General features: G+C 45.4%; 1 protein-coding gene, 1 long non-coding RNA gene and 1 pseudogene across 2 annotated transcripts in view; 2 read left to right on the top strand and 1 right to left on the bottom strand.

Annotated features, from left to right (window-relative positions):
- Positions 1 to 331: 331 nt before the first annotated feature.
- Positions 332 to 13771, bottom strand: LOC133059979 (DNA replication complex GINS protein PSF1-like; annotated as a pseudogene).
- A 388-nt stretch (positions 13772 to 14159) lies between these two features.
- LOC133059343 (uncharacterized) lies at positions 14160 to 29666 on the top strand. The gene is made up of 6 exons (XR_009693515.1): positions 14160 to 14521; positions 20863 to 20967; positions 24602 to 24736; positions 26069 to 26248; positions 26858 to 26995; positions 27900 to 29666. It is a non-coding gene; the product is annotated as an uncharacterized LOC133059343 (long non-coding RNA).
- A 15097-nt stretch (positions 29667 to 44763) lies between these two features.
- The window catches only part of LOC133059980 (spermatogenesis-associated protein 31E1-like), a 54551-nt gene continuing 27225 nt past the window's right edge, over positions 44764 to 72089 (top strand). Inside the window, exons 1-4 of the mRNA XM_061147764.1 lie at positions 44764 to 44979; positions 45703 to 45760; positions 46333 to 46393; positions 46682 to 46867. Coding sequence (XP_061003747.1) covers positions 44791 to 44979; positions 45703 to 45760; positions 46333 to 46393; positions 46682 to 46867 — 494 coding nt within the window. The 5' untranslated portion in view covers positions 44764 to 44790. The remainder of the gene's footprint in view (positions 44980 to 45702; positions 45761 to 46332; positions 46394 to 46681; positions 46868 to 72089) is intronic.

Genomic DNA, 72089 nt, shown 5'->3' on the forward strand with positions numbered 1-72089 from the left:
GCTCCACCTGCCCATGGGATTTGGAAACAAACTTCGGAAATGCAGCTGCCTGGCCTGCACAGCACACTTCCAGCAACAATCCAAGAGGCTGAGGGACACGAGGCCTCCCTTCACACCAGGTGAACCTTCCCTCAGTGTTTAAAAGAGACGAACATCTAACAAGTGTTCACTGGCATGAAACTGAAACACAGGGAAGCATTTGGGGATTAGTAGGACGTTGTGATTTCAGAGAGAGCTTACTACACAAAGGGGAGAATCCTGTACGATAGAAACTCAAACCTCCTGCACGCTGTGAGGACAGAATGAGAAATGGCAGTTTACGCGCCGGGAAGCATTCTCTTTAAGCTCAGCATCTGCTAAAACCCTGACCTTGGACTCTGCTGTAGAGCTGTGGACAGCAGGGTGGATGTGTGTGGATTCTCTGTATGGCCAGAGTGCAAACTCTCTTTTGAGAACCAATACTTCAAAGTACAAACATACAACACAGATTCACAAATATGTTTACCATGGAAGGTAATGGGATTATATTCAGAAATGAAAAAAAGAGAAATTAACATCCAAATGAAAAGAAAAAAAAAGAAAACAATCTAACCATACTCTTCTGCAAAGCATTCCTGCATAAAGAAACTTTCCATTTGAGAACCAAAAAGCAGTGGGCCTTGGGGAGGTAGAGAGGGAGGTGGAGAAGTGACCTTGGTTGGTGCAGTCTCACACCAGGAGGGAGTCTTAGCAGCCATCTGGCCAGGGGTCATGACAGCACACGCTCCAGAACGCCTTGTCTAATCAGCTGCTCGTACTTCCACCGAGGTAAAAAGTGCTCAGGGGAGAGGGGAGGAAGAGAGAGGAATGAAAAGTGTTTTAAGTTACATGCTGTGTCATTAAAAAGCAGCAATACACGATGAATATTTCAAACTGCACCAGTGAAGGAGTTAAAGTAAGCTTAAGTATATTTGCTATTTTCATCAACTGAAATTGATGTTACTTAGAGCTATACTAAAATCTGAATTTTATACACAAATGCATTCCTTGCTTAAGTTAAATTTAAACTAAAGACTTATGAATTCTAGTAGGTATTCTCTTCAGTGTTCGCATTTTAAGATTTAAACACAGGAAAGCCAGGTAGGTGATCTGGGCCACGGACCACAAGGGCTGTGGCAACAGTTCACTAAGAAGGCACGCGGAAGGAGTGTATTCTCCACTAAACCTCTTCGAGGATCTATGTCTGAACAGTCATTCCTCTAACAGTGCAACTCTTCTCCCATATTCTTCAAGGATGAAAAGTCTTTGTAACCCAAGAATGCTGGCCACATGCTGTGTGTGAGGACAGTGGTGCCCGGCAAAGGCTCATCCTCCGTATCTCCTGAGAGCTCACTGCTCTCATTCTGAGCTGGAATGGCATCTCCTGGTCTCATTCCCTCCCAAACAGCAAGGCTCAACCCACAAGGGCACACTGACTAAATTCTGGTACGGGGAGGGGCAGGGAGTGAGGCAGGAAGACTTTTCAGCTCACAGGTGACCAAAGGAATCTCAAAGACTAGACAGATATAGATCCCTGAGTAAAAATGAAAAACAGTGCATTAGAAAGTGCAGCGTAGAGAACTCTAGAAAGGAACTGAAGAAGCGAGTAGAGTAAGTGCTCAAGGAAGCGGATGCTGTTTCAGCAGCACGTGCGCCTGACAGTTCTCTACAAGCTCAAAGGCCTCGCGTGGGACCCACGGCCAAAGAAACTCCTGCCAACCAGTCATGAAGACCCATGGGCCAAGGGCTGGTGGCTAACTTAACTGAATGTTTAAGTCTTACAACTGTGAAATCCAAAAAGTAAAAGGAAAAAAAAAAAACGATGGAGTTGTTCACTGAACAGTTATTCCAATGTCTACTAAAGACATTTGTTCTCATTTCTGGGCAATGAGAAACATGCCCCATAGAGTCAACAATAAAGGACTGTATGGTAGGAAAATGTTTCCCTGTTAATATTTCACATTGTGTGGGTGATCTATAACACAGATTTTATAGAAAACTTATTTCAGATGTGCTAAGACATGTTAGAAGCCCCTTAATGTCCACTAGAGTAGATGATGCTTTTAAGTTACCCCAGTTTTACAGATTGATCCTGAGAGACAAAATCTCATCAAGAGGAAGGCTTCTGCCCACAAACTCTAGAATCCACATGCCACAGAGCCCACACACCACAACTACCAAGTCTGCATGCTGCCACAATGGAAGCCCGTGTGTCTAGAGCCTGTGGGGAGCGGGCAGTCTGACTACACCCATTATCCCTACATGATGTTCAAGGGTCAACTGTATCGCCCCTTTCTGCTTCAAGTTTTTAGAAAAAGGATAAAAGATATTTTATGATAAACTTAATGTCTATGACACAAATGATCATCGCAAGGTGGTATGTAGTTTACTACTGATTCCAACATTTCCGTCATTTGACACGCTTAAAAATTTAAAGTATCCTAAGACAGTAAATCCCTGGCTATGTTTTTTTTTAATAGCACTGAAGCACCATCTTCAACTTCAAATTCTCCGTAGTCTTTTAGACACCGCACCTGAAAAGAAAAACTGATGTTTTACAATATCTACATTATTTTTTATTATGGAGTTACCATCCAGTAGCTGGGTACTGTACATGCACCTCCAGGTAAGCGTTAGGCTCTGTTTGTGTCTTCTCTTTGTAGTTAGGCTTAGCATTCTTTCCTGAGGCATTCTAGCAGTTCAAACTGTCCAGTTTTGATGGGGAGGAAGAAAAATGGCAAATCTCTGAATATATGTATAGGTCAGCATGGACAGCAAGGAAACTGAAGGAGATGCCAAGGAGAGTTTTGCGTTGGTTTTTCACTTTGATTTCATTTTCTTTTAACAATGTGTAAAATACTTACATGGTTCTAAAGTTAAAACTTTAAAAACACGTACCGCCAGAATTTTTTAATGGTTCAATCCCATTCCCACTACAGGCAAACGTTTTGGCTTGGGTTTATGTTTCCTCTCTTGTTTGTGCTTTGCGTTATTGTGCTTCTCTAATACTGATTTTTTCTTTTTTTTTTTACAAACTAAAGATTTGTGTCAACCCTGCATTGTCAGAGAGCAGAATTTTTTAGCAATGAAACATGTATATAATGCTAAGACATACTCAATAGATGAGTGTAAGCATGTTTCACATGCGCGGGGAAACCAAAAGATTTGTGTGACATGTTTCAGTGAAATTTCACCTTATTGTGAGTCAGAAACCAAACCTATGGTGCCTCCCAGTTATATGCCTATATACAATAGTAGATATTCATATACCCCCTCCTTTGGATAAAAGTAAGCACACTCTAAGCATTAAAGAAACACCCAGTTTTTTTAAAGGTATACTTACTTCTATATATAGGCTTTTTGGAGGTTTCACATCCTGTGTGATGTCCAAACCTTGGTCTCCTGCCAATGACCTCATGTAGGTAGCAAGGGACATTTTGTAACCATTGAACCAGTCCACCTGGAAACATAAAGATGGCCATTTGACAAAGCTGTAAGAAAATAAACTTGCAGAAACTGTACACTAAGCCTTTCAAAAACAGCACAGATGCCCACATGCATTCTCCCTATGACCATTCATTCAAACTACAAATATTATCAATTGCCTCTTATGAACCAAGCACTGGTACCTAGAACAGTAGGTGTTGGTCATTCTGCACATTGGTTCCTAATAATGCAGAATGATACAGCACTTTCAAGGACTGGACGATTCAGTATTACAATACTGTTAACTGATCTACAGATCCAAGTCATTCTCAATCAAAACTCCAATTGTTTAAAAATATCAAACTTGACAAATAAGGCTAAAATTTACATGGAAATGCAAAAAGCCAAAAATAGTCAAGACACTTGAGAAAGAAGAACAAAATGGGAAAACTTACTTAAGAAGTACTGCAAAATTATAAGCACTTAAACAGTATGAAAAAGGTACAAGGACAAACAAACTAAGACAAAAGAAAGCCCGGCCCCCTCCCCGCCAACCACAGACATGCAACTTGGCTCATACATTATTCACAAGAATCTATTCCAGTATCATGGATGTCTCTGTGAAAAATAAAACAAGATAACTCCGAGAAGACTGTACAGAAAAACATCTTCATAACCTTCACTAGTAAAGCATGCACATGTATACATACACACATACACCCCTCCCTCAGGTTTGATACTTTGCTAGAACGACTCTCAGGACCCAGGAAACCACTGCCCTGATGTCCACTGTTGTACTGTAGTGAAAGGAATACAAATGAGAACCAGCCAAAGGAAGAGACACCCAGGGTGAGGTCTGGGAGGGTCCCAGATGTGAAGCTTTGATTTCCTCTCCCCGAGGAATCAGGACACACCACCCTCCCGGCACACTGCCGTGGAACAATGCACATGATGTGGTGTCAACCAGGGAAGCTCGCACAAGTCTGGATGTCAGGACACAGGTGCATCGATGTATCAAACTATGACGGACTGAATCACAGGTGATGGAGCCCTACTTCTGGCTCCCCTCTCCTCTCTGCAGTGATGTCAAGAGGCTAAAAGCCTCAAACCTGAGGGGAGAGTGGGAATCTCTGAATTTGCAGCCAGGTGGTCCGAAGGGAGAGTGGCCCTGGGAACACCCAAACCATGGCTGGTGTCTGAAGTGAGGGCAGTCTTAACCTATGAAGTTTGGTCTAACTAGGGAGTTAGTGTCTGAAGTCACTGCAGCAGATGCTATGACTTTCACTTTGCAAATGAGGGAATTTAGGCACAGGGAGAGATGGAGCCTCCTGCCTAGGATCTCACAGAAGCAGAGCCAATATTTCCACAAGAGTCTGCTTGCCTTCAATCCTGTGTCCTTAAATATTGTGCCTCAGTGACTGAACAAATCAAGAATTCATCACACATATTCACAAAGATAAGCAAAGTATGTGTGTGCCTGCTGAGTCTCTTCAGTCGTGTCCGACTCTCTGTGACTGTATGGACTGTAGCCTACCAGGGTCCTCGTCCATGGGATTCTCCAGGCAAGAATACTGGAGTGGGTTGCCAAGCCCTCCTCCAGGGGATCTTCCCAACCCAGGGATTGAACTCGCATCACTTACGTCTCCTACATTGGCAGGCAAGTTCTTTACCACAAGTGCCACCTGGGAAGCCCCAAGCAAAGTATGTACACACACATATTTTATGAAAAATTTCCAAATAATGATGCCTGTTTTGCACCCTACTGATGGATCTCTAGCAACTAACATAACGGGACCCTTTATTTTGTTAATAGTAGTTTTCCATACAGCATTTAGAATTACTACTACCATTCTGAAACAGACCAAAAACTACTGAAAATCAAAGGTTCAAACAAAAAGACAAGTACTATAAATACTACTGTAGAAGCTGAGCCAGAAGCTCAGCCAGTTTCCGACTTTACAGATTTGAACAAGAGTGCTAACTTATCTCTTCAGCAGACATGTGAAATCATAAAGGCCTTGGCAAGACACTGCCATAACCCCACCTGAGGGCTCTAATCCGAAGCAGCCGGTCATGCCTGGAACATTAATACCGCATTGGATCAGAAGTTGTCTTGATCAGGAAAGGCTTAGGACTGATCCACCAGAAGGTAACACGTGGATTTGATTTGGTTCCGGAGGCAAACAAACCACTGCAAGGGGACACCTTCGGGACAACAGGGAAAAGAGGAGCAGACTGGATGGATGCTGTGAAGGGACACTCACTGCTCCAGACAGGAGAGTTACACAGTGGTGAGAGGTCAACTATACAGTGAGAAAAGGCCCCAGAGGGCCTTATTTCTTAAAGATGCACACAAAACTGTTCAGTGGAGAATGCCTAATGGTTAGCCTAGACACATAAAACAAGACGAAGCAATTATGGGAAAATGTGAAGAACTGTTTGACCTATATTATGGCTCCATGGGGGGCTGTAATATTATTCCCTAATTTAAGAATACTGCAACTTTCCATAATAAAAAAAATTTAAAAGGAAACAAAGAGAAAATTCAGAATGCTCATAGAAGAGAGACATCGCCAAGAATTTCTGACACCCCCTGGGACAGGAACCCCCTCTGCTCCCTGCCACCCGCGCAAACACAGAAGCTCACAGGCAGGCTGCGGCGCAGCGCTGTCTTCTTAGCAAAGAACAGTGTCGAAACTTGATGGCTGGGACCAAATCACCCCGTCCTCCTGACTTTGCGTTATTCCTGGTAAAACATTTAAGGAAAAGAATGTCTACTGAGAACAAGTCACATTTTCAAAGTCAGCTAACAACTGAGGCCATGCTTGTTGTCAGCCATTTGTGTTAGTAGTTAACCTACCTGCCTCCACGTCAGAGCTTTTGCTAATTGGATAAAATAGAAAAGGGTCAGGGAATTCCCTGGCGGTCCAATGTTTAAGACACTGCACTTTCACTGCTCAGGGCACAGGTTCAATCCCTGGTCAGGAAACTAGGATCCTGCAAGCTGTGTGCACAAACTTTAGTTAAATAAATAAATAAATACCTAACTAATTTGCCTAGGATCATACTCCCATTCTCTTGTTTAGCCACGTGGCACATTGGGTTTTGTACACTGATGAATTTCCATTGTCTCCAAAAGACAATCTTTGCCTCACTTTTTAGAATCCCTTTTTCATGATGGGATAAGAGATCAAATATCATGGTGCATAACATTATGGCCTCACATCATGCTCTCATCTTACGAAGTCCTCTTTCTATGATATCAATACTTTCAAATCCTCATTCCCATAAAGTGAGCAAAGGACTCTAAAGTCAAGTGCTCCTCCACTCATCCAAGAAATAGTTCTTTATCTTCAACTCTGTGCATGTTTGTACTTTAGGGTCCTTTACACGGAGAGGGAGAAAATCTTGGCTTTACCCTATAAAATATGTGTCTCCTTAGATATCAGACAAGCATCACCCTTTCCAATCTGATGTACAATTGTTTACTGGGTATGGTGTTTCAGTTTTGCAAAATGAAGACTTCTGAAGAAGGTGGTGGTGGTGATAGCTATATGACACTATGAATGTTTAGAATACGCTGTATGGTATGTGTTCTCAGTCACTCAGTCATGTCCGCCTCTTTTTGACACCATGGACTATATCCTGCCAGACTCCTCTGTCCTTGGAATTTTCCAGGAAAGAGAACTGGGGTGGGTCACCAGTTCCTTCTCCAGGGGAGCTTCCCGACCCAGGGAATGCATCTCCTGCATTGGCAGTCAGATTCTTTACCACTGAGCTATCTGGTGTGTATCTTAACCACAATTGAAAAAACAAAAAGAAAGAAAGAAAACAAAACAAAACCAGATGTACAGAATTAATAGATATCTCCTTTAGAGTGTTAAAAGGAACAGATAAATATAAAATGTATGTGCCTGCTCTAGACCCTGAAAATAGAGGCAAAATATATGCCCCATGTCTTCTAGATCTGTTCTAGACACTTCTGCCATTCTAGAAACGTTAGATTTATTCTCCACACTGCTTACAATGTGCTCTTGATTATAATGAATTGCACAAATAAAATACACCCAACTTAACGTCAAAGTACTTGATTCAGCACACAAGAACTTACTTAAAAAATTCACATTTCCATGTGAGCAATTAAATAGGAATATATTTCTTCTGACACAGAATTTTAACCAGAAACTGGTAACAGTGGTGTCCTGCCCAGAACCAAACTGGGAGGATAGGGCACAGAATTTTAGATCCTGATTTTCCCCATGGTTCGAATAGAGGAAAATTATTCCCTTACTGGACCAAGGCCTGTTCAGTCACTTCCTAAACAGGTGTGTAAACTGTTCTCCTTCCAACTGGTCTGGCTCACCTCTGCTGTCACCTGCATGACCCCCATCCTCTCTGTCGATCCCACTATCCCCTATCCACATAGGGTCAGGGTCGTCCTTAGATGACCTTAGAACACAAACATGCCACCACCTGCCCCACATCCTTAGAAATCTCCTCTGGTGTTGCTCTCGGCCTGCTCACCGGGTTGCAGCCACACTGGCCTTTGGGAAGGCCCAGGTCCCTGGGCATCCCACCCTCTTTTAAGACTCAGGGCCTTTGCACATGCTGTTTCCTAAAACTAGAATGCTCTCTGCCCACAGTTACTTCCTCACTAAAACCCGCTTCTTCAGGCTCCAGCTGAAGAGTCTATTCCTCGGAAAGAATTTCCCAGATTTCACAATCTACCAATATTTTCAGTGCATGAGTCTCCTCCCAGTATGGTGTTTTCCTTCACAGCAGGTACTCTGACCCGCTTTACCCGCATTTAACACCTGCCTTCTGCATGACACTGTTGAGGGCCATGGGGCCAAACCTCTTGATTCTGCTGTTTACAGTTGAAACACCAGAGCCCTTTGTCAGCTCATAACTGCTGAGTTGCAGGAACAAATGAAGGACTTGGGAACCCGAGTGCAGGACTTTCCATTTCCCTTACATTGACCGCAGACCTCTTGCACATCAGTTCCTCATCATCAGTAACACAGTCACTGCAAAGTGTCCCTGCCGTTCTGTGTACTCCACGCACCCTAACAACATGCTACCGATTTCTATGCCCAACCAACTGATGAAAACACTACCGAACAAGGCCAGGGACGAAATCTCAAGTTGCAGACATACTTCTCTCCAGGATGAGCTCTCAATAACTCATTTTCCCTCCAGCAGTCAGTACTCTTGTGTCTTATTCTTCACCCAATCACAGATCCTCTGAAGTTTGTCATTCAGCTCAAATTCTCCCCTGTGCCAACTACCATGCTTGACTCTAAACAGTCTGCAACTCCAGAACCCTCTAGCCTACCAAGCTGTAGTGTTCTGCAGCACGAGTTCCCAGCCAACTTCAGTCAAGCTTTCACAAGTCTCTGCTACTCCTGCTAAATTTGCAAGCTGCCTCTTCTCCCTTGAAACCCACTAAGGCCTCACCTGATGAAAACAAGCAGTGGAAACAATGCCCTTTACTCATCAGCTCTGTTACTTGCTCCTGGATCATCTCTTTTGGATCCACCCTAATTCCTTTCAAGTCACACCAGTCAAACAAGAAGTATTTATTGAACATCTACCATGTGCCAAGCACTATTTCGTCCCTAGAGACATAAGAATCATTAACACAAATCCTTCTACTTCTGTATAGCTAGGGTATGACCAGGCTCACAGAGAATTAAAAGAAAACAAAAAACACAAATCATATCTAAAAACTAATGTTAAGATGATCTGACATCAATATCATATTTCTTAAACTGTTTTAAAATATCAACTTACCAACTTACACATCAGGTAGGTTTTGTTCGTTTAAGGCTTTCATCTCCTCCAGAACTTGCCTCAGTCCATCCTCCTGGAACATATACAATTACACTCATTAATTCCCCTACCAAGTTGGTAGCAACAGTCTTTGCTTATGTATCTTATGAAAAAGCAAAAGTCCTTCCACACTTACTAAGATGGCTATAATAACAAGTGTTGGAGTGGATGGGGAGAAACTGGAACCCTTGTCCAATGCAGGTAGCAATGTAAAATGGTACAGCCCTATAGAAAACAGCCTTGTGAGTCCACAAAAGTCAAATTTCGAATTTCCATATTATCCAGCAATTCCTCTTCTAGGTACACACTCAAGAGAACTGAAAACCTATGTTCATACAAAGTATGTCTATTCAATGGAAAATTACTCAGTCAAAAGGAAAATGCTGATAGATACAACATGAACTTTGAAAACACTGCTTAGTGAAATAAGCCAGACACAAAAGGACAAATATGGTATGATGCAACTCATCTGAAATGTCTAGAATAGGCAAACTCATAGAAGCAGAGTAGATTAGAGGCTACCAGGCTGAGGGGGTAGGAGAGTGGGTAGTCACTGCTTAAAAGCTATAGAGTTTATTTGGTGTTATGAAAAAGCTTTGGAAATAGAGGTGATGGTTGCAGAACAATGGGAATATAATTAATACCACTGAAGTGGACACAGAAGAATGGTTAGAAATGGCAACATTTAGTTTTGTATCACCACAATTAAAAAAAATAAAAGGAATGAATTACCAACAAAATACACAATCAACATAGTCATTAAGGATAATCTTAAAGACTGAGAAGTCAGACAGAAAGGAGCACACACTGTATGCTTCTAGCTGGCCCTGTACAGAGGAGTTTGCTATTGCTGGCATGTGGACTCCAGAAATACAATGAAAAAGACAAATATAATCTGTAGGGGAAAGAAAATCCTTGGCTACCTAAGGCTGCAGATGGGAAGTAGCCAGTGCCACAAAAGAGAAAAGGGAATCCTTGGGATAGCAGAAATCTTGGTTGGGTTGCTGGTTATAAGGATTGTATATATTTGTCCAAACTCTATTAAAATGTGTATTGTGTTATACATAAATTATACCTCAATAAAACTAATGACAATAGTCTACAGAAGTAATAACACATGACAAAAGCATGAAAATAACTTATTATTAATTGGAAAAGGATCTTAAAAGGTTACCACTGGAAAAAAAAAAAAAAAAAACCTACACACTGCTAGGATAGAAAACAGAAAGGTAAAAGGAGTTTTTCCACGTTCTACTTTGACAAATTTCTAAAACAATTTCCCTTGGAAGGATAAAAATACTAGAATTATAAAATTCATAAATGCTACACAATGTGTGTCAACAGGCAACCCCTATGACTGAAACACTGTACATAAACTATATTTCAATTAAAATTTTACCAAAATAAAACCCAATAATGCTATAACAATGGCAACCAGAAAAAGAAACAAACAAAAGAATCCTCAAAACAAAACAATGATAAGCAACCCATCTACTGTTAGAGCCAAAATAGATGCATTAGCAAAAAAAAAAAAAAAGAAAAAATGTTTTAGCACTACGGTTTATAACTACAAAATTACACTATTTAATGCTGCTTGGATGTAAGAAATGATTTCTAATGAAAAATGGAAACATGATTTTACCTACTCTTTCATCAACTGGTTAAAAAAATTATCATGGAAAAGTCTGATTTACTAGAATTCACTTAAATATTCCTTTCATCACAAATATTATTTTAAAGGACAGCTGAAACTCTTGCACAATTAGGAGATCAGCAGGTATACAAAAGATAAGTATGAAATAAACTCGTAAAGATACAACCAAGTTTTCAGATTTAAATTTTTATTTATTTTTTAAGACTTAAATTTTTAAAATTTACTCTGGGAATTGCATCATTTTCTGCTCCCACCTCCAGCTGTAAGCCCCTGGAAACTCAAGATAATTTTCCTAAAGACTCAAACGATGATCAGTTCTGCAGATACAAAGTGCATCATTCCAATTTGCCAAACACAGCACCTAACCATGAGGGAGTCTGGAATGAACAAGGCAGAGTCCCTGCTCTAAACCAGCTACCATCTGCCAGGGGGGAATGATTCTTGAAAGCATGTGTGGGTTCAGGGTGTGAGGGGTCAATCAGATCAAGACCAATTCTTAGTCTAATTCCAACTCAGCTGTCCCAGTGGCCAGCCCCCAAAGGCAGCCACAACTGCAAGAAAAGGTGCACTGACGCCCTCTAAGACCCAGAAAAGCCAGTGATTTTACACTTCTAAGTTCATCTCTGAATCCCCCACCTCCACCCTGCCGCTTCCCAAAGTGGGAAACCAACACTTCCAAGTCTGAGCGAACTAGACAGCCGGACTAACAGTCTGAAAAGCCAGCACCTGTGGGCACTGTCTGCACCTTTGGGCTCCTTTCTTCCCGTGTGACCTAGTCTTCCCACCCTAGTGGGGACATATTGGAAAGCCGCTCCACCCTTCTCAAATATCTGGCTTAAAACTCAGCATTCAAAAACTAAGATCATGGTATCTGGTCCCATCGCTTCATGGCAAATAGATGGGGCAAAAATGAAAACAGTGGCAGAATTTATTTTCTTGGGCTCCTAAATCATTGCAGATGGTGACTGCAGCCGTGACATTTAAAGACCCTGGCTCCTTGGAAGAAAAGCTATGACCAGCCTAGAGGGCTTTGCAGACAAAAGCCCCTCCCTATAGTCAAAGCTTTGCTTTTTCCAGAAGGCATGTACAGATATGAGAGTTGGACCAGAAAGAAGGCTGAGCACCAAAGAATTGATGCTTTTGAACTGTAGTGTTACAGAAGACTCTTGAGAGTCCCTTGGACAGCAAGGAAATCAATCCACTCAATCTTAAAGGAAATCAACCCTGAATATTCCTTGGAAGGACTGATGCTGATGCTGAAGATCCAATACTTTGGCCACCTGATGTAAAGACCTGATTCATTGGAAAAGATCCTGATGCTGGGAAAGATTGAGGATATGATGAAGGAGAACGGGACTACAGAGGGTGAGATGGGTGAATGACATCACTGACCCACTGGACATGAATTTGAGTAAACTCAGGGAGACAGGGAAGGACAGGGAAGCCTGGTGTCAGGCCTCAGTACATGTGGTCATAAAGGCTGGGGCATGACTTAGGGACTGAACACCAACAATCCCTCTGCGATCTACGTCTCCAGTGAACCGCCCACTGTGGTCTCCTAACTTTTTAGATAAGGTAACTGCCCGAAGTTGCAAGAATAACAGGCTGGAACAGAATTCAAGCTGGGGCTCCGCTTCCAACAACTGCAAGTTCAGACATGCCCATTAACTTGATGCGTAATTCCAGTGGTTCAGCTTCCCCATCTGTTAAATGGCCCAAGTGTCAGATGAAGTGCTCTTGAATGTTCAAAACAAAACTCACCTTACCCAAAGGCTCTCCCTGATGACCGCCAGATGTTTACTCTGCTTCCTGAGAGAAGCCTCCAGAGACACGGTGTTTCCCCTCCCCCGCTATTTCTCTCAACTCCACGCCCGTCCTGTACCTACAAGACCTGTCCTCTCAGGACAAGCTGTTCAGTGACCCCGGACCGGGCTGTTGACCACATCCATCTCTCCTGCTGTCTATCATAACCCACTCAGAACCAGTCTTTCTTCTATCCGATCCATTCCCCTAAGGACTGCGGGGTGGTTTAGTCCCTAAATCGTGTCCGACTCTTGCAATCCCATGGGCTGCAGACTGCCAGGCTCCTCTGTCCATGGGTTTCTCCAGGAAGGAATACTGGAGTGGGTTGCCATTTCCTTCTCCAGACGATCTTCCCAACCCAAGAATCGAACCTGGGTCTCCTGCTTTGCAGGCAGATCCTTTACCGACTGAGCTATGAGGGAAGCCCCTTAAATATGGGGAAGCCCCTTAATTAGTGAAGTGAAAGTCGCTCAGTCTGACTCTTTGTGGCAGTCCATGCCATAATAGTGGAGTGGGTTGCCTTTCCCTTCTCCAGGGGATCTTCCCAACCCAGGGATTGAATCCAGGTGTCCCACATTGCAGGCAGATTCTTTACCAGATGAGGCATAAGCACTGCAACAGCTATCTAAACACAGAGAAATCCCATGGCTCCTCTGAAAAGCCTTGTGAGTGAAGAGCGAACCTCCCGCCCCAGAGCCCCCTTGCGGCCCGCCCTTCCGCGGCGGGGAGGGGAGGGTGTTTGCCTGGCCGGCCCCGGGGGGCTACCCACACCGCAGCCCTCAGGGCGCGGCCCTAACGCCCGGGCTACCCCGTCCCCACCTCTGCGGGGTAACTCGCACCTGAGCTCCAACCGCCCGTCTCCCGGTCTCTCCGCGCGTCACCGGGGCGAGACGCCCACCGCGCAGCCCGCGCGCGCAGCGGCTTCCGGGAAGCGGGGCGGGGGGGCGCTGAGGAAATGGCGGCGACCCCCGCGCGCGGGAAGCCACCGAAACCGACCTGCCCACAGCCACGGAGTGGAACCACAAGCACAACCGCCATCCCGCTCGCGGTTGTGCAGCCCCAGAGGAGCGGCCCGGGGAGGCGCCCGCCCGCCCCCGCCCTCAGGGTGCCCCGACTCAGGCAGCCTTCCCTCGGCCGCGCGGGGCAGCTCCCGGGCGGCTCCACGGCCTTCTGCAGAACTCGGCGCAGGCGCCGGGCGGAGAGCTTAGCCGAGCCTCTGCGAGGTCAGCGGCGCGCAGAGGGCGTGAGCGGCGAGTAGCGGCCGGCGCCTGGGGGTCGGGGGTCGTGTGGGCGGCGGACCGGGCGGGCGCCTGCGCGGGGCGGGCGGCCGGGGAGCGCGGGCCGGCGTCGGGGGAGAGCGGGAGCGCCGCCGGCGCACCGGGGCGAGGGCGGCGGGTGAGCGGCGAGCCTGGCGGGTCGGGGAGCCGGGAGCGTGAGCTGGGAACGTGGGAGCGGCGAGCCGAGCCCGCACCGCAGGGGGCGTGTGAGCCAGAAACGGGGCCCTGTCATTGGGACACGGGCGCCGGCCTGAGCCGGGAGGGCGGGCGGTCGTCCTCGCCTGAGGGGCGGGCAGCTGGCCGTGGAACCCGGGCCCCTTCCGCGAGGGCCCGGCGGGAGCCGGGAGAAAGGTGCGAGGCGCCAGCGGTGGGCTTGGCCAGTGCCTGGGCCCTGCCGCCGCCGGGCTCCTAATTGTTTTTAATTTGAGGATAATGACAATATCCTGATTTTCCTACCCAACACTTTGGCTTCTGAAGTGACATTTATCTAAAAACTGCTGCATTGTTCCAGGTCAGTCTGTAGCCACATGTTTGTGTTTCTTCCTTCCGTTCTCCCCTCCGTGTTTATTGGAGTAGAGTTGATTTACAGTATTGTCTCAGTGTTGGCTGTGCAGCGAAGTGAATCAGTTATGTGTCTATATGTGTATCTGCTCTCTTTAGAAACGCTTTTTTCCATGCGGGCTGTCACAGAATGTGGCGTCCCCTGTGCGGTACAGTTGGCCCTCGTTCGTTATGTTTCATTCACAATAGTGTGTAGTGTCTGTGTCAGTCCCAGCCTGCCAGCCACATGTGTGTTTCTTTGGTGCATGTGTGTGTGTAAAACTGCTAGAGAGGGTCAGAAACAGGCTGAATTGTGGGGTTTTTTTGTTTCTTTGTTTGATTTTTTACCTCTTCGGCCTTGAAAAGATAGTTCTTGAAACTTGAAAGTATTACTGCATTTGGATTGTCTAGTTGATCTGCAAGGAACATTTCAAGAGACACAAAAGCATGGGGGGTAGTGATAAATATGTTGCCTTATGACAACAGCAGTTTGCTTTAGTGATATTTTAACAAGGGCTTCCCTGGTGGCTCAGTTGGTAAAGAATCCGCCTGCAATGCAGGAGATCCTGGTTTGATTCCTGGGATGGGAAGATCCCCTGGGAGAAGGGAAAGGCTACCCACTCCAGTATTCTGGCCTGGAGAGTTCTATGGACTATATAGTGCAGGGGGCCGCAAAGAGTCAGACTCAACTGAGCGACTTTCACTTCCATGCTAATAATACGAAGCATTTTGGATGTGCAGAGTACCTTTATGGCAGTCGTAGTTGAAGAGACAGAAAGTAAGGCTGCCCTGTTTGAAGGTGGCACCAATGGAAGGAGATAGGAAGGGCCTGCTCTCTTCGTTGCAGGCGGCTGCTGCCTGGTGATCCAGCACGGTGCCTGAAGTCAGCATCCTGGTTCTGACACTTACCAGCTGTGGGATCTTGGCAAAACCTGTCTTACCGGGTTAAATGTGGGCAGTTTTTAAAAGTAGGATATTTTCTTAGAAAGGGTTTAGGAAATCTTCAAGCACCTGAGTATTAATTTTAACAGAGTATCTATGGGAGCCTTCCACAGAAGTATGTGGATCCTTTATCTGGAGCTGCTGGCCAAAGAGGAAAAAAGATATTAAATGGACAAATCCAGAAGAACTGGATTTGATAGAAAACTCATTGACAGAATGTTGAATTAAACTGGGACTGCTGACATATTCTAATAGCCAGAGAAAATCACCTGTTGGACGTCTAGTGACGAAAAAGATGAGGAGGGAAATAGTGTATCTTACCAGGTGTCAGCCACAGATTAAATTGAGATTGCCATTTAAGGAGCTAAGTTATGAGTTCCTGGACTTCCTTGGTGGTCTGGTCCAATGGTTAAGACTCTGTGCAGTTAAGACTCTCCAATGCAGGGAGTGCAGGTTCGATCCCTGGTCAGTGAACTAGGATTCCATCTGATCCATGGCCAAAAGGAAAAAAAAAAATATCTGTTTCAAGATATTCTACAACCTCAGGAAGGTTGAGAAATAAGAGGAAAGAGGGGATGAAAGATGAGGGAGGCATAGGGCACAGGGAGGAAATGAAGTGAAGGAGATGGAAGCAAGGGTCTCTGGGGAAGGTGAGAAGCAATGAGATAGGTCTTTAGTAAAAGGGAGAATGCTTGGCATGGGCGATTAATTTGAAGTGAGCTTGTCTGAGAAGAACTCAGAGTTTTCCCCATCTTACTGTTCTCTTGGCTGTTAGAAGGCATTCAGGATTGAGGTCCCTGGGCATGCAGAGCTGTGTGTAAGCCTCTGTGCAGGAACACGGGCATAGGTACTCGTCTGTAAATGTGTGCAAATTAATGTCATATGAAATGTTACTTCTTTATAGGATGGTGTCACGTAGGCCAAAACAAGAGAACTGGAAAGGAGAGAGCAGGGGTCATGATGGGGAGATCAGGGAACCTACAAACTGATACAGTGTCCACTGGAAAGTTTCCAACTTCTAATGCAGTATCAGTTTGGAGGGAGGCTAAGATTTTATAAGAATTAATTTGAAGTCATGTAGAAGCAGACTCAGTGTAGACCAGAGTTTCTCACATTTGAATTAGTTGCCTGGGGACCTTGTGGGAAGTGCACTTGCTGAGCAGGAGGTCTGAGATTCTGTGTTTCTAGCAAGCTCTCTGAGTAGCAAGGATATAGCCTTGCCTTTAGAGACATCTGGAAGAAGAGCATTGGATAGTGCAGGACATAACAGGATCAAGAAAAAGCATTATTTTGTTTTTCTTTCCGAGCGTGTTTATAGCCAGAGGGAAGCAAGGAGTTGAAGTAGCAATTACAGGTGTAAGATACCATTGTTAAGCAAAGGGAAAAAGAAGTGGTGGAGATGATCCATAGAAAGACTGTAAAGGGGGAAGAATTAAGACCACAGATCCAGAGATTACCCTTTGGAGAAGAGCGATTCTAGTGAAAGGAGGAAAGGAAGAAAGGAAGTCCTTAGGGAGGTGAGTTTGGAGTTGATGAGGACACTTGAGAGAATTCCTTCTAGATGGCTTCAGTGTATTTACATTGAAAAGAGATAAAATCATCGTTGCTCCAGAGAATACTGGGGGTTGGGGAGAAGGGTGGTGGTGCTAGAAGTAGGGGAAACCCCAGCCACTCTAAGTAACTCTCAGGCATCAAAGGTATATGTTGTATTGATATTTGTTATTTGAAGTAGATTAATTTGAATATGGAAGGCATTGACTTTCTTTTTCTTTTATTTAAGATAACTGAGTTTTTGGCAGTTGTTTCACAGAAATCCTTTGAAGCATTAGCATGATGTAGCAAACCAAACTAAGTTTTCAAACAAAACAGATGAGTAGGGTTCATTCCCTAAGTGCTAGAGTTGTCATTTTCAATAAACACTACACTGATTTTGAAACATGCAAGATTTTTAATATCTAATAATTTTGTGGCAATTAAATTATTCATATAGTTCTTATGGAATACAGAATAGGGAACAGATTGAGTGAATCGATGTAAGTCATACTAGAAAAGTAAAAAGTAGAAAAAATGAGACACACTAGTTAGCATCTCTTCATGAATGGCAGTGCCGTGTAAGATACAATAAGCAGTGAAGGAGTAGTGAGTTTGAGGGGAGAGGAGGACGTGGAAGTGATTCTCTGACATAAGAGTTTGTAGGAGGTAGTCAGAGTTGTATTCTTACTCACATTCTAATAAATGGAGACTTTGTTTTCAGATTTTTCAGATTGGGATTCTCCTAGTTTGAGCCTCAATAATGAGACTTGTCAAAGAGCCAGGCATTTGCAAGTTGATGATCAGTGTCTGTTGATTTCACAACCAATGACCAAAAATCAGTCAGCATCCACAAAACTGGAACAGATGACCTTGTTAGGTAGTTAGAATAGGAAAAAAAGTGTCCAGAACGGCGGTGGCCGAAAGACAAGGAAGGGTAGAGCCCACAAAGGAAGGTCCGAGGACCAGAGTGAGGACCTCAGTAGAACAAACAGTACTGCTGGCTAGCCCAATTTATATGGGGAAGCCCATGGGGAGGAAAAAAACATCTAAAAAGAGGAACCAAAGGGCCGGGGGTGTCTCCCCCATGCGTATGGGCTCTGACTCTCTCTCTCTCTCACCCTCTCTTCTCTTTGCGTCTTTTGCGTCAGCATGCCCTCACACCTCCAGGATGTATTTTCCAAATAAAACTGAGCTGTAACATGGAGCTATAACACATTCAGAGAGCTGTGACGCACCGAGAGGTTTAACGTCTGTTGCTTCAAATTTTTGCTGTGACAAGATAGGACCAGGGAAATTACACACTCCCTTGACAACCTTAATAGATAAAGAAAAGGTGAATATTGGAGTGATGTTTCTGGTAGGGAATCACATGCTCCATCAGCTGTGCAAGTCTCAGCTGCCAGAACACAGAGAAAGCAAACAAGGCAGTGACGAAGCCCAGAGCACTCAGCCCTGGGCCACCTGGGCACCGACATTTCCAAAATTAGATGTTGTGGCAAAACCTACTGTGTGCTGACTGCTTTTATGCAACCTGCAGCCAAACAGTATTTCTTAGAAAGGTGTTTGCATTCTTCCTCTGACCATAGTAAGAGAATCCATGACAAAGAGAGTTAGGAGAAAGTAAATTCGTTTAGGCTATCATGTAGCATACCTGAGAGTGGGTAGCAGGATTATATTTAGAATTTTGCATCTAGTTGGGAGACCTAGGTAGACATCTAGAGATTGCCTTCTCAAAATGTGGCTTCGTAGCCATATTTTTGCATAGCTCTGAATTCATAAGTATTAGCTATAAATTATATTCAGTATGACTGCAGGAGCACCTCTGAAGCCAAATGCTAAAATATTTCTTGTGTTTTCTATGACATTATATATTTTAGACTTGGCTTTCCCAGTGATAATGGGAGGCATGGGAAATTGCTCCATAGTACCTCCTCAGGTGTACCTATCTAACATATCAACTTGTTTTATTATTTGTAATGAATTAATAGTTCGGAAGGAATGTTGGTTTTAAGGAGTGCTGTATCTTTTAAAAGCAGTATATAGAAAAGCAATTCTTATTCTACTGGGATGCCCAGTCTATTGAGTAACCACATCTAATACATGTTGTCCATGAATATCAATTAATTTAATTCCTTCAATCTGTCATACAATCAGGGCTATAGTAAGAAATCATACACTGTTTCGTTTTTCACTCCTATTGGTTTTTCTTTTCTTTCCTCACCTATAGAACTTCCCTTTGCATTTACAAGATTCTCAGTTATCTCCTAGAATAGTGACTACAAGCTATCAACTCAAAGTGTTTGTGTGTGTGTGTGTGTGTGTGTGTGCTTACATCTCTACAAGTGACTTGTTTCCTCTTATTTCTCAGTGAGCTTAGTAGGTCCAAGAAGCACAAATTCAAATAAATCACCTACCTGAATCCTTTCAACACTGGAAGAAGTGACATAGGAAAACCACGAAATAAATAGAAGCAACTTCAGACAGTTCATGCAGATTCTCAATCTCTTCTCAGTCGCTATCTTTTATAGAGTAACCAGCAATGTCTACTCATTTAGGGTCCCAGGATTTGTACATGTATTGATTTCATATAGATTTATTCTGTACTTGACCTAGAACATTTTATATCCTAAATATTTCTGGAACCATTCCCCAGTATAGGCCTGCATCACCTTTTTTTTTTTTTTTTTTATTAATGCCTTCAGATTCTTCTGCCTCCATTTATTTGTATGCCCGTCAGATTCATCCCCTGTAGTGTTTACAGTCACCTGTCTTAAAAGCACATGTGACCATAAACCACTCCTCAAATCGCATTAATATGTAGACATCTTACAGCGACGGGTGATGCTTTCATAGTCTGACTTGTGCCTGACTCTCCATCTCTCGCCCTTTCTGTCCTTTGCTCTGGAATCCTGAGCTGCTGCTGACGCCCCCTCACCCGTCCCTGCGCTCTGGACAAATGTTCAGCCTCTCCTGTCCGCTTCTGTCGCTGTCTTGCTGCAGCCTTCTGTGCGCTCCCTCTCCTGCCCGCTGTTCCCGTGAACTGCCGAAGTCTGCACTCAGGCAGTCTCTCTCGAAAAGCCATCCCTGACCCCCTTTGTCTACATTTCTCTTTAAACTCCAGTGTCTAGTACTGAGCAGGAACCCCCCCAAATAATTATTGAATAAAAGAACTGAAGACTTATGTATACCAGGGTGATGTTTAAGAGCTTGTCCTCTGCAGTCTAAGAGCCAAGAGGGTAGACATGTGAAGAAATAACTTACATTCAGGTGACGAAGATACACTTGAAAACTCTATAAAGTCCTAAGGAACTTTAGGAAAGAGATACCTGTTTATCTGGGGAATAAACAGCTATAATCAAGGAGAAGTTTACAAAGCAGGCTGAGCCTTAAAAGGTGAAAAATAATTTGTTGGGAAAGAAGCATTTCAATTTAAGGAATTCAAAAAAGGAAAAAAAAGTAACAGGAATTTTGTAAACCATGAATAATGTTGCAGTTGAAGCTTGTCATGTTGTTATAAATGTCCTGCTATGAAGTAGAGATGAGAAGATAGTGTGGTTTTATGTGTCTGTCCAGTATTTTGAAATTTTGTTTGGTTTCTGATTGTTTTGTTCACTGATGTTTGGATGAATTTATGAATGAATCTTTGAGATGTTTGTGTGCCTGTAACCTGATGAATTCTGGTATCTCCCAAAAGGTTTCTTGAAGTTTTAGATCATTGGAAGTATTTCTGAAAGAAGTAAATATTCAGCTGAAGATTAAGATTGGTATAAGCTGTCATTTGATGCAATGTTTTAAATCTATGTTTTAAATATTCTGTCTTTTATCTAAATATTCTAGGTAATTTTAACAAAACGTACAGATTTGTCAGCAGAACTAGACTTAGAAATGACATGAGAGGAAGAACAAGAAAAATCTGATGGAGAAGAAAATAACCATTCACAGGTATGTGAAAGTGTAAATTTAAATTTCTGGTTTAATACTATTTTCTAGTCTTTAACAACATGATACAGTTTGCAACCAAGTTCATAACAAAGAAAATTACCTTTCAAAAGTAGACTTTTAGAATCAACAGATGATCACTTAAGTTTTTATAGCACTTCAATTAGAAAACTTAAAATATTGTTAGAGTCTACTGTAATTTATAGCTTGTCTTTGGAATTTAGGCAAAAAAACTCTCCTGACTACTGTTTACTTCTTCCATTTTTATAATTTCTTTACATGGTAAAGAAGGTGAGATCAAATACCAAATCATAGGATTAAAGAGTTGAATTTATGAACAATAGGACAATGATGGTCCCTGACCTAGATATGTGTAGAGAGAAATCATTGCCCGTGGTCAGGGTTTTCTGTTGAAATTGCCAGTCACTGATGCCAAGACTGAAGATTCATTCTGTCTGATATCTCAGCATAGTTGACTTCAGTTCAGTTCAGTTCAGTCTCTCAGTCATGTCCAACTCTTTGTGACCCTGTGGACTGCAGCATGCCAGGCCTCCCTGTCCATCACCAATTCTCGGAGTTTACCTAAACTCAGGTTCATTGAGTCAGTGATGCTATCCGACCATCCCATCCTCTGTCGCCCCTTCTTCTCCCGCCTTCAGTCTTTCCCAGCATCAGGGTCTTTTTAAATGAGTCAGCTCTTCGCAACAGGTGGCCGAAGTATTTGTTTCTGCTTCAACATCAGTCCTTCCAATGAACACTCAGGACTGACCTCCTTTAGGATGGACTTAGGGATGAGCATTCAGCAACAGAGTGGATCATAGAATCAGCCCAACTGCCTATTAAAAGTATTGAACCTTCCAGATTGGACCTTTGTTGTTAGGGTACAAATAATAACTTTATAGTTTATTTCATTACCAGGTGGGAAATCAGTAAATATTATTAAAAATGCTTTATCCACTTTCATCGGTGGCTGTTAGGATTTAATATAACTGAATGTAGGGGCTTCCCAGGTAGCTCAGCTGGTAAAGAATCCACCTGCAATGCAGGAGACCCCAGTTCAATTCCTGGGTCAGGAAATTCCCCTGGTGAAAAGGCTAGGATACACACTCCAGTATTGTTGGGAGATCTGGGTTCAATCCCTGGGTTGGAAAGATCTCCTGGAGGAGGTTGTGGCAACCCACTCCATGTTCTTGGCTGGAGAGTCCCCATGGACAGAGGATCCGGGCAGGCTACAGTCCTAGGGGATGCAAAGTGTCAGACAGGACTGAGTACACACATAACTGAATTTAAGCAGATAATATGTATTGATGTATAACATTATCATTATATATACTTTGCATTAATTTAGGAATTGGTTTCTCTTTCTGATTGGTGTTAATAGATTTTGGATCATCATAATATAAAGTTTGTCTGTTCTCCAAATATTAGTCCTTTAAAAAAAAAAAAAAAAAAAGCTTTCAAATGTGCTGTAGGGACTCCTTGTTTAAGATATAGTGAGAGGAAATATTTTTAAGGGAAGCCAGCATTTATAACATTAAAAATCATCTCCTAATTCATTTTTGGTAGATTTAATATACATGAATTAATTCAAACAAACAGGGACAAAATTGGATTTTGAGTTCAGGTTTTTCTCCTATTTTCGGGTAAGGCAAGTTACTTTTCACCTAACCGCAAAAGGGTAAGGTGAGGACGAGGGCCTTTGGCCAGGAGTCGTTTCAGGGCCTCGTCCCCTTGGCAGCTGAACTGTAGCAAATACACGTAAACAGCTGTACAGGCGCTATTTCCTGGGACAGGCAGCGGAGAACTGGATGGTAACTGAAGGGGAATAGGGAGTTCACAGGAGTTTCCTATTTTATATTCAGAGGGGAGCTTTTAGTGTATATATGCTACTAGAAATGAGCCAGCAGAGGACGTGTTTATTGAGTTGAATCTTGTTTCCGTTTCCAGTGTTAGAAAGCTTATTGATTGTATGACATTATCTTTAAGCTATTAACAGTAAACTAATTGTACACAGTACTTCTGTTCATATATAGTTTTGTGGTAAGGGCTTGTTCATTGGTTCTGAAGTGTAATATCCTTATGTAATTGAATATGCAGATGATTGCTTCAATTAATTCTATCATACATAGATTTTTAAAAATTATAGAATCATGAATATACAAACCCTTAGGCTATACTGAATAGGATTTAATCATTCCTTGGTGATTCTGGATGATCGTATCATCGTGAGTAGCTGCGGTTTTGTAAGGTACTCTGAAACATCACATCATATTAACTTCATTTTGTTTATAGATTCCTGGGAAAAGGGGAAATTTTTGTTTATATTCAGTAGAAAAAGCTATTGACAATCTTTCATTAATTATTATTTTTGGATAATAAAGTTCTAAATTACTAAAACCATGCTTCCCATACTAAGAGTGTCGTTAACACATCTTGTGTGCTCAATAAGTGCATGTCAGATGCATGAAGAAAGAGCAGAATGGTTACATGAATGCCTATTGATGAATTTCTTTCCAAAAAGCAAGTCTTTATTGCAAGTAGATTTCCAATATTGCCTACATGGAAAGATGTTTGATTTTTTTAGAAATATGCTAAGATTCAGAAATCATTAATTATTTATAGCTATTGGTAGGCATGGAATAATAATATAGATTCATTTGCTATGATATTACTTAGAAAGACTTCTTTAAATCTCACTTTCTCAGCATGCTTTGGAGCCGCAGTGTTGAGGCCAGACTTCCTGGGTTTGAACTCTGGGTCTGTTGGTGACCTGCTGTGGGCTTGGACACGGTCCTCAGTCTCTCTGTACCCCATCTTTCCCCGTGTAGAGGACCTCATGCATTACCTGTCTTCGAGAATCACTGTGAGGATCAAAAGTGCCTTCAGATATGGCAAGTGCTGATCATAATGCATAGCGGTTGCATAGGAAGTCCTCAGAAGGCTAATATCATGGTTATTGTGGTTTTCTTAAAAATGGGTTTCTTTCTTATAAGGAATTAAGGAAAACTCTAAGATAGGTTTCACTGCCATAAAAGGTAGTTCTTATTGAAAATGACAACTGCCACAAACCCTGGTATACTGCTTCCTATCAAATAACACAAGTAATGTTATATTTTTCCTTTTCCTTTGATCTAAATTCAATGCTTTATTAGTATTATTCATATATTTTCTTTGTCCATTAATGCCACTCTTATTCATTGTTTAATCTTTTAGTAAAAAATTACTTCCCACTGCAAAGGTTTTATGTAAAAAGCCAAAGTTTAGATATTGTTTGTATTTTTAAATATTTAATATTAGCCTGAAAAGAATCATTTGTTATTTTAGGGCTGCAAAGAAAACATCTAATGAAAAGAATAAGGTATAATAAAAAAGTTAATTATAAAAAATATCATCCTAGTAAAAAATATTTTGTAAAAGGAATAGTGTCAAAACAGAAAATCTTCATATGTTGTAGAGACATACACTTTGAGAACTTAATTTAGAAACACTATTGATCAAATTATCATTTTGATAAAAATCTGTCCTTTTAAGAAGTGTCTGTTTTTCATTTAATGACGAGCTATTTATCACCTTTGTATAGTTAGTATATTTTATAAATATTTTAAGGACATTGTGAAACAGTATTGTTTATATGTAGGTCAAAGCACAGATTAATGACGTGAGCTACCTGAATGACTGAACTCAGTCATCTGAAAGTGCTTCCCAGGATGGTGATGTCTTCACTCTGAGATTTCCACATTGCAAGTAGAACCGCTTGGCTTGAGGTATAAAGGTAGGACCGTGGTGTAAATATCAGTACAAAGCCTGTTTGTGTATAGTGTAGTAATACATGCTCACCTTGTCTAGGACTGCTCTAGAGCTATGGATATTACAGTGCTGTGCATCTTATAGATATGTTTTGTATTAAAAGTGAAAGTGAGTGTGTACGCTGAGCCTATGATCATTGTTACTGTACCTGAATTTATAATTTTATATATATACATATATATGTCATTATTTCATTTCTCTTTCTCTTCTACTAGACTGCAAGCTAAACAAGAGCCAGGAGAATAATGTCTTCCACTTGATAGACACTCAATATTTGTTCAGTGTATGGAGGAGTAGACATGAAAGACACAGTCCTTTATACTCAAAAATTACTCACATCAGTGTGTTTCTTGTTTCTATGTGTTTTCTTCTTGTTGCAGATTGTGTTAGCTTGTTGAAAATTCGGGATGCAATTCTTTCATGTGAAAGATAAATAGAACTTTAAAAAAGCCACTGTGAACTACTTAGAGGAGAAATTTAAAAACTGGAAAATAAGGTCCGTGAGCTACAGAAAGAACTGTCCGAGAGAAAAGAAGTGAATCAGAGTTAGGGCATCAGAAAGTGGAGTGGCAACAAGAGCTTGGCAGCTTGAGATACTGCACATCCTAGTTTTAAAGCGATATATGAACTGTTCTTTACTTCAATACTGCAGAGACCTAGCTGTGTTATAATTTTTAACTTACCCTCTGGGATTTTACAGGGGAGAATATGTCGTTAGTATTCTGGAGTGTGAAATTCATGGAAATAATATAAGTTCTTAACAGTGAATGCTTCTAATGACTTAATGTATATTTTTCCAAATCATCATTTTCATGATCATACAGGAGTCCACCATAACGGAAACCTCATTCACAATTCAACAGATTGACTTTCGATTCTTTTTCACTTTTCTGTATTATGTTTAATCTTACAAGGAACATCTTTTCTACAGATTCATTTCTACATTTCTAATTATTTTGAATTAATTTTCTTTAATAATAGTGTATTATTTGGTTAAAATATGAGAACGTTTAGAAACGGTCTTCGATCCATATTTCTAAACTATTCTTTAGAAAGTTTAGATTACTTTTCATTTCCACCCACAGAAGTATGAAGTAGCCATTTTTCTCAAGACAGAAAAAAAATTTATGCTGTTTTCTTCTTAATCCTCTGCATGAAAACAGTGATCATTATTAAGTGTTCTTCACTGTATTTCCCATCATTTTACTATTTTAAACATTGTGAAGGGGGAATGAAAGTTACTGCAGCAGTGAATAGTCTCATGTTTTTTTTAAGAAGGGCTCTATAAATTTTGCAGATTGACCTTAAAGCAAGAAGAAGAGAATAGAAGAAATGCTGACATGTTATATGAAAAAATTAGGGAGCAGTTAAGAAGAAAGGAAGACCAATATAGTAAAGAAGCTGAAATGAAACAGCAACTTGAACTCACTCTCAGAGCACTAGATGGAACTGAAGACTGAGAAATGATCTGAATCAGGTAGCGTAATCGTTGCTGAAAATTTCAAATTTCTAACACCATTTCATCAATATTATTTATAATATCCCATTTATTTAATATGTATTATTTAGATTTCAAACAAGGTGTTATCCCAACCTAGGTATGAACTGTGACATTCGTAGTTTAAGTGATTAGTTTCTTACTATTCTTGGCTTCTAATAGATGCTCTGTATGTGTTTTCTGAGTGGAGGACTGGATATAACTTGAGGTTAATTATTAACATAATGATTGGCACTTTTGATACATTAGACAAAATAATCTTCTTAATTCCAATCCATGTATTAATTTTGGGTTTCTAAATGTTAAAATACAGTCTAACTTGGCTTGAGACTGTGAAGGAACTAGTTAAATGCTTTTTAAAGAAATTTCCTTTCACAATAATATATCTGCATGCTTTTGCTCTGCGATAAATTTAGCAGACATTTAAATTAAGATCCAAGTTAATCACGTGAGATAAAGATTCTTGTGCTTGAAAAGGCTACTTCCTCTAAACAGTTTTATATATTTTATATTCTGCTTCTAAACTTTTAACTGTTTTTTTTTCTTTTCATGATATGGGCCCAAAAACTTCATATAGTGTCTCTCCAGGTTATGGAAGTGTACCATGACGCTCAGAAGCAGCTTTCTGGAGAACGGAATGCCAGAAGCTTACAGGAGGGAATCCTGGCCAATCACCTTGCCAAAGAAAAGCAGAAAGAAATGGCTGATAAGGAAATGAACTCTTAGGTATTTTCTGTATTCATTTATGTGTGTATGTATCTATGTATGTATGTACTTTATGAACAAAGAGTATGTACCATAGAAAATGTAGAGGCTTGTGAAAGCCTATACATCTATATTTTGAGGAGGGATGACATTTTTCATGTGTCGGATAAAGTAATATCTGTAATTCAGATCCATTTGTCTACAGCAGTCAGGTAGGGACATACGATGACCTCTTCCAAGGAGAGACCTTTAATATTTTCCATAGGAATTGATCTCAGAATTATTGCAACGGTATCAGAGGAGCCGGCACCCTCCTCTGCGCTTTAGGCCAGGAGGACGGCGTGTGCTCCGCCATCGCGAGCGCTGCACAGCCGAGTCCCTCTGCTCTGGGGGGAGCGTGTGCGCCGCTCCATGCCCGTCCTCACCTTCCGTGTCTCAGTCAGAGTCCGCTCCTGGCTCCACTCTCATTTGTGTAACCAGCGCCCTGTCAACGGCCTTTGCACGTCATTTAGTTTTCCAGTTTGTGAAAACTGCAAGATCAGTTGTAAAAACATTTTTGAACACTTTAAAAAGTAACTTCTTCAAAATAAACTTATAAAAGTTCTGCCTACCCCATCCCCCCCAAAAAAACCATACCTCTTGCTACTAACAATAGATACTCTTAATTTTTGGTAATGATTTCACTTCCTTGATAAATCATTAGGGTCGTTTATCACTTCCACTGTTGGTAAGGAGGAAAAGTACAGGCAGTTCAGAGACCATATTTTGGATGTCCTTCTTGTGAGGAAATTAACGCTTTGCTCTATGTAGGGTCCTATTTTAGTACAAGGAACTTTTAAAAACAGTGATAGATATGACATCATATGTATTTAGTGATAATTAATAAGTGTTTTTCATTGTCTTTCACCCTATCTTACTATCTTAGACATTACAAAAAGGTATTGAAAGTTATGGAAGCAGCAAATAATCTCATGGTTGTCTAAGAAGAGCTCTCCAAGTTTTACCTATCACCATCTGTGTATGCACTGTGAGTGAAGTAAGAGGCTTATTCTGTGTTGATGTGTTTGCACCAGAGAAGTGGCCGTGGTCTGATGTACGAAGACAGGTGGAGTTGGAAGACCTGCTGCTTATTATATTTCTAGCTTCTTCCTTCCCAGAGTCGTTATAGCTGATGAGCTAACTGATGTTTCTGTAGAAGTGCTTAGTGCAGCTGTCAATAGGTTTAATTCTTGTAATTGACTATTAAGATGTTAGAACAGTAACATATTCTCAAGAAAAAAACTTTTCACAAAATGAAATCTGTTTAAATATGTACAGAGCTAAGGCTCTTATTGTAGGGCAGCTGCACAGGTTAGGGATCAGATGTATAGTTTTTAAAGCTAGCAAGTGGTGGTGTGTACTGGAGGTATTTCTCATATTTGTTGGGATAGTTTTATTTTTATTCATGTCAATTTGAATTAATTTGGGAAACATTTCATCATTGAATCATTTATTTTTATAGCCTCTCAACTGTTTCAAGGCATCTACTTCTAATACAATCATAATTTGGAACTCAAGTGGTGAGCTTTACCCAAACTCTTCTTGATTTTATCTTCCATCTGCTATTTATGATTTACTTAGAACATTTTTGCAAACGATTTGTTGATAGTTCTCATTTTGAGGGTCAGTTACTATCGTTTAGGTACACGCTTGTCCACTAAAACTGAAGGATGGCAGGATTCATGAGCAGCAGGAATGGAGGGAGTCAGGGACAGGGTTGTAGCGGCTGCATTCCGAAGGCAGCTGTAGGCCGGGTTTTTGAGGCTCCTTGAAGGCATGGGAGCAACCTCATTTTTTAAATTTGATGTTTCTTTTATATTGCAATATAGTTGATTTCCAATTTTGTGTTAGTTTCCTCTGCAGGGGAGAGCTAGTGAGCCTCGGTCTGTCTGGAACATTCCTGAATCCTTCGGGGATACACTCTGTGTGTCAAGCTGAATACCAGACCTAGGGGGCAAAATTTGCATTTTTCTCTCAGGGAGCCCTAACGTGGTGTGGCCTAGCCACTGCTTGAAAATCCATCAAATTGCTGTTTCCTTCCTTCTGACAGAGCTAGCTTTGCTTCCCCCTTTGGGATTTCTGAAGCAAGGGGGCAGCACGAAACACCTCACCTGTGATCCATTTGAGGTGCAAGGTCACCTTGACCAGGTGACCACAGTATGGAACCTGGCCCTCTCAGACACGCTCCCACAGCCTGCTTCCTCGTGGGCAGTACTGCTATGACCTAGGAATGTGTTTGCAAGGCTCGAAAAGTGCAGGGAGACACGCAGCCCTGACTTTGCAATTTAGGCCCTTGGATCAGGCCTGGAGGTCTGACGTCTGAGAAGTGAAACACTTGCTGCAAGATAGAGGCCTGGAAACCCTCTCTGGGGCTGCCTTTCCTGGCTCCAAGGAAGACAGCTTCCCTAGCCGCCTGTGGGCTGAGAGTCACACACGGCTGGAAAGCGCTTGCTTGGAGGTCATTTGTCAGTGGCAGTGGCCCCCGAGCCCCGGTGCCTAGGGAGGGGTCCCACACTCAAAGGGAAAGTCAAAGCGACGTCCAAACGTCTGTTCCATCATGTTTCCTCTGCAGGAGAGATCTAGTGAGCCTAGGTCTTTCTGGAACATTCTTGGATCCTATGGGGACACACTCTGTCAAGCTGGATCCCGGTCCTAGGGGGCAAAATTCACATTTTTCTCTTGGGGAGCCCTAATGAAGTGCGGCCTAGTAAATGCTTGAAAATCCATCCAAGTGCTCTTTTCTTCCTTCTGACAGAGCTAGCTTTGTTCTCCCCTTTTGGATTTCTGAAGCAACGGGGTGGCCCGCAACTCCTCGCCTGGAGCAAGGTAACCTTGAGGAGGTGACCACAGGATGGAACCCATCCCTCTCAGACTCACTCCTGCAGCCTGCATCTTCATGGGCAGTACTGCTATGACCTAGGAATGTGTTTACAAGGTTCGGAAAATTCAGGGGGACACATGGCCCTGACCCTGGAATTTAGGGCCTTGGAGCAGGCCTAGAGGTCTGATGTCTGAGACATGAAACAGTTGCTGTAAGATAGAGGCCTGAAAACACACTCTCTCTGGATGCCTTTTCTTCCTCAAAAGAAGATAGCTTTCCCAGCCTCCTGTGTGCTGACAGTCACCCGCTGCTTGTAAGCATTGCTTGGAGGTCATTTCTGAGTGGCAATGGCCCCTGAGTCCCTACACCTAGGGAGGGGACCCACACTCACAGGGAAAGTCAAAGCAACATCCAAAGCACTGTTCCATCATGTTTCCCCTGCAGGAGAGATTTAATGAGTCTAGGATTGTCTGGAGCATTCTTGGATCCTACAGGGACACACCCTGTGTGTCAAGCTGGATACCGGCCCTAGGGGGCAAAATTCACATTTTTCTCTCGGGGAGCCCTAACGTGCTATGGCCTAGCAACTGCTTGAAAATTCATCCAATTGCTGTTTTCTTCCTTCTGACAGAGATAGTTTGCTCCCCACTTTGGGGTTTCTGAGGCAAGGGGGCAGTCCCCAACTCCTCCCCGGGGGCCCATTTGAGGTGCAGGGTGCCCTCGACCAGGTGACCACAGTATGGGACCTGACCCTCTCAGACACACACCCGGAGCCTGCTTCTTGATGGGCAGGACCACTCTGAACTAGGAATGTGTTTGCAAGGCTCAGAAAGTGCAGGGAGCCTGACTGCATAATTTAGGCCCTTGGAGCGGGCCTGGAGGTCTGATGTCTCAGAAGTGAAATACTTGCTGCAAGGTAGAGGCCTGAAAGCACACTCTCTGTGGATGCCTTTCCTTTTTTGAAGGAAGATGGCTTTCCCAGCCTCCTGCCTGCTGAGGGTCACACACTGCTTGAAAGTACTCGGTTGGAGGTCATTTTTCAGTGGCAATGGGCCCTGAGGCCCTGGCCATTGGGAGGGGTCGCACACTCACAGGGAAAGTCAAACCAACATCCAAATGTCTCTTTCATCACATTTCCTCTACAAGAGAGATCTAGTGAGCCTAGTTTGTCTGGACCATTCTTGGATCCTGTGTGGACACACCCTGTTTCAACCTGTATTCCAGGTCTAGGGGACAAAATTCATATTTTGCTCTCAGGGAGCCCTAACACGGTGCGGCCTAGCAACTTCTTGATAATCCATCCGATTGCTGTTTTCTTCCTTATGACAGAGCTAGCTTTGCTCCCCTTGGGGATTTCTGAAGCAAGGGGTGGCCCCCAACTCCTCTCCTGGAGCCCTTTTGAGGTGCAAGGTGACCTTGATGAGGTGACCACAGTATGGCACCCAGCATTTTCAACACACTCCCACACATTGCTTTCTCATGGCCTGTACCGCTCTGATCTAGGAATGTATTTGCAAGCCTTGGTAAGGGCAGGGTGACATACGGGCCTGACTCTGTCATATAGGCCCTCGAAGCAGGCCTGGAGGTCTGCTGTCTGAGAAGCGATACAGTTGGTGCAAGATAGAGGCCTGAAAACACACTCACTGTGGATGTCTTTCCTTCCTCCAAGGGAGATGGCCTTCCCATCCTCCTGCGTGTTGAGAGCCACACACGGCTTGAAGGCACTTGCTTGGAGGTCGTTTTTCAGTGGAAAGTTCCCCTGAGGCCCTGCCCATTCAGAGGTGTCCCGCACTCACAGGGAAAGTCCAAGCAACATCCAAAGTCTCTTCCAGCACATCTGATCTAGTGAGCCCAGTTCCGTCTGGAAAGTTCTTGGAACCTGTGGGGATACACCAAGCGTGTCAGCCTAGATAGAGACCAAGGACGAAAAATTTACATCTTTCTCTCAGGGGCCTCTAAATTGGTGTGGCTTAGCAACTGCATGAAAACCCATCCAAATGCTGTTTTCATACTTGTGACAGAGCTAACTTTACTCTTCTCCACCCCTTGGAATTTCTGAAGCAAGCAGGTGGCTCACAACTCCTTGCCACTGGCCAATTAGCAGTGGAATGTCACCTTGATGAGGTGACCACAGCATGGCACCCAACACTCTCAGAAACACTCCCGCAACAGTATCCGCAGGAACCATAGTGGAATGAACTAGGAATTTGTTTTCAAGGGTAGAAAAGTGAAGGGAGACACATGGCCTTGACTCTGGAATTTAGGCACTCAGAGCAGCAACTGAGGACTCACATCTTAGAAGCAAAATGGTTCATGCAAGATAGAGGCCTGGAAACACACTCTCTGTGAATGCCTTTCCTTCCTTGAAAGAAGAAAGCTGTCCCAGGATCCTGCATGCTGAGAATCACACACTGCTTGAAGGTCATTTTTCAGTGGCAAGTCCCCTGATGCCATGAATGTTGGGAGGGTTCGCATATTCACAGGGAAAATCAAAACAACATCCATAGGTCTGTTCCATCACGTCTTTTTCTGTAGCAGTGATCTAGTGAGCCTAGGTCTTTCTGGAACATTCTTGGATCCTGCAGGGAAACACCTTGTCGTTCAAACTGGATACAGAGCCTAGGAGCCAAAATTCACATTTTTCTCTTGGGGGACCCTAAAGAGGTACAGCCTAGCAACTTCTTGTAAATCCATGCAATTGCTGTTTTCTTACTTCTGACAGAGCTAGCTTTGCTCCACCCACCCTTTTGGATTTATGACAGAAGTGGGCAGGTCACAACGCCTCGCCTTGGGCCAATTTGCAGTGACATGTTACCTCCATGGAGTAAACACAGTATGGCACCCAGCACTCTGAGACACAGCCGCACAGACTGCATCCTCATTGTCAGTACCTGTATGAACCAGGAATGTGTTTGCAAGGCTCAGAAAGTGCAGGGAGACACACTGCCTTGACCTGGGATTTAGAACCTTGGAGGAGGCCTGGATGTCTCACGTCTTAGAAGCAAAATCCTCCTTTGGGAGGGATCCCACACACACAGGGAAAGTCAAAGCAACGTGTATATGTCTGTTCCATCACGTGTTCTCTGTAGGAGAGATCTAGTAAACCTAAGTATGTCTGGAACATTCTTGGATCCTGCGGGGACACAACCTGTGTGTCAACCTGGATATCGGGCCTGGGGGCACAATTCATAGAATGCTCTCAGGGAGCCATAAACATGTGTGGCTGGGCAACTTCTTGAATATACTTCCAATTGCTGTTTTCTTAGTCCGGAAAAAGCTACATTTGCTCTACCTTTTGGGATTTCTGAAGCAAGCAGGCAGCTCTGAACTCCTTGCCTCAAGTCTATTTGCTGTGTAATGTCACTTCAATGAGTTGACCACAGTACGGCACCCAGCACTCTCAGACACACTCCTGCAACCTGCTTCCTCATGGGCAGTATGACTATGACATAGGCATGTGTTTGTAAACCTCATTAAGTGCAGGGTGACACACGGCCCTGATTATAATTTAGGTGCTAGGAGCAGGCCTGGATATCTCATGTCTTTGAAGCTAATGAGTTCCTGCAAGAGAGAGGCATGAAGACACACTTTCTGTGGATGCCTTTCCTTCCACGAAGGAAGATAGCTTTCCCAGCATTCTGGGTGCTGCGAGTCACACACTGCTTGGAAGCACTTGCTTGGAGGTCAGTTTTCAGTGGCAAGGTGCCCTGAGGCCGTGAGCAGAGACAGGGTTCCCACACTCACAGGGAGAGTCAAAGCAACTTCCAAACATCTGTTCCATCACATTTTCTCTGTAGGAGAGGTCTAGTGATCCTAGGTTTATCTGGAGCATTCGTGGATCCTTTGGGGAAGCACCCTGTGTGTCAACCTGGATACAGGACCTAGGGGGCAAAATTCACATTCTTCTCTTGGGGATCCCTAATGCAGTGTGGCCTAGCAACTGCTTGAGAATCCATCCAATTACTGCTTTCTTACTTCTGATAGAGGTAGCTTTACTCCACCGTTTGCAGTTTCTGAAGCAAGCTGCCAGGTCTTAGCTCTTCGCCTCGGGCCTACTTGCAGTGGAATGCCACCTCAGTGAGGTGAACACGCTATAGCACCCACCACTCTCAGACACACTCGTGCAGCCTGTTTCCTCATGAGCAGTATGACTGTGACATAGAGATGTGTTTGTAAGGCTTGGGAAGTTCAGGGAGATACACGGCCCTGACTCTGCAATTATGTCCTGCAAACAGACCTGGGGTGGGTGTGGTCTCACGTCTTAGAGGCAAAGCCTTTCCTGTAAGATAGAGGCTAGAAAACACTCTCTTTTAATGCCATTGCCTCCTCGGAGGAAGATGGCTTCCCAGCATCCTGGGTGCTGAGAGTCACACTTGGCTTGGAAGCACTTACTTGGAGTTCATTTTTCAGTGGCAATATCCCCAGAGGCCGTGACCATGTGAACGTGTCCCACACTCACAGGGAGAATCAAAACAACTTTCAAAGCTCTGTTCCATCACGTTTCCTCTGTAAGAGAGGTCTAGTAAGCCTAGGTATATCTGGAGCATTCTTGGATCCTGTGGGTACACAGCCTGTGTGTCAACCTGGATACCGAACCTAGGGGGCAAAATTCACATTTTTCTCTCTGGGGACCCTAACGCGATACAGCCTAACGACTGTTTTTAAAATCCATCCAATTGCTGTTTTCTTTCTTCTAATGGAGCAAGATTTGATCCACCCTTTTGGATTTTTGAAGCAAGCGAGTGGCTCGGCACTCCTCACCTCAGGCCCATTTGCTATGGAACGTAACCTCAATGAGGTGACCACAGTATGGCACCCAGCACTCTCAGACACAATCCCACTGCATGCTTCATTATGGGCTATACCAGTGTGACCTAGGAATGTGTTTTCAAGGCTCAGCAATTGCTGCCACCACAGAATCCTGTCTTACCAAGAGGAAAGGAGAATGAGGAGAGATACACCCCGTTATCACCAAGCCACCCCAACGGGCCATAGCTTTTCCAAAAAGAGTAAGTGGACCAGTCCCAGGGACAGCAAGTGGGCCTTCTCACCCAGGGAGCCAGGTCCCCCTCCAGGCATAGTCTGCCAGCATGGCTCACGAGTGACACGGGCCCCAGGCCATTCCCTCCACTGTGCAAGGGATGGTCTTCCTCAGAAATATAGCTCTTCTGGTGAATCCAACATGCTTTTCACAGCATTCTGGGTAGGAAAACTCTCCTCCAAGAAAAAAATGCATGCCATACAGATAAATACATTTATCTCCAATGTTAGCACATCCTCTGTGTGCTAAAGGCTTCTTCCTACCAGAAATTTTGTTTCATGAAATAAATGTTTTTTTTTTTTTCCCATGAATAGGGGTAGTGGCCTGTCGGTGCCTCACTGAGGGAGATGGAAGGCATCGGGGTCCACGCTTCCCAGGTGCCTGCTTTGACTTCCAGATGGGATGGGGCCGTGGAGGGAGGGTGACCCCAGCATGGATACTCACCCTCACCCCGGTTCTGAAACTGCGCCTTCAGTTTCCATAATACCAGCATTAGAGAAACAAGCAACAGCATTTAGGACATGTCACAGTGAACTAAACCTAAAGACCTCCCCCTTCTCAGGATCTTGCTCAGTTCCATCCTACTGTCTCTCCACCTGGACATTGTGCAGCTGGTAGGGGAGGTGTGTTCAGAAGCTGAAATTCCCCTCAGGCTCAAGAAGTGTCAGGGACAAACTCCCATGTCAGAATAAGGAGGGGAGTCCAGAGGTGGGACAAGCCTCACCCCCGAGTCACAGCAGGGGAGACGCTGCTGCCCTGAAAGCCCCTTTCTCTCCCAGATTTGGCTGGGATGGGATGTAGAGGAAGGATATTAGTGGCAGGGGAGCCCATAGATGGTGCATTTACCAAGGAGCATTGGTGTCCCACCACCGTCCACAGGGCCAGAGGAAAGAAGTGAGGGGCCTGGTGGCTCATGCTGGCATCACTCCAGAACCTCCCCTCTACTGTACTTCCCCGGACCTGTCTGAGGGAGGCCACCTGGAGGCCCTCAACAGAGGGCCAAGCTCCCAGAGGCAACAGAAGCCCAAGCAGAGAAGCTTCACTTTTCCCCACTGTAGCAATCAGCTTTTACAGGACTGGGTACTCAGGACAGACTCACAGTCCGTGACCTCTACCTACATGTGTGGCCCAAGGGGGCTCCCAGGGTACAGGTAGGACTCAACAGGCCCAGGGGCTGTTCAGGAGTCACAGCACGTCTCACCTGCACTCAGTCTTACTCACTCCAGAGGCCGGGGTGGAAGACACCAGCAGCCAGGATGTGTCACCCAGCATGCATGGAAGGGACCTGCAGAAAATGAACACGCCATCAGCTTTCCTCCTTGGGCTCATCCAAGCTGGAAAGCGGGGAGACGAGCATTTCTCCAGAGAGATTCGGGGCTCTATGTCACAGACACTGCCCTGGTGCACAGTCAGCCTCCAGAAGGGGGCCTCTGATCCAGGAGCTGGCAGGAACAGCCCTGCCTCCATGCCTGTCAGGGCCCCCACATGTGGGACCAGGCCCGGGGCTGTGGGGGCAGTGGGCACAGGCCTACTTGTGCTGTGCTTCCTCCCTGGAGTCTAGTCCTGACTCTGCACCGCATCCCCCACGGTGGGCACAGCGGTGGGGGCTCAGCCAGGGTCTGAGGGGAGGCGTTGGGTCCTAGGTCATCGAGTGACCTCGAGAGTTCAGGAGAGGGGAGCACAGAGCTTGGATCCTGAGCCTGGCTGCTGCCAGGGCCTCTCAGAGGCACCAAGAGGTGAGCGCTGAGTTGGGGGATCTGGAACTCAGATTCCCGTCTGGAGACATGACGCAGAAAGGACACTGACAGAACAGCAAGAAACCTGACCTGAAGAGTCCCTTCCTTCTCGTGCCATGAAGTGCAGAGAGGACAGCAATGGAGGGGCCCGTGAAGAGTGGGTGAGACCCACAGTCACCCCAGAGAGGGACCCCCCATATACACACAGTGACCCAGCACAGGGCCCCCAAAAACCCCACAGAGACCTTGACAGAACCACACTCACCCCAGAGAGGGACCCCCCATACACCCACACTGATCCAGCACAGGGCCCCCAATAACCCCGCAGAGACCTCGACAGACCCACACTCAGCCCAGAGAGGGACCCCCCATACACCCTCTAGGATTTCAGGAGTTTTGTATGGGACCATCTATATATATTTTGCTGTGTAGGGGGCAAGTCTGTGGCTATTTTTAGGGGCTGGTAGATGTTGTTTATTCTTGTGTTTATATGTTTCTGTATTCTACATGATGGGAGAATTAATTCTGTGTGAGAATTTGGGAATGTGGCATAAGCATATCCAGGTAGTGTGGTATGTATTTGAAACAGAGTATATGTATATAGTCATATCTTTGCATATTTGCAATGTAGTGGGTAATTGTGGTTATATTTGGGGCTTATGGAGAGTTGTGTGTATAATGAGCTTGTGTGTGTATTCAATGGGAATGGCCATTTGGAGGAATATTTGCTAGTGCTTTGATTTCTATTTTTCAGTAGGGGCCACCTAGGCTTACATATTTTGAGAAGTTATTATGTGTATATCTGATGAGAAGGTGAGATTTCAGGTTTATACCGGGGAGTTGGTAAACTTCATTTATATATATTAGAAATAGGTGAAGTGATTATTTGTTAATATATGCAGATGTATGAGCTGGCTTCTACTAGCTAGTGATCATTTGGCATATGGAAGTTTTTTCATAAGTGGTTTCCTGGAGATATTTCTATCTGTCTTACTTGTGTATACTGATTTGTATGTGTCCATCATTAGGTGCATGAATTATGAAAGTGCTCACTATGTATGGAGTCCTGGGCGTATTTAAATGTATTTCTTTGAAGACTGTTAGGGTGTTTATACCTGTGTGTGGTAGTAGGTAATATATTTGTATATTCAGGGTGAGGATTGATATACATATATAGTGTCCTTCTCTTTATATGTTGGGAGAGAGGTGAGGAGGTTGTATTCTGGAGAGATAGCATAATGGATCTCCAGTATTCTTGCCTGGAGAATCCCCATGGACAGAGGAGCCTGGTGGGCTATAGTCCATGGGGTCACAAAGAGTCAGACACAACTAAGTGACTAAGCGCAGCATAGCACAGCATTTCATTCTTTATATTCAGAATGGTGTTTTTTCCTTAATACCCTTTTTGGGATAGTTCATTGCTTTATATAATGACTACTATATGCTGATTTTACATCCTGCAACTTTGCTGAATTCATTTATGAGTTCTGAAGGTTTCTGTTACCGTTGTCACTGTTGTTGTTTTTGAAACTTTAGGATTTTCTACATATATGATCATGTCATCTGCAAATGGAGGCAATTTGACTTCTTCCTTTCTGATTTTAATGCATTTTATTTCTTCGTCTTGCCTAAGTCCTCTGGCTCGGACTTTCAGTGCTGTGTTAAATAAACGTGGTGGGTGTGGGCATTTTTGCCTTCTTCCTGATATTAGAGTGAAAGCTTTCAGTTTTTCACTTTTGAGTCATATGTTTGCTGTGATCTTTTCATATGTGCCATTATTGTGTTGAGGTGTGATCCTTCTGTACCCAATTTGCTGAGAAAGAATGTTGAATATTGTCAAATCCTTTTCTGCGTCTATTGAGATGATCATGAGTTTTTCCCCATTTTGTTAATGTAGTGTGTTATGTTGATTGATTTGTGTTATTTTGCACCATTCTTGCATCCCATGAATCAATCACATTTAATCATGAAGTAGGATCCTTCTAATTAATTCTTGAATTAGCTTTGCTAACATTTTTTGAGGATTTTTGAATCTGTGCTCATTCCAGATATTGACCTATAATCTTCTTGTAATGTCTTTTTCTGACTTTGATATCAAGGTAATGCTGGCCTTGTAGACTTAATTTAAAAGTGTTCCCTGCTCTCCAGTTTTCATGGAGGACTTGAAAAGGATTGGTCTGAATTCTTTAAATGTTTGGTAAAACTTACCAATGAAGTCATATGGCCCTGAATTTTCTTTATTTCTATATTATTGATTCTGTCTCCTTATTTGTTATTGGTCTGTTCCGACTTTCTATTTTGTCTCAATTCAGTGTTAATAGGTTGTATGTTTCTAGGAATTTATCTGTTTCTTCTAGGTTATCTAATTTGTTGACATAATTATTTATGATCGATTCTAATGATTCTTTTATTACTGAGGCATCATTTTTCATTTCTGATTTCATTGATTTGTGTCTCTTTCATCTTAATCTAACTAACAGTCTGTCACATTAATGTTTTCCAGAAAACACTACTTAGTTTTGTTTATATTTTCTATTACTTTTCTGTTGTCTCATTCCTTCTGCTAAATGTGAGATGAGTGTTTTCATTTTCTATAGTTCCTTGAGGCATAAAATTAAATTTTTTATTTGAAGTTTCTCTTACCTTTTAATGTATGCAATTATCATTATGAACATCTCCTGTAGTTTTGCTTTTGGTTCATCCCATAAGTCTTAGTGTGTTGTGTTTCATTTTAGTTTGTCTCAATATACTTTTTCATTTTCCCTTTGATTTCATCTTTGACCCAATTTTTTTTAAAAAAAAGCTTTTATGCAGCGTGATAAATATAGTTAAAATTGGTGTATTTTATATATGAGGTTTAAGAAAGTAAATCCTAAGAGTTCTCGTCACAAAAGAAAAATTTTTTTCTTTTATTTTTATTTTGTATCCATATGAGATGATGTTCACTAACCTTCTTGTGATAATCATTTCCTGATGTATGTAAGTCAAATCATTATGCTGTATGTCTTAAAATTATGCAGTGGTCAATGTCAGTTAAGCCTCAGTAAAACCACAAGTGGGGAAAAGACTGTATGGTTTAGTTTCCACATATTTCTCAATTTTCCTGTTTTCTTGCTCTTAAGGGATTTATTTCATCTTACTGTGGTCAGAAAAGATACCTAAATTATTTCAAATTTATTAATTAATTAATTAATAATTATTTTGAAATAGTAATTTCATAACCAAATTTTTTGAATTTGTTAAAACTTGACTGTGGCCTATTGAGTGTCCTGGAGAAGGCTGCTTGTGTATTTGAATGTATATGCACTGCTCTTTGGTGGTATGTTTAAATATGTCTGTAAGGAGCATGTGATCTATAGTGTTTTCAAGGCATGTTTGTTTACTGATTCTCTATCCGTTTTTATAAGTGGATAATTGAAGTTCCTTACGGCCACTTTATGCAATCAATTTTTTTTCTTGTTTTCCAGTATTTGCTTTCTACCTTTATGGGCTCTGATGCTGTATGCATATATAATTTTTATATCTTCCTGTAGAAGTGACTCTTATTAAAATACAGAGATGTTCTTTTTCTATGGAGACAATTTTGGACTTAATATCTATTTTCTCTTTTATATGAGTAGCCACCCCTGCTTTCTTTTGCTTACTATTTACATGCATGGAGTATCTTTTTTTATCCCTTCATTTTGAGCCTATATATGTCTTTAAATCTAAAATGAGTTTCTTGTAGATAACTTCAAGTTGGGTCTTTTTATTTCTTTCTTTTTTAAACCATTCAACCACTGTTTAATCCATTTATCTTATTTATTGATCAGTAGGGGTTACTGTTCCTGTTTAGTTAATTGTCTTCTGTATATTTTGCAGGTGTTGTCCTCTTCCTCTCTAGCTTTCTTTCATTGTTGTTTGATGACTTTTTCATAGTGATTTGCTTTTACCCCTGCCTTCATTTTGTTTTCAAGATTTTGTATCACCTTTACTATCAGTGTTCTGAATTCTCTGATAGACTCCCTGTCTCCTCTTCTTTTGTTTGGTCTATCGAGTTTTACCATGTTCCTTCACCTCCTGTATATTTCTCATCTTTTCATTTTATTTAGTTTGCTGTGTTTGGTGCCTCCTTGTTTTAGGCTGGAGGGTTCTTCAGTTCAGTGCAGTTCAGTCGCTCAGTCATGTCCGACTCTTTGCGACCCCATGAATCGCAGCACGCCAGGCCTCCCTGTCCATCACCAACTCCCAGAGTTTACTCAGACTCATGTCCATTAGTCGGTGATGCCATCCAGCATCTCATCCTCTGTTGTCGCCATCTCCTCCTGCCCCCAGTCCCTCCCAGCATCAGGGTCTTTTTCAATGAGTCAGCTCTTCGTATGAGGTGGCCAAAGTATTGGAGTTTCAGCTTCAGCATCAGTCCTTCCAATGAACACCCAGGACTGATCTCCTTTAGGATGGACTGGTTGGATCTCCTTGCAGTCCACGGGGCTCTCGAGTCCTCTCCAACATAACAGTTCAAAAGCATCAATTTTTTGGCGCTCAGCTTTCTTCACAGTCCAACTCTCACATCCATACGTGACCACTGGAAAAACCATAGCCGCGACTAGACAGACCTTTGTTAGCAAAGTAATGTCTCTGCTTTTTAATGTGCCATCTAGGTTGGTCATAACTTTCCTTCCAAGGAGTAACCGTCTTTTAATTTCATGGCTGCAGTCAACATTTGCAGTGATTTTGGAGCCCAAAAAATAAAGTCTGACACTGTTTCCACAGTTTCTGCATCTATTTGCCATGAAGTGATGGGACCAGATGCCATGATCTTAGTTTTCTGAATGTTGAGATTTAAGCCAACTTTTTCACTCTCTTCCTTCACTTTCATCAAGAGGCTCTTTAGTTCTTCCTCACTCTCTGCCATGAGGGTGGTGTCATCTGTATATCTGAGGTTATTGATATTGCTCCCAGCAATCTTGATTCCAGCTTGTGCTTCCTGCAGCCCAGCGTTTCTCATGATGTACTCTGCATAGAAGTTAAATAAGCAGGGTGAAAATATACAACATTGACATACTCCTTTTCCTATTTGGAAGCAGTCTGTTGCTCCAGGTCCAGTTCTAACTGTTGCTTGCTGACCTGCATACCGGTTTCTCAAGAGGCAGGTCAGGTGGTCTGGTGTTCCCATCTCTTTCAGAATTTTCCACAGTTTATTGTGATCCACACAGTCAAAGGCTTTAAAATAGTCAATCAAGCAGAAATAGATGTTTTTCTGGAACTCTCTTGCTTTTTTGATGATCCAGCGGTTGTTGCCAATTTGATCTCTCATCCCTCTGCCTTTTCTAAAACCAGCTTGAACATCTGGAAGTTCACAGTTCACGTATTGCTGAAGCCTGGCTTGGAGAATTTTGAGTGTTACTTTACTAGCGTGTGAGATGAGTGCAATTGTGCGGTAGTTTGAGCATTCTTTGGGATTTCCTTTCTTTGGTATTGGAATGAAAGCTGACCTATGGCCACTGCTGAGTTTTCCAAATTTGCTGGCATATTGAGTGCAGCACTTTGACATCATCATCTTTTAGGACTTGCAATCGCTCACCTGGAATTCCATCACCTCCACTAGTTTTGTTCGTAGTGATGCTTTCTAAGGCCCACTTGACTTCACATTCCAGGATGTCTGGCTCTAGGTGAGTGATCACACCATGATGATTATCTGGGTCATGAAGACCTTTTTTGTACAGTTCTTCTGTGTATCCTTGCCACCTCTTATTGATATCTTCTGCTTCTGTTAGGTCCATAACTTTTCTGACCTTTATCAAACCCATCTTTGCACGAAATGTTCCCTTGGTATCTCTAATTTTCTTGAAGAGATCTCTGGTCTTTCCCATTCTGTTGTTTTCATGTATTTCTTTGCACTTGATCGCTGAGGAAGGCTTTCTTATTTCTCCTTGCTATTCTTTGGAACTCTGCATTCCAATGGGAATACCTTTCCTTTTCTCCTTTGCTTTTCACTTCTCTTCATTTCACAGCTATTTGTAAGGCCTCTTCAGACAAGCATTTTGCCTTTTTGCATTTCTTTTCCATGGGGATGGCTTGATCCCTGTCTCCCGTACAATGTCATGAAGCTCCGTCCATAATTCATCAGGCTCTCTGTCTATCAGATCTAGTCCCTTAAGTCTATTTCTCACGTCCACTGTACACTCATAAAGGATTTGATTTAGGTCATACCTGAATGGTCTAGTGGTTTTCCCTACTTTCATCCCCATTAGATCAGTCTAATAGGAAATGTTAAAAGGAGTTCTACAAGCTGAAATGAAAAGATGGTAATTAAGAAAAGGAAACTCTATCAAAGTATAGAACTTGCTGGGACAGATAAGTACACAGTTAAAATCAGAAAACTCTAGTGTTGAAACAGTGGTGAGCAAAGCATTTATATATCACATATAACTCATATGTCACTTATAAATTCAGTATGAAGGTCAAAACATTAAAATATCAAAATAATGATAACTGCAAGATGGACTAAAGGAGCCATGCTTGAAGAATTAGATGAAAATATGATACTCAGTCAAAAGAGACACTCAATGAGTAGCTAGGAATTGTTTTTAAAAAGGAAACTAATATAAACCCTAGACTTGAAAACTATAGTTGTTAAATTGAAAAATAGGTTCAATAGCACACTTGAGATGGTAGCAGAAAGAATCCATAAACTGAATGATGAATTCAGGAAATCAGTGTAAAAAACAAAGAGAGAAGATGTTGAGGGAAAACGATCTACAGCATCCACTCAGCACACCATCAAATATGGAAGGAAAGAGACTCTCGGAAAGAAGGGAGATGAGAGGGGACAGCATAACATTACTTGTAGACCTCATGGCTAAAAATTTATAAAATTTTGATGAAAAACACTCTCCAGATTCAGAGTTCACCTCTAGAAAAATGACAGGAAACACATCCACTCTATGACACATCTTGGTCAAACTGTGGAAAAACAAAGGAAAAATCTTGAAAGTAGCCAGAGAGAAAGTGTTCTCCAGATATGCTGCTGCTGCTGCGTCACTTCAGTTGTGTCTGACTCTGTGTGACCGCATAGATGGCAGCCTTTCCAGGCTCCTCTGTTCCTGGGCCTCTCCAGGCAAGAACACTGGAGTGGATTGCCATTTCCTTCTCCAATGCATACATGCATGCTAAGTCGCTTCAGTCATGTCCGACTCTGTGCGACCCCATGGACAGCAGCCCACCAGGCTCCTCTGTCCACGGGATTCTCTAGGCAAGCATACTGGAGTGAGTTTCCATTTCCTTCTCCTCTCCATATATGAGGAGACCACAATAAGATTAATCACTGACTTCTAGTCAGAAATGGCAGCGTGAAGGCCATGGGATGTCATATTGAAAGATTTGAAAGAAAAAAATTGTCACCCAAGTATTCCGTGTCTATAAAATCTATGCTTCAGGGAAAAAGGCAAAATAAAAATGTTCCCAGATAAACAGAGACTGGGAGAATTGACTGCTAGCAGTCCGACTTATAACAAATACTGAAAGATAACTTTTGAACTGGGAAAAAAAACCAAACAAACTTGGTTCTTAGATTTGAAAACACTGGGCTGATTTGTTAAAAGGATGTGTGTGTATCTGTACAGAGTGTTCCAAATCTTTTTGTTCAGTGTATTGGGTTCAGAAAACAAGGATGCTGGCAAATTATGAAAAACTTACTCTGAAAGTTTATTTCAGTTTGTTTTATATTTCATAGCCTTGTAAATTTCAAATTATTTGAAATTAATTTTTAATTCCCAGTAGTTGAATATAGTAAAAATTAACTGAAATTAGAAAAAATATATATCATAAAAGTAAAAATACCTGGGATTAACCAAAGTTATAGGGAGAACTCCAGAATTTTTAAAGTATTGATGGGACTCAAGCAATGTTATCAAAGGAACCAGGAATTCTCAGAGTTCTAGGTGGAAAGAAGCAACACTTGACCAATGTCTCTACCAGGATGAGAAGGTAGGACGGGAAGGCTCAGAGAAGGGAGATGAATGGAGCTGTGTGGCTGGATGGTTAGGGAGGGGCTATGGTCTAGCCTCCTCCTCTGCTAACCCCTCTCACCCCCAAGGGCCCTTTGTGACCAGACCACATCACTATGATGCGAGCCTAGTACTTCAGTCCCCAAGTGCACCCCTTGGCTCAGTTGCCTGAGGGCAGCGGTGTGATTCAGATGATGGAGAATCTGCTCTTTTCTCTGAAAAGCACTTTTGATACTTGGCTGAACTCCAGCTCCCCTTTCTGGGTGATCGATACCATCCTTGCCTTTCTATGTGGACTGGGGCTCTTTCTCCTGATCCTTCCCTACCTGGAGAATAACCCATCCTTTGCTCCCCCTAGGAAACATGGAAACATCAGGAAGGTAAGGAACTCTTGGTCCAGACTGACAAGCATATGGAATTATTTATTATTATTTATTATTATTATTTCTGAATCAACCAGAGATTCTTGAGGTGGGAAAGAACAGGACATCTATTTTCAAGGAAGAAAATATTATGCCTCTAGGGACAAACCAGCTGGGCAGGAGATAGAGTGAACACTAGGATTTCTACCCAAAGATCTCAGATCAGTTGTCCTGGTGTGGTAGGGGTCCAGGGCATGTCCCAAACACAGCGACCAGGGGTTGAGGACTGGATACTGAGTTCAGTCTCAGGCTGAGGACAGGACTCTGAGCCCTAGTTCAGCAGCTGTGAACAGTGTCTCAGGGCTGATGATCTGGCAGCGCTGAAGCCCCAAGAGCATCAGAGCAGGGGCTGGGGGGCGGGCTGGTATCAGGAAGCAAAGATCAACCTGATGAAGCTCAGATTCACCCACAGTCTGAGAATGTGTGTGTTTCTTGAGCAGAGGAACAGTGACGAAAGTAGTACAGAGTGCATTTCACATTGAAAATAGTCTTTCATTCTTCAAAGAAGGAAAACAGAAAATATTTTATCCACTTTAAAAATGAGTGAAAAGAAAGAAAAATCACAGAGCTCTGTCAGTGAAATGTAGAAAGTCATATTATGTATGGACACTAGTGCCTGATGCTTGTCTAGAGAGAGGAGACTGAGAATTGGGTCTTAAGCCCTAATTTTTTCTCTCTCAGCATCGAAAGGAACGAAGGGGAAGAAGCAGGAGCAGCAGGAGAAATGGCGCTTTGAAAGGTGAGTTCTGACATCCAGCCATGAGTGCCCCGAGTGCTAGTCCCCACCACTCTGGCCATGAGGTCCAGCTCCACGGGCTCTGAGCGGGGCCAGTGGCAGGACTTCTCCCTTGAGAAGCAGATCCCCCAGGGAGGTTTCTGGGAAGGAGGGCAGAATCCAGATACTTCCCAGATTCCATGTGTAGAATGGAGCTGTGAGGGGCCTGGAAAAGACTCTGTACCAAAAGGGCGTGTGGGCTGCATTGGACTAATAGCACCTGGATTGGGAAGTGAGCCCTCCAGGACACATAGGACCCATGGTTTACCTGTGCTCAGGTTCAACTGCAAAGTGATGCCTGCCCATCGCCTACAGGTAGTTGGTGAGGGCAGTAAGGAGTAAAGGATATGGAAAAACGTTAAGTGATAAACCCTTTCTTGAGCGTCACCATCACTGTCAGGGATCATGTGGTGTTGGACACTGGAGCTTGGGCTCCAGTCTCCCAATGGTGTGCCCTTAAAGAGACAATGCACTCAACTTCTATAAGACCCCTGGCTCCTATCTTCACCACCATGACCCAGTCTGCTGATTTCCAGCTTGCAGAGATTGCCTGGAAGAACTGGAAGAGGTCTGGGACCTGACTTCACTTCTGCAAAGGTAGAGAATCTACCCTTTCTTTCTAGGGGGTTCTTCTAGAGTCTGTGGTGTAAACCCAGGGATTCTGGCAGCCTGGGGCTGAGCTGGGAGGAGTCCTGAGGGCAGGGTATGGCTATCATCCCGTGGTGAGGAACAGCAGGAGCATTGTGAAGTCAGCACTGGGGCCGTGCAGGACTGTGGGGTGTGGCTGCACCCCCCCCCCCATCCCACCCCCGCCGCCGCCTGGCCTGTCTGGTCCTCCTGGCCTGGCAGCTCCTGGCTTCAGCTTGTTCTTCATGTCTCCTGCAGACACCTGGGGAGGTTCCCTGACAAGGACAGCTTTCATCAGATCTCATGGCAAGATTCACCTGGTGAGGTTTGCAAAGCAGTGCCTGCTGGAGCCCACCCACCATGCAGGGAAGAGGCGGCTCCCACCATTTCCCCAGCTCCTCTGACCAAGCAGCCTCTACCCTGCACTTCTGCCATTTCTCCAGGGTCAGTTTCCACTTACTCAGAGTCATACCTGAGTGCCTCTCCAACACCAGAGCCTTTCTTTCCCCTGGACAGCCTTTCCTCCTGGCCACTGGCTGTTTCCCCTTCCCCACCAAGCCCGCCTCATGGGAGAGCCTGCCCTCCACTTCCAGCACCCTGCTCTACCCCAACACCATCAGGCTCCATGCTGAGTCTCACTCAGGGTGACTCCACGACACGCACACTGGGTACCATCCCACACAGGTCATCTCCACACTCCCCCTGGAGACCAGCCATCCCAGGGATTGTCCATTCAAGCAGCCCTGGATCGGCCCTGGCCTGGTGGCAGGAAGCAGCCACAGCCTGGAGCTTCTCCCCCTCAACACACTTAGAGTCCCAGAAAGAAAGCCTTCCCCTCTACCCACCAGAGGCCTCATTCTGGGAAGATCCCCGAAACGGGCAGGGAGAGGCTGGTGGCCTCGCTTTTGTCAACCCTAATGTCCAGGAGCTACTGGAAATACTAATCACCAAAAGAGTGGAACTGAAGTCTTGGGAGGAGAAAGAAAAGGACAAGGAGGCAGGCTACCACCTGAATTCTTTGGGGAAGAGGATCGAGTCGCTGGGTCACAAACAGGACACCTTGGGTCACCAAGACTTCGGGAACATAACTGGCAAACATGATCAGCTGCTTGGTCCCGAGAAGCCCCAATATCCTGATACTCTGGGGGGCTGTCTACAGAAGACATGCAGCCAGCTCTTCTGGGGTCTCCCCTTTCTGCACAGTGAGTCTCTCATAGCTGCTGTCACAGTACCTGGGTCAGCTCTAGAGTTATGCCCTGTCTTATTTAACGAACGCTCTAAAGCCAAACCATTGCATATTCCAGCTAAAGTAACTTCACAACTGTCATTGGCCAAGCACTTGACCCAACCTGTGGCCCAGGCTCAACCTCAGTCCTTGACTCCCACCATGCCCCAGTTGCAGCCATCACCTCTGGGTCACATGAAGACCCAGGCCCAACCCCTACCCTTAACTCCAATCATGCCCCAATGTCAACCATCATCTGAAGTTTCATTGGAGACCCAGTCCAGCTCCCAAATCGTGGCTTCAACCATGCCTCACTCTCTACCACCAACTCGGGCTCACATGGAGGCCCAGGCCCGACCCCAACTCTTGGTTCCAACCCTGCCTCACTTTCAGCCACCACCTCAGACTCACATGGAGACCCAGGCCCGCCCCCCACCATGGACTCCACTCACGCCCCAATTTCAACCATCACCTCGAGCTCACATGGAGACACAGGTGCGATCCCAACTCTTGGCTCAAACCATGTCTCATTTTCAACTACCACTTCGGGCTCACATGAAGACCCAGGTTCCGCCCCTAGTCCAGACTCCATCCATGTCCCAGTGTCAATCACCACAACCTCAAGCTCACATGGAGATTCAGGACCAATCCCTACCTTGGACTCCAAACATGCCCCAGTTTCAACCACTTGTTCAGGCTCATGTGGAGACCCAGGGCCGATCCCTACCCTGGACTGCAACCATGCCTCAATGTCCACCATCATCTGAGATTTCCATGGAGGTCCAGGATCACCAACAACCCTCAGCTCCAACCATGCCCCAGTTTCAACCACCTCCTCGGGCTTACGTGGAGATCTAGCCCCAACCGATACCCCTGGCTCTAAATATACCTCACTGTCAGCCATCTTCTCGGGCTCATATGGAGATCCAGGCCCAACCTCAATTTTTAACTCCAACCATACCCCAATATCATCCACAACCTCAGGCTCAGTTAGAAACCACTGTCCATCTATCACCCTCCCCCCTAGTCCAGTCATCATCTTCTCAACGCCAGATTGGCATTGAGAAGTCCTTTGAAACATCTTGCACTACAGTCCCAAATAAGGCATCATCTTTCAGTTCAAATGCAATTGAAAACCAGGAATGTCACTTTTGGAAAAAACAACTAGAAAGCAGGAGAACTTTGCCCTCTTTGGTTAAAAATTCTCAGCAAGTCTTTAGCCAGGTCACTCTCAACCCATCCCAGGAGACCAGGTCTTCCCAGGCCCATGGCTCTGTCCCCATCCTTCCTGGGCATTTGATCAGCCCTGAGGTTCGGAAGAAACTGGAGCACCACATTTCCCAAAGGTTCATGCAGCAACAGAGTGGCCTGCCCTGCAGAATCCAAGCATCTCAGAAACTGATGCAGCCCCAGGATCAATACCCACGGCCATGCCAGGCACAGGACAGGGAGGGGCCCTCAAGATCTTCTGCAGGTCGAGGCAAAATGAGCCAGGATGTACAAAAGATGAGGTCCAAGTGCCCAGCACAAATCCTACCAGGGACAGACCTGTGCCATGAGGTGGGGCAGAGTGTGGAGAAGATCGTAAAAGATCTGTACATGTTCCCAGCCAACCCTCCAGTGAAGGACCCAAGAGCAAAACTTGCATCAGAAATAGAGTTGAGCCTAGACAGGAAGCAACCAGAAGTCTCAGGAGTCCTTACAGAGAGGAAGGCAGAGCAGATCTGTGAGAGTGAGATCCCTGTGAATGTCTGTCACTTGAGGCTTGTGGACAACCTTGTTTTAGGCACTCTGGGAGAGACAAATGCTCCCATGAAGACAGAAAGTACACAGTCCTCTCAGGATGGGAAAGCCTCCATGACCACCTCCCATGAGTCTCTTGTCCTCAGCCCGTATACTGAGCAGGAGTTGGAAGCACATATAATAAGGTTTCGGGTGAGGCACAGGTGGAGCCTATTCTTCAAAGTCCTTAAGTTCATATTTCGCTTGAAGTTGAAAAAGGTTCAAGTGCCCACATTGAAGGTCACCTGTGAATCTGGATACCAGTCAACTGCCCTATTAACCAAGGGCTTGGGAAAACCTCCTCAGCCCCATGCAGGTGAGAAACTGAAAAGAACGGAGGCAGTTCCCCCACTGGAGAGGCCCCTCCCTGTCCCCTCACAGGTGACTGAGGAAGCCCGGGGGGCTCTGGGAGGACGCACACCTGGGGACACCCATAAGCCCCCAGAGGCCCCTCTGACTGGACAGGAAGACAAGCCACCTCCTCAGGCCCCCACATACAGCTTTGTGGGCAGAATGTGGCACAGCATGTCTGTAGTGGAGGCTGACAAAGGCAGCCTGGAGCCAAGTCCAAGTTCAGCCATGGCCAGGAATGAGGCACAGAAGGAAACCAGGGGGCAGGCCTCCCCAGCATCTTGCTCTAATGTGATAGTTGTGGACCTTGATGAATGCTCCCCATCTTCCAGGGCGCAAGAGGTCGTGGAGGGAGACTCTGCTGGGAAGGGCACCAGGGAACCTAGCGTGCAGGTCAAATACCTAGACATCAATATCGATCTCGGGAGATCACGGTCTCCAAGGTCCAGTGAAAGCCCCTCACTGAACACCACATCTGCTGCCTCAAATACAGAAGATCTACTCTTTGAGACACAGTCTCGTAAGCTTGAGTCTCAAGGGTTCGCTGACCAGCAGGCTCCGGCTCAGGGCCGAGCTACCAGCGTGCTCCTTCAAGACTGTGAAACTGGAGTACTCCTTCAAGACTGTGCCACCGATGTGCTTCTCAAAGACTGTCACTCGAATATGTTTCTTGCCACAAACATCTTGGCTTCTCAGGAATCTCTGTCCTCTTTTCAGATCTTATCCAGTGGAGACAAGTGCAATTCCCAAAAACTCTATGATGCTACCTCAAGTGAAGGGAGCAGCCAGGGGCAGCAGGTGGACATGAGGCGACAGCTCAAATATAAGAGCCACTGCAAGGAGTCTGTTCCCAAGGATGGGAGAGAGAAATATATAAGGCCCAAATTAAGACAGATTAAAAAGGGGCTGGCAGAACGGAGGGTTTACCAAGCCCAGGGGATGAGTCATCCTGGCCAGAAAAAAGAAACAACAGAGTCCCTAAGAAGCAAGTTTCGGCAGTTAGTCCTAAAGAAGAGACAGATTCCATCAGAAAGCTTCAAAGAAAGGATTAAGCTCCTTCTGCAGTGGATTTTCCCCAGTAAAGGCAGAGAACCAGAAGAGCCCTTGCAAAAAGGCAGGCCTGAAATAGCCACTGTCCAGAGCCAAGAATCAATCAAGAGCAAATCGACCATGGACAGCAGGGCGGTTGAGGCTCAGACTCTCATGACAGCTGTTGGGCAGATCCTAAAGGAGAGGATGGTGTTTCACCAGGGACCTCACGCCACGGAGTTAAACTGGTACCAAGCAGAATTCCAGGGCCCCCGAGGTCCACATTACTGCCACCACAGAATCCTGTCTTACCAAGAGGAAAGGAGAATGAGGAGAGATACACCCCGTTATCACCAAGCCACCCCAACGGGCCATAGCTTTTCAAAAAAGTGGACCAGTCCCAGGGATAGCAAGTGGGCCTTCTCACCCAGGGAGCCAGGTCCCCCTCCAGGCATAGTCTGCCAGCATGGCTCACGAGTGACACGGGTCACAGGCCATTCCCTCCACTGTCCAAGGCATGGTCTCCCTCAGAAATTTACTGGTGAATCTGAACATGCTTTTCACAGCATTCCGGGTAGGAAAACTCTCCTCCAAGAAAAAAATGCATGCCATGCAGATAAATACATTTTTCTCCAATGTTAGCACATCCTCGGTGTGCTAAAGGCTTCTTCCTACCAGAAATTTTGTTTCATGAAATAAATGTTTTTTTCCCATGAGCAGGGGTAGTGGCCTGTCGGTGCCTCACTGAGGGAGATGGAAGGCATCGGGGTCCACGCTTTCCAGGTGCCTGCTTTGACTTCCAGACGGGTTGGGGCCATGGAGGGAGGGTGACCCCAGCATAGATACTCACCCTCATCCCAGTTCCGTAACTGCGCCTTCAGTTTCCATAATACCAGCATTAGAGAAACAAGCAACAGCGTTTAGGACATGTCACAGTGAACTAAACCTAAAGACCTCCCCCTTCTCAGGATCTTTCTCAGTTCTATCCTACTGTCTCTCCACCTGGACGTTGTACAGCTGGTAGGGGAGGTGTGTTTAGAAGCTGAAATTCCCCTCAGGCTCAAGAAGTGTCAGGGACAAACTCACATGTCAGAATAAGGAGGGGAGTCCAGAGGTGGGACAAGCCTCACTCCCGAGTCACAGCGAGGTAGATGCTGCTGCCCTGAAAGCCCCTTTCTCTCCCAGATGTGGCTGGGACAAGATAGGCGAGGTTCATCACCCTCCCCCTGCCTTTCTCCTGCTCTGAAGCAGCATCAAGAATGAGGACCACACACTCTGAGAGGACCCCGCTCTGAGAGTGTGCGGTGCAGAGCATGCAAGCCTCCGAGGGCTGGTCCCACCCAGCCCTGGAGGAGAGGACAGCCATGCTTACAGAGCCCACCTCCCCTGTGAATGAGCATGGTCATGACTGTGTGTGGAGGCACCTCACGGTCTGAGAGCAGGATGCTGTGCCCCTGGGATGGGATGCAGAGGAAGGATGTTAGTGGCAGGGGAGCCCATAGATGGTGCATTTACCAAGGAGCATTGGTGTCCCACCACCGTCCACAGGGCCAGAGGAAAGAAGTGAGGGGCCTGGTGGCTCATGCTGGCATCGCTCCAGAGTCTCCCCTCTACTGTACTTCCCCGGACCTGTCTGAGGGAGGCCACCTGGAGGCCCTCAGCAGAGGGCCAAGCTCCCAGAGGCAACAGAAGCTCAAGCAGAGAAGCTTCACTTTTCCCCACTGTAGCAATCAGCTTTTACAGGACTGGGTACTCAGGACAGACTCACAGTCCGTGACCTCTACCTACATGTGTGGCCCAAGGGGGCTCCCAGGGTACAGGTAGGACTCAACAGGCCCAGGGACTGTTCAGGAGTCACAGCAGGTCTCACCTGCACTCAGTCTTACTCACTCCAGAGGCCGGGGTGGAAGACACCAGCAGCCAGGATGTGTCACCCAGCATGCATGGAAGGGACCTGCAGAAAATGAACACGCCATCAGCTTTCCTCCTCGGGCTCATCCAAGCTGGAAAGCGGGGAGACGAGCATTTCTCCAGAGAGATTCTGGGCTCTATGTCACAGACACTGCCCTGGTGCACAGTCCCCCTCCAGAAGGGGACCTCTGATCCAGGAGCTGGCAGGAACGGCCCTGCCTCCATGCCTGTCAGGGCCCCCACTTGTGGGACCAGGCCCGGGGCTGTGGGGGCAGTGGGCACAGGCCTACTTGTGCTGTGGTTCCTCCCTGGAGACTAGTCTTGACTCTGCACCGCATCCCCCAGGGTGGGCACAGCGGTGGGGGCTCAGCCAGGGTCTGAGGGGAGGCGTTGGGTCCTAGGTCATCGAGTGACCTCGAGAGTTCAGGAGAGGGGAGCACAGAGCTTGGATCCCGAGCCTGGCTGCTGCCAGGGCACCTCAGAGGCACCAAGAGGTGAGCGTTGAGTTGGGGGAGCTGGAACTAAGGTGCCCGTCTGGAGACCTGACGCAGAAGGGACCCTGACAGAACAGCAAGAAACCAGACCTAGAGAGTCCCTTCCTTCTCCTGCCGTGAGGGGCAGAGAGGACAGTGCTGGAGGAATGTGTGAAGAGTGGGTCAGACCCACACTCACCTCAGAGAGACAACCCCCATATACACACAGTGACCCAGCACAGGGCCCCCAATAACTCCACAGAGACCTCAACAGACCCACAGTCACCCCAGAGAGGGACCCCCCCATACACCCACACTGATCCAGCACATGGCCCCCATGAAGAGTGGGTCAGACCCACACTCACCCCATAGAGACACCCCCCATACACCCACAGTGACCCAGCACTGCTGCTGAACAGGGCCCCCAATAACCCCACATGAAACCTAGACAGACCCACACTCACCCCAGAGAGGGAACCCCATATACACAACACACTGATCCAGCACAGGGCCCCCATGAAGAGTGGGTCAGACCCACACTAACCCCAGAGAGAGACCCCCCATATACTCACAGTGATCCAGCACTGCTGCTGCACAGGGCCCCCAATAACCCCACAGAGACCTCGATAGAAGCACAGTCACCCCAGACTGGGACCCCCCATATACTCACAGTGACCCAGCACTGCTGCTGCACAGTGCCCCCAATAACCCTACAGAGACCTCGACAGACCCACACTCACCCCAGAGAGGGACCCCCATACACCTACACTGATCCAGCACAGGGCCCCCAAGAGGAGTGGGTCAGACCAACACTCACCCCATAGAGAGACCCCCCATACACCCACACTGATCCAGCACAGGGACCCCATGAAGAGTGGGTCAGACCCACACTCACCCCATAGAGACACCCCCCATACACCCACAGTGACCCAGCACTGCTGCTGCACAGGGCCCCCAATAACCCCACATGAAACCTAGACAGACCCACACTCACCCCAGAGAGGGACCCCCCATATACACAACACACTGATCCAGCACAGGGCCCCCATGAAGAGTGGGTCAGACCCACACTCACCCCAGAGAGGGACCCCGCATACACCCACAGTGATCCAGCACTGCTGCTGCACAGGGCCCCCAATAACCCCACAGAGACCTCGACAGAGCCACACTCACCCCAGACTGGGACCCCTGATAAACCCGGTGTCCCCAAACAGAAACTTCCCACACACCCACACTGACCTTGCACAGGGCCCTTCCGGAGACCCACACTCACCCCAGACAGGGACCTCCCACTGACCCACACTAACTCTGCACAGGTATCTCCCACAGACTCACAACAACCCTGCCCACGAACCCTCGGACCTCACACAGAGACCTGTGTCAGACCCACACTGACCCACACAGAGACTCCACTAACCTCACTCAGGAATCTCCCACAAATCCACCCTGATTCCACACAGGGGTCAAACACAGATTCACACTGATCCTGCTCAGGGATCTCTCGATCACCCACACTGACCCCACACAGAGACCTCTGATAGATGCACATTTACCCCACTAGGAACCTTTCACAGGCCCACACTGACCCCACAGGACCCTCTCACAAACCCACATGGAGTATTCTCACCCAGAGTCCTCTCAGATCATTGTACAGAGACCTCTCTTGTGACCCCCACACAGACATCACAGATATTCTTTAGGATCTGAGCATACACCCTTTGATAGTTCCTTCATGGCAAGCCCGATATCACTTAGCAAACCATGTATATTGCTGTTTGGCATATAAATTAGTACAACAAATATTTAAAGTAGTATGGAGGTTCTTAAAAAAAAAAAATTAGAATACCATGTGATCCAACAATTTCACTTCTGGTCATATAGCAAAAAGAAACAAAGTTTGTAACCCTAAAGAGTTACAGTATTTTTCTATGTTCTTTGAAAATTTATTCACAGTAATGACTTGGAAAGAAACTTCCTGTTTGTCATGGTGAATGCATAAAGAATACATGATAATATGTGATACACACACACACACAAACACAAATATAGATAACATACACAATGGAATATTATTCAGCCTGAAAAAGTAAATCCTGACATTTGCAAGAACATCAATGAACCTGGAGATCATTATTATAAATAATATAAACCTGATAGCAAAAAATAGCAAAAAGACACACTGCATGGTATCATTTATGTGTGGAATCTAAAAAAAGAAAAAATTGAAATCATAGGATACAGAGTAGAAATTTTCTGTAGGTGGTCCTGGGGGAATTCAAAACAGGTCTACAAATAGATACAGATTTTCTGTTATAAAATGAGAAATAAAATGAAGACATAAGGTCTGAGGAGCTAATGTACAACATGACAATGATAATTTATAATACTGTATTCTGCCACATCACAGATCACAACCTTTTGTGATGACGGGCCTGTGTAACTCAATGAAGCTCTGAGCCGTGTTGTGAAGGACCAGCCAAGACAGACGTGTCATGGTGGAGAGCTGTGGCAAAACGTGGTCCACTGGAGGACAGGATGGAAAATCACTCTGGATTCTTGCTGTGAGAATCTCATGAGCAGTATGAGAAGACAAAAAGATGTGACACCAGAAGATGAGCGCCCCAGGTCAGAAGGTGTCCATATTGCTACTGAGGAAGAGCAGAGAGCAAACACAAATAGCTCCAGAATGAGTGAAGCAACTGTGCCAAAGCAGAAACGGTGCTCAGTTGTGAAGTATCTGGTGGGGAAAGTAAAGTCTGATGCTGTAAAGAGCAATATTGCATAGGAACTTGGAATGTTAGGTCCATGAATCAAGGTAAATTGGATGAGGTCAAGCAGGAAATGGCAAGAGTGAACCTCAACATCTTAGGAACCACTGAACTAAAATAGGAATGGGAGAATTTAACTCAGATGACCATTATATCTTCTACTGTGGACAAGAATCCCTTAGAAGACACAGAGTACCCCTCATAGTCAACAAAAGAGTCCAAAAGAGCAGTACTTGGGTGCAGTTTCAAAAATGACAGAATGATCTCACTTCGTTTCTAGGACAAACCATTGAATATCACAGTAATCCAGTCTAGACCCCAGCCAGTGATGCTGAAGAAACTGAAATTGAATGGCTCTATGAAGACCTACACGACCTTCTAGAACTAACACCAAGTAACAGGCAAGTTTGGCCTTCGAGTACAAAATGAGGCAGGGCAAAGGCTAACAATAGTTTTGCCAAGAGACTACACCGGTCATAGCAAACAACCTTTGCCAACAACACAAGAGATGTCTATGCATGGACATCACGAAATGTCAATACCAAAATCAGACTGATTAATTTGTTGCTATTGTTCAGTCATTCAATTGTGTCCAACTCTTTGCCACCCTTTGGACTGCAGAATGCCAGGCTTCCCTGTTCTTTACTATGTCCAGCGTTTGCTCAGATTCATGTCTATTGAGTAGTTGATGCAATCAATCTAGCCATCTCATCCTCTGCCACACCCTTCTTTTTTGGCCTTCAGTCTTTCCCAGCATCAGTGTCTTTTCCAGTGAGTCAGCTCTTTGCATCAGGTGGCCAAAGTTTTGGAGCTTCAACTTCAGCATCAGTCCTTCTAGTGAATATTCAGGATTGATTTCCTTTAGGGTTGACTGGTTTGATCTCCTTTCTGTCCAAGGGACTCTCGAGAGTCTTCTCTCCAGCACCACAATACAAGAGCAGCAATTCTTCAGGACTCAGCCTTCTTTAAGGTCCAACTCTCACATTCATACACAATTTCTGGAAAAACCATAGCTTTGACTATATGGACCTTGGTTGGCAAAGGTGATGGCTTTGTTTTTTAATATGATCTCTAGGTTTGTCATAACTTTTCCTCCAAGGAGCAAGTGTTTTTTTAATTTCATGAACAGTCACCATCTGCAATGATTTTGGAGCCCAAGAAAATAAAGTCTGTCACTGTCTCCATTGTCTCCTCATCTATTTGCCATGAAGTGATGGGACCAGATGCCATGATCTTAGTTTTTTGAATGTTGAATTTTAAGCTGCCTTTTTGACTCTCTTTCTCCTCTTTGCATATATTCTTTGCAGTCAAAGACAGAGAAGTTCTATACAGTCAGCATAAACAAGACATGGAGCTGACTATGGCTCAGATCATGAACTCCTTATCACAAAATTCTGGCTTAAATTGAAGAAAGTAGGGAAAACCACTAGGTCAATCAAGTATGATCTAGATCAAATCTGTTATGATTGATTATACAGTGGAGGTGACAAGTGGATTGAAGGAATTAGATCTGGTAGACAGAGTGCCTGAAGAACTATGGACAGAGACTCAACACTGTGCCTGAGACAGCAACCAAAATCATCTTAAAGATAAAGAAATGCAAGAAGGCAAAGTGGTTGTCTGAGGAGGCAAATAGAAGGGGGAAAAGTAGAAGCAGTGACAGATTTTATTTTCCTGGGCTCCAAAATCACTGCAAGATTTCATTTAACTTTTATTAAACCTATGTGCATCAGTTTACAAAAGAGGTTCAATAAAAGTTGGATTTCTGGCAAACAGAACAAATTAAGCTCACTTGTCTAGATGGCTATATATTTACAGAAAAGGCACTTATGATTTCTATTTGCTCTTGACAAATCAATTTCAAAATTACTTTACCCTCTTTTCAAAATCTGCATTTGAAAAAGATAGCAGAGATGAGAGAGTTCCTGAGAAGAGCAGATAGGACTTTTGCATCTCACAAATACAGGCATATTTTCCTTGGATGACTTTGTTTCCCTTTTGTTTAATATTTACAAGCCTCCTAAGATAAATAGGATAGGTTTGGGGAGTGGTAGTCAATCAACTCCTTACCTACTGTCAAAGTTGCCCAGGACTCTTGTGGGGACATTGAAATAGGAAGCTTCAAGTCCAAGGGAGTCCTCTGGCCTATTATAAGATATTAGTGTGGGGGAAATTGCCCTGCTGTGGAAGTGGCTCCTGGTTCAAATTGGGTACTCTGTCAAGTCTTACATGGTGATACCAGACAAGGTCCCTGTGTGCCATGGGTTAGCATAGAACCTCCTACTTAATCTCCGTGGGTGGGGAAAATTGAAGGTGGTGAGTATGTTGATGGCATGCAGGGAAGGGGCAGTCAGAACAAGCACCAGTGTCGCCTGCTTGACTGCTGGGGGAGCGGGATAGACTGGAGGGGTTAAGTTTTGAAGTAACATGTTCCCACTCTCAGTTTGCCCCTCTTTCCTTGTAAAACAGGTTCTTCCCTGGGTTTCCTTTCAAACTGTTGCACATAAGGTGGAAATCCTCTGACTACTTTTCCTCCTGAGGCCATAGCATAAATGCCTCTACATATGGAATCAAATCTCTTTTCCCTGCTTTTCTGCAAAACACTTCTAACTAGGAGAACCATTCAGGAGCTCCCCTTTGATCTAACATATATTAGGTCCTCACCCTATTACAATGGTATACCGTGTCTTAGTCATAGGCTCATGTCTAAATTTTGCCCATTTATCCCAAAGGGGTCTGTCCCTTTGGTATGTCCCAAAGGGGTCTCCTTCGGGATAAATGGAGTGTTTCTCATTTCTATAAATCTGACGCCGAAGCACAAAATGCACAGATCCCAACACAGAAAGTCCAAACAAATTCCAGCATTGATGCACACAAAACTGTTGCAGCCACACGTTCTGTTCCAGGAAACAAACTCACTCAGAAGGACAATGCAGGTAGTGGGGTGCAGTTTATTACACCGCCGGGCCCAAGGCAGAGTCTCCTCTTAGCCAAGGACCCTGACCAGCTTTTGTGAAAACCTTATATGCCCTAAGTGTACTTGTTCAAACTCACCTCCCCAAATTCCTTAAAACTAGTCTGGACAAGGTAAAAGAGAGATACGATCAAAGTTAACCCCTGATTCATGTGTCATAAGCCTAGATAGTTAAACAGTGGACATTTATCAGTAGCCCTGTGGTCATATCCCGATAAACATAATGGAATTTACAACTTTGTTCTGTTGCAGAGATAATTAGCATGTTCTTTTAGGTGACAGAGAGTTCAAGTCCAAGTCCAATTCCTGAGGCTCTTTTATGGGAGGGGGGGTGTCTGGTTTTCCATTGGTATGCCACTTCTATAGACACCGGGCACGAAGGTCAGAGTCCACTGGGAGGGTGACCATGCCTGTAGCCTAATGTTCGCAGCCTGGCCTAAGATGGAGTCCAGCTCTGTCTGTTCCTCCTTCAAAACCAAGCCAAAACCGAAACCAATGAACCAGTTTTCAAATCAAATAGACTTACCCTACAAAACCAGTGAACTGGCTCCCAAACCAGGTAGAGGCCATTACAATTCCCTTCTCCAAACTGGTGCCCCAATTAAGCAAACTGGCCTGTCCTGTAGAGGTAAAGCCCAAACTGAGGGAGGAATATGATTCTGGCGTGCGCAGTGGCATGACTTACCCTACAAAATTGAGTCCGTCTCCTCGCACAAGTTTGCTGTTTCCTTGCTTGACTGCCAAGTGCTGGGGCAGTCAGTGTCACTTCAGGGAATTTTGAAGGGAAGATCTTCCGGAAAACGGTCCTAGCAACTGCTAGGACCTTGCCCCAGTATTCCCTGACTAGGGCTGGCTAGGCTGGAATATTAGGGCTCCTGACTGGCTCACCAAATTTGTTTCTGAGTCCAGGCTCTTTCTGCCTGCAGCATGACAGACCATAAACTGGGAGATGAGGTTTTGGGGCAAGGAAGAACAACTTTATTCGGAAAGCTGGCAGACTAAGGAGATGGCAGGCTAGTCTCTAAAAAACAAAAATCCTATCAGGGCCTGGATTCCAGTTTCTTTTATAGAACAGAGATGGGGAGGAACTGAGGAATTAAAGGAAAAGTAAAGAAAAAGACCATAAGTCTTCCTAAAAGTCTCCCAAATAGCCAAGCTCAGGGAGAGGGTGTGGTAATATCTTCTTTCTTGCAACTGTTCAAAGGTGTCCAGGGTCAGGATGTTTCTCTAAACAAAGGCACTTTGGTTTGACATGCAGGCAGAGACAGTGTTCCCTGAGGCAAACCATTATGTATAAACAGTGTCCTTTCAGTGAACAAAAGCAATGGGAAGCAAAGGTAAAAGTGAAAGAAACAGACTCAACAGTAGTCAGATTTTGTTCTTCCCTGTAACATCACTACTTATCAATAAACTGTCAGTATATTGTTGCAGAGTACCCTTATCAAGACTCAGTTCCCTTGCATTTCCAAAAAGATGGGGGCTGTCCTGAAAACCCTGTGGGAGCACTGTCCAGGTATATTAAGTAGCCTCCAGGGTGTCAGGGTCCCTCCATTAGGCATGGGTGGGATGATTTGAGAGAATAGCATTGCAACATGTATATTATCATATGTGAAATAGATCAGCAGCCCAGGTTCAATGCATGAGACAGGGTGCTCAGGGCTGGTGCACCGGGATGACCCTGAGGGATGGGATGGGGAGGGAGTTCAGGATGGGGAACACATGTACACCCATGACTGATTCATGTCAATGTATGGCAAAAACCACTACAATATTGTGAAGTAATTAGCCTCCAACTAAAATAAATAAATAAATTAAAACAAACAAACAAACAAAGGTAAGTAATAAGGTACTGAGAGTCTAGACGTAGGGGAATACAGAGAAATGCATCTTTGTGGTACTAAACAGAAATGCTGAGTGCTTCATGGCACTTGGGTGAGGAAAGTGCATAGGTTTGGTAGCAGTGGGTAAATAGGAACGACTGGCTTAGTCACTGCTCATAAGCCTTGCACAAACTGATACTCCCTGTTAGGGTCCTGAATGGTGCAGGGTCGGGGTGGGGAGGATCGGGGTGTTGCAAGGGGATTGGCAGGGCCTAATGAGTCTGTGTTTTAGCAATCTGGTGAACAGCAGTTGGATTCCCCTCACAGCCCCAAGTTTTAAAGGATATTGTTTTTTCCAGGGGTATATTTCGCCAGGCCTTAACCTTATTTTTATTGGAGGAACTTGTTTCCCCTCTCCTGGTCCTGGGGTATCCCAAACTGCAGGATCTACTTGTTCTCTAATTTTGGGGGGAATATTTTAATGACCAGCAGGTGAGTCATCTGGGGGTGCTAATAGATGCAATCTCTCCTTGAATTCTCTACCTTCTTGGACTTCACCACGTCCTAATAATATACTAGCTCCTAACTTATTTATCAGATCTCTTCTGAGGAAAGGGACATGGAATTCTGGAATATACAAAAGGGAGTGAGAAGTAGTAATGGACCGGACTCTTCAGGTAAGGGAAGATGTAATTGCCTTCCCTTTGACAGTCCATCAGCTCCCATCACAGTACAGTCTCAGTTGGAGAGAGGGCCAAGTCAGAACAGAGCAGGCAGCTCCAGTGTCTACAAGAAATTCAGCTCTCCTACCTGCTCTATCAGGGGTGACCCGAGACTCCCTGGAGTAATGAGGATGGATCAAGTGGAATCTGGAGCCAGGCAGGTACTCAGGCATGTGGTTGGTGTGTAGAACTCTCTCATAGATTCACAAGGACCTGGCGTCAGTTGGGATTGCCCCTTACGCATCCCATAGGAGAGCACTCAGGACATTCCCCCTTGCAGTGCTTCCCTTTATGACAAAAGGCACATTGGTTCAAACCCAGGCAGCTTCTTTGCCGTTTGTCCAGACATCTAAGCCCTCCAGGGTCCTCTCGATGCAGTGGGTGAATCACAGCAGCCAGAAATTGCTTTCTTTACTAGCCCCTTATCCTTATTGGCCTCCTCCATCAAGTCCTGGTTATTATAGACCTTGAATGCCTCCTCTACCAAGATTGACAATGGGGTTGGGAGTCTAGCCTCAAGTTTTTGTAATTTTCTCCTTATATCAGAAGTAGCCTGGGTGACAAAATGCAAGGCCAAGAGTATCTTCCCTTCTGCAGACAGAGGCTTTCCTGAATGCCTCTGTCACCCAGCTCAGGAAGACTGTCAAGTTTTCATCTCTTTCCTGTGTAACCTGTCAGATCTTATCATAATTTACAGGCTTCACCACAAACTTTTTCATTCTGTCTGATAGACAAGTAATATAATATCTCATCCAAGCCTGACCTATACGATCTTCATAGTCCCAGTGTGGGTCGTGTTCTGGGATTGCATCCCCACCCACCTGATAAATTTGGTGGCATGGATCAGTGGCCTACTGCATGCTTCCTGGCCTTCCTCAGTATAGAGTCCTTTACAGCCGAGGTGTAACTGTAGGCCAGAATAACCATGATGTCCTGCCAGGTGAGAGAGAATGTCAACTCCAGCCTGATGAATTCATCCATCAGCTTTTCAGGGTTCTCTGAGAACCTGTGAAACCTCTCCTTACAGATTCCGAAGTGTCCCGTTCAGAAGGGGACATGCACTCGTAGTCTCTCTGTTCCCTTCAGCCACTTCCCGAAGTGGGTGAAGGCCTTGTGGGGCAGAGGTGGGGGCTAACTTTGAACCTGATCCTGGGTGACAGGAGGTTCCACTACAGGTTACCCCAGAGGGCCTAGTCCCTCCCTCCTGAGGTAACGGAGGATATAAAGGAATATAAGGAGGCAGAGTGTGGGGTTAGTCAGAGGGCCCCAGATAAGTCAGCGGTTCTGGGAGGTAGGCAGGGCTTGGTTTTTCTGAGAGTTGGGAAAGGTTGGAAGGGGATCATCTAAACCATCAGAAGTGCTTACTGATTCCCTAGGCTTTTGGTTACAGGAGCAAGATAGAGTAGGGTTTTGGTAAAGGACAATTAAACCTTTTTTTTTTTTTTTTCCTCTTTTTGTCTGTCAAAGCTACCTGTGGGATTTTAGTTCCTCAACAAGGGGTCAAACCTGGCCCCTCATCATTGAGAGCTTGGGGTCCTGACCACTGGACCACCAGGGAATTCCCAGGATTATGAAGGCTTGAACATAGGGAACCTCAATACACTTTTCCATGTTGCAACAGTAAAGAACTAATCGCAAGATGGTGTTATAATTTAGAGAGCCATTTTCAGGCAATGTTTTCTTCACTTTCCAACTTATAAAAGGCCCAGGCCATGTTACAATAGAGTTTTAAGTTCTTCCCTTTTCAGTCTGTCTATTTTGAAATTTTTTCAGGTTTTAAAGATATACTGCAGAAGTTTTTCCTCTGGCTTAGAAGAGGATGCTCACGTGTTGAATAACCTGCAATCCAGAAAGAGCACTTCTAGAAATGTAGCTCAGTATCCTGGAGACATTAACCTGGAGGCTTTTGCCCTATAATATGTTTTCTTATGCTGGAGTGGTATTCCTCGAGTGTGAGCATCCATTAAGCCTAGGATGTGGACTGCTTGGAAGCAACCAGCACAATAGGTATTCTGTGACATGATATGGGCTGGAAAGGCCTGGAATGAAGGGAGTCCCAGAGGTGGAAAAAGGAACAGATGAAGGAATTGGGAGTTGAATCCTGTGAAAAATACCATGGGCGACAGGACTTGAGAGCCTAGAGGTGGGATTATTTCCACAGGGGATTTTTTTTTAGGTATAGAATCAGTTGAGTTCAGTTCAGTCACTCAGTCGTGTCTGACTCTCTGTGATCCCATGAACCTCAGCATGCGAGGCCTCCCTGTTCATCACCAACTCCTGGAGTCCACCCAAACCCATGTCCATTGAGTCGGTGATGCCATCCAACAATCTCATCCTCTGTCGTCCCCTTCTCCTCCTGCCCCCAATCCCTCCCAGCATCAGGGTCTTTTGAGATGAGTCAGTTCTTCGCATCAGGTGGCCAAAGTATTGGAGTTTCAGCTTCAGCATTAGTCCTTCCAATGAACACCCAGGACTGAGCTCCTTTAGGATGGACTGGTTGGATCTCCTTGCAGTTCAAGGAACTCTTAAGAGTCTTCTCCAACACCACAGTTCAAAAGGATCAATTCTTCAGAGTTCAGCTTTCTTCACAGTCCAACTCTCACATCCATACGTGACCACTGGAAAAACCATAGCCTTGACTAGATGGGCCTTTGTTGGCAAAATAATGTCTCTGCTTTTTAATATGCTGTCTAAGTTGGTCATAACTTTTCTTCCAAGGAGCAAGTGTCTTTTAATTTCATGGCTGCAGTCACAGTCTGCTGTGATTTTGGAGACGAAAAAAATAAAGTCTGTCACTGTTTCCCCATCTATTTTCCATGAAGTGATGGGACCAGATGCCATCATCTTAGTTTTCTGAATGTTGAGCTTTAAGCCAATTTTTTCACTCTCCTCTTTCACTTTCATCAGGAAGCTCTTTAGTTATTCTTCACTTCCTGCCATAAGGGTAGTGTCATCTGCATATCTGAGGTTATTGATATTTCTCCCGGCAATCTTGATTCCAGCTTGTGGTTCTACCAGCCCAACATTTCTCATGATGTACTCTGCATAGAAGTTAAATAAGCAGGGTGACAATATACAGCCTTGACATACTCCTTTTCCTATTTGGAAGCAGTTTGTTGCTCCATGTCCAGTTCTAACTGTTGCTTCCTGACTTGCATACAGGTTTCTCAAGAGGCAGGTCCGGTGGTCTGGTATTCCCATCTCTTTCAGAATTTTCCACAGTTTATTGTGATCCACACAGTCAAAGGCTTTGGCATAGTCAATAAAGCAGAAGCAGATGTTTTTCTGGAACTCTCTTGCGTGGGACCGCATGTGTGACCAGCAGCGGGGCTATTCTTATTACTCCTGCGAACCTGTGTGCCCAGGAGGAGTCATGGTCCCCGGCCTGCGTTTGAGGAGCGTGGTGCTAGGCCGCATAAGGGGGAGGTGGGCTCGCTGGGAGAGTGACAGGTCTGCTCAGGAGTCTCACTCACCCAGCCACGCGGGCCTGGCTCGATGCCAGGCTTCTGAACAGAGGAGGGGGCTCACCAGGGAGTTCAGGCATAGCAGCCCAGGTCTGGGCGCTGGAGCTTTGAGGGCTCAGAGTCTCTCAGCACCCACTCTGAGCCATGCTCCGTGCAAGCCCCTCTGTGGCATCAGGGGTGGCAAATCCCACCTCACCATGTCTCCATCCCGTCAGAAGAGAAAGCCCAGCATGGACGAGGAGGGCAGGGCACATGGGGTGGGGGTCAGGAGAAGGTGTGTGGAGAGGGAGGGCTTGCTGGAGGGGAAGGGTCCATGAGGGGAACACGAGAGAGGGGCTCCAAGTAGATGGGCCGTGGAGACAGTGAAGGCGGGGGAAGACTCAGCGCCTCTGTTGGGGGACGAGGCAAAGTTCTGCTTCCTGCCTTCACTGGCTCATTTATTTAACACATCTTTCCAAAGTCCTTGTAACTCAGTTGAGAAGCAGGTTTTCGGCAGGTAGGTGTTGAAAAACGGGGATGGTCAGGAAGAGTGTGGGGCCAGAAGGTGGGTTGTATGGCATCTCGGGAAGGGTAAAGTTAGAGTGGGACTAAGCCAGAGTGCCTGCTGTGAACAATGAAAATGTCTTCATTTGATGACCCCACCGAGGACTTTTCCAGAACAAAGATTCAGTGCTTCTGCAATTGTAGTGTGTGATGGAGAAGCCAGCCATGTGTTCGAAACCATAAGTAGGATATCAACTAGCCTCAATAAAGAAGGTCTCCTGAACATTCAAAATGGACGGACAGAAGCTGTCTGGCATCACGAGGAGTGGAGGGGTCCAGAGAGCTGTGGGCAGTTAGACTAGGATACAGGGAAAGAGCTCATCCCCACTTGGAGATGATGGTGACAAGGTGCCTTTCCTTTTCCAGGAAACCCAAAGCCCTGGGGAGTTACCGGATTCTGTTAGGAAGCACCCAGCTGACAAGCACAGGCCTCAGACCTGGGAGGTACCCGTGAGCTGTATTATCACATACCCAGGCTTCGAGAAGCTGCATCCCTTCGGGCGTGACATCGCCACGTTGCAGCTGCTCTTTCCTGTGAACTTCACCTCCTACAGCATCCCTGCCTGCCTCCCAGTCCCTGGCATGAAGCTCCCCAGTAACTCATCCTGCTGGATAACCAGCTGGGGGATGCTCAACGAAGAAAGTGAGAGGGTGTGGGGGAGTTGGGGGGGATGAGAGGAGGAGGAGGAAGGGGAGAAGGACAGGAGCAAAGAAGGGAGGTGTGGCTCCATCTGAGGGGTCTCCAGACAAAGGTCCCCGTGGCCCACTATGCTTCATTTCCAGAGGACTGGACCATTCTACTTCTAGTTCTGAAAGTGTGTCATTCTAAAGCTTTGGTGTTCCCTAAGTGTAAAGCTCTGAAGTCTGGGAATCTTTGACTTTGGAATCAAGAATCTGAGTTCTTGAAGTCTTTCTGGTTCTTGATTCCAAGGTTTAAATCAACCATAGATCTGAGATGACTTGATCCAACTCAAAGGTCATGGTTGGGGCCTGACTCCTTCCAGGTCACTGACAAACACTCTGATTTCCCAGTGCCATAGGAGGTGCTTGGGAAAAGGGGAAAGAAAATACAAGTATGATCTCTGACTTCTGAGCCTGCCTGATAAATTCCAAACCTCGCTTTGCTCTTCTCCCAACCCAGTTCACCCATCTGCTCTGTAGGCTCATTAAATGGACTGGATGACACAGGAAAGTAACTGTTCTTTAAAGTCTGAAAGTGGAGAGATGTAGGCAAAAACTTATGAGCAAGAGTTTCTATTAAAGAAGGATGGTTTATGATTGGTGAAATGCTTATGATGCAAACTTAGGGAGGGAAAGAGTATTTATTTGTAATTATTAGTTGGGTCATAATTTGATATGGTGTTTCTCTACAGAGGAGCTCCAGGCATTTTATACAGATGCTGTCTTCATTGGGTGGGATGTTCCAACATTTCTGGTCCTTGCCTATTAGTATGTCACTAACACAACCTAATCATAGGACAAACAACCAGGTCAGCAGCAGTCTCACACCACACACACACACACACACACACACAGAACACGTGTATGCCGCACTTCACACACACACACAGACACACAAACAACACATGTATACCACACTTCACACATACACAAGCACGACACATGTATCACACTTCACACACACACATGGACAGGTTCCTCCTTGAGGACAGGGACCCTGATACCCCAGTCCATGCCCCAGGCAGGGCCTGGCTCCTGGTAGGTATCCCACCGCTGCCCCCGGGCCCCTCCTCCCTGGACCTGCAGACTGGTCTCGGCTCCCAACCTGGGTGCTGTAAATCACTCTCCACAGAGCCGTCTGAGCATTTGCTTCTGGGCATGAGTCATACCAGTTCCCTGCTCATTACCCCCAGTGCCTCTCACTTCTTCTTAAAATAAGGTCGAAACTCCCTGCCTTGGCTCTCAGGCCCATTTCCTCTCTATCGTCTCCTGCTGCATCCCTCACCCTCACCACCCCAGCCAGCAGCCTCCTTCCTGCCTTGACGATGCCAAGGCCATTCCCACCTCAGGTCTGCTCTTTGGCTGTCTCCCTGGACTCGTCTTCTCTCCCGACTAACCTTGTCGTGACTCGTTTCTTGACATATGCAGCTTGGCTACTCCTCTGTGGAGTTTTACTAGATCATGTGAGCTAAAACAGGCCACCCCTAATATCACATCTCCCTGTTTTATTTCCTCTATACCACTTATTAGATCTAAAGTAATGCTACTTATTTACTTCGTTTACCCTGTCTGCCCCAACTAAAAATGTTCCCCAGTATCATTAGGTAAAACATACTTAACACGAGAACAGAGGAAGAAATGAGTAAATTGGATGAAGAATAAATGAGTGACTGGATGAGAGGATGAATGGGGGAAAGTGGGAGGATGAGTGGGTGGAAGGGAAGACGGTCGGGCGGATGGGTGAAAGGATGGTGAGCAGAGAGATGGAGTGAGTGGGTCTGTGGATGGAGCAGAAAATAGAGAGATGGTTGAAAAGATGAGTGTATAGGCAAATGGATGGAAGCGTGAGTGGGTGAACGGGACATGAGGAAAGATAGGTAGGTGGATGGAGGAACAGGTGGATGGAAAGCAAGGTTAGTAATAGAGAAAAGATGAGTGGATGGGAAGGTTAGTGAAAGCGTAGATAGGCTGGTGAATGGTTGCTAAGCAGCAGTGAGTGGCAGGTGCTGGAGGGACTTGCCTGCTCCCTTTGTGGAATAGGAGTGTGGCCTGTTGCTATGAAAGAGGTGGAGGGAATAGGTTGAGTTTGGAAAAGTTTGAGAAACGAGGAAGGGCTTATTAGGCATAGGTAGACGACTGAAACAAGGATGAATGCTCAGCTGTGCGGAGAAAACCCCATGTTGAGGGGCAGTGCTGAGCAGTAGCAGAGATCTGGGGCTCGGCTACAGCATCCTTCCCTGATTTCCTCCTCACCCTCACAGCACCTCTGCTCGATCCTTTCCATCTCCAGGAGGGAAGGTGAACTTCGTTGAGAACAAGTTCTATAAACTGTTATACGGAGATGGAAAAGGCAAGACTGCTCTGTCCATGTGGACATGCTGTGTGCTGGGGACTTCTCCACAGGATAGTCCATCTGCCAAGTGAGTCAGGCCCCTTCTGTTTTCCCCTGCTGTTCTCGGGGCCTCAGTCTCTCTGAGGAGGGGCTGTGGTCCTCTGCTCTCTTTGATGAGCCCCTGGGCTTCCCATTTCCTCCTCTCTGCGTCTTCCTGGGCTCCATCCCTTGGCCGCGTCTCCCAGGCCACCCCCTTCCTAAGACCCTTGCACATGAGGGCATCTATGGCATCTACTCTTGAGGAATATTTAAAAGTTTTTATTGAAGTGTAACATACATATATCCATGCTCTTTTCATAAGTTGGATGGATTTTCACATAGTGAGGCAACATGTGATCAATACCCCAGAGGCCCCACTCACACCTCCTTCCTGCCACCAACCCCCAACAGAAACCACCAACTTCACCTTCAGTACTCTAGGTTAGATTCTGAATGCTCCAGCAGTAGAATTTACTTCCCGTTGTCAGTCTTTTTTGTCTTAACGTGGTATTTGTGAGACTCATCCACAGTGTTGCCTGTAGTCGCAGTGTGTTCATGTTCCTTGCACACAGAACTCTCCTGTGTGCACTGAATTCGATGATCAGTTACACTCTCAATGGGTATTTTAGTACTCCAAGTTTTTCATTTCATTTCACTTCCAAATATTTTATCTTCTATTTCACAGAATCCCTTGAGTCGTATTGTTGGAGGAAAAGGTATGCATGTATTCAGCTTTGGCAGATATTACCAAATGTCTCCAAAGTGGTTCACCATTTCCACTCATTCAAGCAGTGGATGAAGAGTTTATAATCTCACCAATACTTAGCACTTTCCATCTTTTTTCATTTTAATAGCTTACTATAGTTGGATTTTCTTGATGACCAATTAAATATACTTTCATGTATTTATTATCATTGGATATCTTTTCTTTTCAAGACTTTCCCCCTCTTCTTTTTCTGTTGGGTGCTCTGTGTCTTCCTTTGGGGGCTCTTTATGTATTTTATATATTTCAGATATGAGTCCACTATACGGTATTGGTTTTTTGTGTATTTTTTTGGATTTGTTTGTTTTCCTCTTTTGGCTGTGTTGGGTGGGCACTAGTTATGGCACTCAGGCTCATCATTTCAGTGTGTGGGCCTCTCTCAGTGGTAGCATGTGAGGTCCAAGAATGTGAGCTCAGTAGTTGCAGCATGTGGACTTAGTTGGTCTGTGGCATGTGGGATATCAGTTCCCTGGCCAGGGATCAAACCAGTGTCCTCTGCATTGGAAAGCAGATTTGTAACCATTGGATCACCAAAGAAGTCCCACTGTTGGATATTTGAATTTTGACTCTTTCTTTACAATCTGTTTTCCCCTGTTTTATAGGTGAGCAGACAGGTCCCAGAGAGGGTAAGTGGCTACCCTAAAACAAGGCAGCACAGCCTGAGCCCCCGAGTCCACTCTTACGCCCCACCCTGAGGCCAGATCTGCTCCTACACCTCCCTGTGAGCCCACATCTGCGCTTACACCCCACCCTGAGTCCATGTCTGCTCTTACACCTCCCCTGAGACCATGTCTGCCTTACACCTCCACCTAAGACCACGTCTGCCTTTAAACATCCCGCTGAGCCCACATCTGCCCTTACACCCCACACAGAGCCCATGTCTGCTCTTACAATCCACCCTGAGCCCATGTCTGCTCTTACACCTGCCCCTGAGCCCACTTCTGCCTTACAACTCCCCCTGAGCCCACGTTGCCCTTACACCTCCCCTGAGCCCACGTTTGCCCTTACGCCTCCCCCTGAGACCATGTCTGCCCTTACACCCCACCCTGATCCATGTCTCCCCTTCCACCCCACCCTGTGCCCACGTCTGCTCTTACACATCCCCCTGAGCCCACGTCTGCCCTTAAACCCCACCCTGAGCCCATGTCTGCCATTACGTCTCACCCTGAGCCTAAGTCTGCCCTTACACATACCCCTGAGCCCACGTCTGCTCTTACACCTCCCCCCTGAGCCCACATCTGCCCTTCCACTTCCCCACTGAGCCCACGTCTGCTCTTACACCTCCCCTTGAGCACAAGTCTGCCCTTACACCGACCCCTGAGTCCACGTCTGCCCTTCCATCTCCCCCTGAGCACATGTCTGCCCTTACACCTTCCCCTGAGTCCAGGTCTGCTCCCCGTGAGCCGACGGCTGCCCTTACAGATCCCCCTGAACCCACGTCTGCTCTTACACATCCCCTCAAGCCCAAGTCTGCCCTTAAACCCCACCCTGAGCCCATGTCTGCCATTACGTCTCACCCTGAGCCTAAGTCTGCCCTTACACATACCCCTGAGCCCACGTCTGCTCTTACACATCCCCCTGAGCCCACGTCTGCCCTTAAACCCCACCCTGAGCCCATGTCTGCCATTACGTCTCACCCTGAGCCTAAGTCTGCCCTTACACATACCCCTGAGCCCACGTCTGCTCTTACACCTCCCCCCTGAGCCCACATCTGCCCTTCCACTTCCCCGCTGAGCCCACGTCTGCTCTTACACCTCCCCTTGAGCACAAGTCTGCCCTTACACCGACCCCTGAGTCCACGTCTGCCCTTCCATCTCCCCCTGAGCACATGTCTGCCCTTACACCTTCCCCTGAGTCCAGGTCTGCTCCCCGTGAGCCGACGGCTGCCCTTACAGATCCCCCTGAACCCACGTCTGCTCTTACACATCCCCTCAAGCCCAAGTCTGCCCTTAAACCCCACCCTGAGCCCATGTCTGCCATTACGTCTCACCCTGAGCCTAAGTCTGCCCTTACACATACCCCTGAGCCCACGTCTGCTCTTACACATCCCCCTGAGCCCACGTCTGCCCTTAAACCCCACCCTGAGCCCATGTCTGCCATTACGTCTCACCCTGAGCCTAAGTCTGCCCTTACACATACCCCTGAGCCCACGTCTGCTCTTACACCTCCCCCCTGAGCCCACATCTGCCCTTCCACTTCCCCGCTGAGCCCACGTCTGCTCTTACACCTCCCCTTGAGCACAAGTCTGCCCTTACACCGACCCCTGAGTCCACGTCTGCCCTTCCATCTCCCCCTGAGGACATGTCTGCCCTTACACCTTCCCCTGAGTCCAGGTCTGCTCCCCGTGAGCCGACGGCTGCCCTTACAGATCCCCCTGAACCCACGTCTGCCCTTCCACCTCCCACTGAGCCCACGTCTGACCTTAAACCTCCCCATGAGCCCACGTCTGCCCTTACACGTTCCCGTGAGGCCCCATATGCCCTTACACCTCCCCTTGAGCCCACGTCTGCGCTTACACCTCCCCCTGAGCCCACGTCTGTCCTTACACCTCCGCCTGAACCCGCGTCTGCCCTTAAAAGCCAACAGAGCCCATGTCTGATATTACACCTCACCCTGAGCCCAGGTCTGCCCTTACACTTTCCCCTGAGCCCACAGCGGCCCTTACACCCCCCCCCCCCCCCCCCCCCGGGCCGTCGTCTGCTCTTACACCTCCCCCTGAGCCCACGTCTGCCCTTGCACTGCACCCTGAGCACAAGTCTGCCTTTACATCTCCCCCTGAGCCCACGTCT

The sequence above is a fragment of the Dama dama genome, chromosome 7, assembly GCF_033118175.1.
Source record: "Dama dama isolate Ldn47 chromosome 7, ASM3311817v1, whole genome shotgun sequence".
Lineage (NCBI taxonomy): Eukaryota > Metazoa > Chordata > Mammalia > Artiodactyla > Cervidae > Dama > Dama dama.